The 67,500-nt window shown below is 45.0% G+C and overlaps 4 protein-coding genes across 4 annotated transcripts; 1 reads left to right on the top strand and 3 right to left on the bottom strand.

Annotated features, from left to right (window-relative positions):
* Positions 1-17,993: 17,993 nt before the first annotated feature.
* On the bottom strand, positions 17,994-18,896 carry LOC138352462 (variant surface antigen E-like). Its single transcript, XM_069304958.1, has one exon. The coding sequence runs from the start codon at positions 18,894-18,896 to the stop codon at positions 17,994-17,996; it is 903 nt and encodes a 300-aa protein (XP_069161059.1).
* Positions 18,897-36,340: 17,444 nt separating this feature from the next.
* Positions 36,341-40,785, bottom strand: LOC138352461 (protein starmaker-like). Its single transcript, XM_069304957.1, has 3 exons — positions 40,720-40,785; positions 38,967-39,457; positions 36,341-36,425 (listed from the first exon to the last, which is right to left on the bottom strand). The coding sequence occupies exons 1-3, from the start codon at positions 40,783-40,785 to the stop codon at positions 36,341-36,343; spliced, it is 642 nt and encodes a 213-aa protein (XP_069161058.1).
* Positions 40,786-44,171: 3,386 nt separating this feature from the next.
* On the bottom strand, positions 44,172-44,738 carry LOC138352460 (hepatitis A virus cellular receptor 1-like). The gene has a single exon (XM_069304956.1). It carries the CDS (start codon positions 44,736-44,738, stop codon positions 44,172-44,174), a length of 567 nt encoding a protein of 188 aa, XP_069161057.1.
* Positions 44,739-48,892: 4,154 nt separating this feature from the next.
* LOC138352459 (PAX-interacting protein 1-like) lies at positions 48,893-50,431 on the top strand. The gene has a single exon (XM_069304955.1). The coding sequence runs from the start codon at positions 48,893-48,895 to the stop codon at positions 50,429-50,431; it is 1,539 nt and encodes a 512-aa protein (XP_069161056.1).
* The last annotated feature ends 17,069 nt before the right edge of the window (positions 50,432-67,500 follow it).

Genomic DNA, 67,500 nt, shown 5'->3' with positions numbered 1-67,500 from the left:
CCTGCAAGGAGGCAGGTTTGTACACCAGACTACTGCAAGGAAGCAGGTTTGAACACCAGACACCTGCAAGGAGGCAAGTTTGAACACCAGACACCTGCAAGGAAGAAACACCTACAAAACCCCCTGATCAAATATGTGTAATGATCTAACACCTGCCACCAGGACCAGAGGAGAGCGTAGTATCAGTAAACAACAGGTGTTCAGGCCCTTGCTTCTTTAATCATATTGATAAAACACCCTAAAACAGAACAGCATCGTATGGTAGTTAAGACTCTCAGTGGGCCGTGTTGCAGCTCCTGGCCTCCGCCTCACGTTAGCCAACGTCACAAAAGCAACGTATTAAGACACATAAACGCTCACCATTATTGACGTTGTGCATCAGACTGGTTGCAACAGTCTGGTTGCTTGGGCTCATAGTTAGGTTAGAAGGACGGATTTCTTACGTAGTGGCCAATCCTAGAACACAGGTAGTTTAGATAGGTAGACCCATCGTTACCAGGTCTCGTTGCCTCGACCCTATTCATCAAGTAACGAATTTACTTACGAAATTTTTCGTTGTTTTCGTCATCTTGGGGATAACGAGGTGATTCAACACATTGTTTCCGAACGGTGATGTTCCTGAGAATGATTTTTTTTCATCTCATGAGCATTTGATGGTTTACGTAAACTGTACATAAGTCAGGCTTTATCGACTACACAACCTGGAACTTTTTCTCTACTACACAACCGGGAACTTTTTCTCTACTACACAACCTGGAACATTTTCTCTTCTACACAACCTGGAACATTTTCTCCACTACACAACCTGGAACATTTTCTCCACTACACAACCTGGAACATTTTCTCAACTACACAACCTGGACTTATAATACCTTTGTCGATGGAGTCCGACATTCCTGTAATATTTATGCTTTTTGTGTCTGTAACTTGTATTAAATCTGTATTTTATGATAAAACAAATATTCATAGCTAATTAATATACATATTCCTAATAAGTAAATATTTACTGTTGATCATTTAAATTAATTGAATCCAATTATTTCAATCTTCGTCATTTCCACACTCTCGTGGCTGGAGTCATTAGGCTTAACGTATAAGCCTTTTGGGTCAATAACTTGCACTAAATATGTATTTTATGAAAAGATAAATACAAAAATTAATATATCACGCTATTTTATATATATTTAATGAGTCAATATTACTTGTTATTCACTTAAGACAAGCCAATGGAGTCAATATATTATTTTTTCCACAGCAAATATTTCACTGGATATTATTGACCCATGATTAAAGTTCTCAATTGTTTTATACTTTTTTTTTAATTATTGGTCAACATATTAAATAATTAATGGATAATTCAATAAAAAAGACTAAGCGAAAGAATTATAATTTAGAAAGAGTTTAACCAAACGTTCTAAATATTGGTCTCATATAAGTACTATATGTACTATGCGTTAGTCACTCATATGACATATGAAATATGATATATGACATATGAAATAAATATAAGTCAATAAGACATAAGGACTGAATACTAAGCTAATCTCAGCTACATCACTGTACCTACACTGTACTGAAGTACACTACAGACTGTAATGTGGTGTAATACTTTGAGTCATTTATATAAAGTTCATAAACTGTATGCACACGAGGAGTCACAATAGCGTGGTTGAAATATGTTGACCAGACCACACACTAGAAGGTAAAGGGACGACGACGTTTCGGTCCGTCCTGGACCATTCTCAAGTCAATTGTGGTCCTCATAAACTGTACTTAAGGCAACTAGATTTTTGTTGATCCTACATTTACCTCTAGTTTATACCTTGACAGTATTACAAGGATTATGAAGCCTGCATTACTAATTTAAAATTGATGACACTAATCAAAATAATATTAATAAAGATGGTTATTTATATAATACAATAAACATTACAACAGGTTACAGTGGGGGATCGATAGATACATAAATTATGTATTGGTAAAACTACAGGAGAAACTGTAAAGTTTGGCTGTACCCATAATCAATATATATAGTGTATTTGTGCACAGAATATTGAAGCACATTTGTAATACATAATACAGAGTAGAGTGTTTAGTGTGCACACACACACACAATTGAGAGTGTTCCGTGTACACACACACCCTTGACAGTGTCCTGTGCACACACACACACACACACACACACACACACACACACACACACACACACACACTCTTCAGCTGTTGAGAAACTAATTACAAAGATCTGAATAAGATTTACAATTTTCTCGGGTCGTTTGATGGCACACTAAAATATTATAAAACCCAGTAACATAGACCACAAGTCAGGTCTGGAGTGTACATATATGTACACATACACTCACCCACTCTACCTCATGTACACATACACTCACCACTCTCCCTCATGTACACATACACTCACCACTCTACCTCACGTACACATACACTCACCACTCTCCCTCATGTACACATACACTCACCACTCACCCTCATGTACACATACACTCACCACTCACCCTCATGTACACATACACTCACCACTCACCCTCATGTACACATACACTCACCACTCACCCTCATGTACACATACACTCACCACTCACCCTCATATACACATACACTCACCACTCTCCCTCATGTACACATACACTCACCACTCTACCTCACGTACACATACACTCACCACTCTCCCTCATGTACACATACACTCACCACTCACCATCATGTACACATACACTCACCACTCACCATCATGTACACATACACTCACCAACTCTCCCTCATGTACACATACACTCACCACTCTCCCTCATGTACACATACACTCACCACTCACCCTCATGTACACATACACTCACCACTCACCCTCATGTACACATACACTCACCACTCACCCTCATATACACATACACTCACCACTCTCCCTCATGTACACATACACTCACCACTCTACCTCACGTACACATACACTCACCACTCTCCCTCATGTACACATACACTCACCACTCACCCTCATGTACACATACACTCACCACTCTCCCTCATGTACACATACACTCACCACTCACCCTCACGTACACATACACTCACCACTCTCCCTCATGTACACATACACTCACCACTCTCCCTCACGTACACATACACTCACCACTCTCCCTCATGTACACATACACTCACCACTCTCCCTCATGTACACATACACTCACCACTCTCCCTCATGTACACATACACTCACCACTCTACCTATAAAATGAATCCCAGGGACTTATATAAAGTCTGAAATCGGGGGTTTGGTTTTTCAGACTTTTTGTATTGCACTTTATCTACCTCCTCCCCCCCCCCCCCCTCCTGAATTTATTTAAGCAAACTGTTGTTGTTGTGTAAATTTATGTAATTTCATGGTATAATTACTCTATTAATTATCCTTCAAATTGTGCGCATCATTGATTTCCAGTTTTAAACTTGTTCGTCCGTGAACCAGAAACATTAGCAGACCTCCGCAGACTCCGCAGACTATCAGGCAACCAGTCTCTGACAAGAGTCTCACCTCAGCTACTAATTCTCAGCAGAAATGTTCCATCATGCGGCAGAACTCTCGTCTGGGTGCTTCCTGAAGTCTGCTTAGGGGTGAGTTATCTTGTATCTTGTGCCTCCTGTAGTCTGCTTAGGGGTGAGTTCCCTTGTATCTTGTGCTTCCTGTAGTCTGCTTAGGGGTGAGTTCCCTTGTATCTTGTGCTTCCTGAAGTCTGCTTAGGGGTGAGTTCCCTTGTATCTTGTGCTTCCTGTAGTCTGCTTAGGGATGGGTTATCTTGTATCTTGTGCTTCCTGTAGTCTGCTTAGGGATGGGTTATCTTGTATCTTGTGCTTCCTGTAGTCTGCAACTGCTCAAATCTTGCTTCGATAAATCTTATCATCTAAAAGGTGAAAACCTAACAGTGGTGCGAGCAGCCAGGGGGCGTCGCTCCCTCTCGCTGCGACACACAATGCCAACTTAGGTTCCAAGTTCCGAGAATAAGTAGCTTGGGAACGTACGGTGTCTCGGGTCGCCTCCCATTACACTGTCACAGTTCACGTGACTGTGTAACGAGTAACGGTGCACCATGAAGACGTACCGTGTTAGCATTACTACGGTGACCAGTGGTAGGGTACCAGACAGTACTGTGGTAGGGTACCAGAGATGTACCATGAACTAGGTGATTCCTAGCTCATCTGAATCATGGTGAACAGTCACCGTGAATCATCATGGTGATTCACGGTGACTGAATGTGAGATTCAGGGGACTGTGGAACTAAGTTAAAATGATGAACAATCAACAATATAACAGCAGTTTAAACATGTATAGAAGTCCGAGGACAAGAATTTTTTTTTTTATTAATACATGAGGTACATCTGCATTAGTGCAGCTGCCCTAGACTATATGAAGTGGAGTACAGTGTGTCAAAAAGCTAACTAGGTGATGCTAAAAACTCCCCAACACACAGGATGGTTAGTCATACAGAGGCATGTGATAAGCAGTCTGCACTGGCAGACTCCGGATGCATTTTGAGGATGAGAATAAAATCTACGGATTCATCAAGCCATTATTGAGTTACTTCAACTTTTTTAAGAGATTAAAACAGAGAGGAGAAGCAGTGACAAGGAACCTCCATTGTAGACTCACTACTTGCCACGTCTCAAGTTAATGCGTTGACTTTCGTTCTCACTTAGTGCCTGACTTGTCTCCGTCTGGTCGTGGAATTGAATTCCATCTGTGGGAACCACTTGAGGCGATCGGCTGGTGCGAGATTAACTTGATATAATGGATTGTTTCCTGTAGCTGAGAGGATCACTCAAGCTGTGATGGCATGGAGAAGGTCGGCTCCTTGTCATCCCTATCACCAGTGGCATCCTGGTAATCCTTAATACATCAGTTAGGGTGTTGCTGGACTGTCAATGTTAAGGCCAGAGACGCAGGTCCAGACGGACAAGGTCAGAGGTGACGTCTTAAAGATGTAGGATGAAGTCCAACATCTCCCGCGAGTAGCGAGAATAATAACATCAAAAAGGATGTTTTACGTGTGTGTGAAGCATTAATGGGTCTGTCATGGAGCAAACTGAGTCTTAGAACCATCAATGAGAAGTATTCTTCCAGCTGAAGTGAACATGTCTCTCATCAGCACATCAGAGTAATGATCTCATCTCTAAGATCACCAACCTCAGGATTCCTTTACGTGTCATTCAAGGCAATTAAAATATTATAAATGCTTCATGATTTGTTGTGTTTGTGTGCCTTGATGATCAAATAGGGGGACCTTCGACAAACCGCAGGCTTCCTGTCCTCATGGAGGCCACTAGAGACCCTCAGGTAAACTCAGGTATGTGAGTGTGTGGGTTATCAAGACGATCCGCTACCAGGACCCCAGTTACCAGGACCCCAGTTACCAGGACCCCAGTTACCAGGACCCCAGTTACCAGGACCCCAGTTACCAGGACCCCAGTTACCAGGACCCCAGTTACCAGGACCACCAGTTACTAGGACCCCAGTTACGAGGACCCCAGTTACCAGGACCCCAGTTACCAGGACCCCAGTTACCAGGACCCCCAGTTACCAGGACCCCAGTTACCAGGACCCCAGTTACCAGGACCCCAGTTACCAGGACCCCAGTTACCAGGACCCCAGTTACCAGGACCCCAGTTACCAGGACCCCAGTTACCAGGACCCCAGTTACCAGGACCCCCAGTTACCAGGACCCAAGTTACCAGGACCCCAGTTACCAGGACCCCAGTTACTAGGACCCCAGTTACAAGGACCCCAGTTACTAGGACCCCAGTTACCAGGACCCCCAGTTACCAGGACCCCAGTTACCAGGACCCCAGTTACCAGGACCCCAGTTACCAGGACCCCCAGTTACCAGGACCCCAGTTACCAGGACCCCCAGTTACCAGGACCCCCAGTTACCAGGACCCCAGTTACCAGGACACCGGTTACCAGGACCCCAGCTACCGGGACCACCAGTTACCAGGACCCCAGCTACCAGGACCCCAGTTACCAGGACCCCAGTTACCAGGACCCCAGTTACCAGGACCACCAGTTACTAGGACCCCAGTTACCAGGACCCCAGCTACCAGGACCCCAGTTACCAGGACCCCAGTTACCAGGACCCCAGTTACCAGGACCCCAGTTACCAGGACCCCAGTTACCAGGACCCCAGTTACCAGGACCACCAGTTACTAGGACCCCAGTTACCAGGACCCCAGCTACCAGGACCCCAGTTACCAGGACCCCAGTTACCAGGACCCCAGTTACCAGGACCCCAGTTACCAGGACCCCAGTTACCAGGACCACCATTTACCAGGACCACCAGTTACCAGGACACCAGTTACTAGGACCCCAGTTACCAGGACCCCCAGTTACCAGGACCCCAGCTACCACGACCCCCAGTTACCAGGACCCCCAGTTACCAGGACCACCAGTTACCAGGACCCCAGTTACCAGGACCACCAGTTACCAGGACCCCAGTTACCAGGACCACCAGTTACCAGGACCACCAGTTACCAGGACCCCAGTTACCAGGACCCAAGTTACCAGGACCCCAGTTACCAGGACCCCCAGTAACCAGGACCACCAGTTACCAGGACCCCAGTTACCAGGACCCCCGTTACCAGGACCACCAGTTACCAGGACCCCAGTTACCAGGACCCCAGTTACCAGAACCACCAGTTACCAGGACCCCAGTTACCAGGACCCCCAGTTACCAGAACCACCAGTTACCAGGACCCCAGTTACCAGGGCCACCAGTTACCAGGACCCCAGTTACCAGGACCCCAGTTACCAGGACCCCAGTTACCAGGACCCCAGTTACCAGAACCACCAGTTACCAGGACCCCAGTTACCAGGACCCCCAGTTACCAGAACCACCAGTTACCAGGACCCCAGTTACCAGGGCCACCAGTTACCAGGACCCCAGTTACCAGGACCCCAGTTACCAGGACCCCAGTTACCAGGACCCCAGTTACCAGGACCCCAGTTACCAGGGCCACCAGTTACCAGGACCCCAGTTACCAGGACCCCAGTTACCAGGACCCCAGTTACCAGGACCCCAGTTACCAGGACCCCAGTTACCAGGACCACCAATTACCAGAACCACCAGTTACCAGGACCCCAGTTACCAGGACCCCAGTTACCAGAACCACCAGTTACCAGGACCCCAGTTACCAGGACCCCCAGTTACCAGAACCACCAGTTACCAGGACCCCAGTTACCAGGGCCACCAGTTACCACGACCCCCAGTTACCAGGACCCCAGTTACCAGGACCCAGTTACCAGGACCCCCAGTTACCAGGACACCAGTTACCAGGACCCCATTTACCAGGACCCCCAGTTACCAGGACCCCCAGTTACCAGGACCCCAGTTACCAGGACCACCAGTTACCAGGACCCCAGTTACCAGGACCCCCAGTTACCAGGACCCCCAGTTACCAGGACCTCAGCTACCAGGACCCCAGTTACCAGGACCCCCAGTTACCAGGACCCCAGCTACCAGGACCCCAGTTACCAGGCCCCCCAGTTACCAGGACCCCCAGTTACCAGGACCCCAGTTACCAGGACCACCAGTTACCAGGACCCCAGTTACCAGGACCCCCAGTTACCAGGACCCCAGTTACCAGGACCCCAGTTACCAGGATCCCAGTTACCAGGACCCCAGTTACCAGGACCCCAGTTACCAGGACCACCAGTTACCAGGACCCCAGTTACCAGGACCACCAGTTACCAGGACCCCAGTTACCAGGACCCCCAGTTACCAGGACCCCCAGTTACCAGGACCTCAGCTACCAGGACCCCAGTTACCAGGACCCCCAGTTACCAGGACCCCAGCTACCAGGACCCCAGTTACCAGGCCCCCCAGTTACCAGGACCCCCAGTTACCAGGACCCCAGTTACCAGGACCACCAGTTACCAGGACCCCAGTTACCAGGACCCCCAGTTACCAGGACCCCAGTTACCAGGACCCCAGTTACCAGGATCCCAGTTACCAGGACCCCAGTTACCAGGACCCCAGTTACCAGGACCACCAGTTACCAGGACCCCAGTTACCAGGACCACCAGTTACCAGGACCCCAGTTACCTGGACCCCCAGTTACCAGGACCCTAGTTACCAGGACCCCAGTTACCAGGACCCCCAGTTACCAGGACCCCAGTTACCAGGACCCCCAGTTACCAGGACCTCAGTTACCAGGGACCCCAGTTACCAGGACCCCAGTTACCAGGACCCCCAGTTACCAGGACCCCCAGTTACCAGGACCCCCAGATACCAGGACCCCAGTTACCAGGACCCCAGTTACCAGGACCCCCAGTTACCAGGACCCCAGTTACCAGGACCCCAGTTACCAGGACCCCCAGTTACCAGGACCCCAGTTACCAGGACCCCCAGTTACCAGGACCCCAGTTACCAGGACCCCAGTTACCAGGACCCCAGTTACCAGGGACCCCAGCTACCAATCTCACCTCTATGAATCCATATAACTCTAAATTATGAATAGAATCAAAATCTAAATTCTGGGCATGAAGAATCTAATGTAAAGAAATATTAATATGATATAACTATGATAACAAGAAAAACCGTGATGGAGAAGTTTGAGCTTCCTGTACCGTCAAGCGTCAGTTGTGTGGGTGTCAAGATATCAGAGGTCAGCCTCCGTGTGGAGTAGCACCTCGGAGGAGCAGGTCAAGGTGTTGGAGGACAAGGTATACACACTCGAGGAACTAATGGAAGTCTGCTTGTCCCGGGAGGTAATTTGTCATGGGCGCTGCCATTGGTGTTGGCGCTAATGTGCTGCCTGTCCCCCGGTGGTACCTGGATTTACCTTACTGGAAACCTGCTAAAATTATCGAGAATCCTCATACAAGCGAGCGAACGTCCCTCCAGTTTGCAACTCAAGATAAATGACTAAATTCCAGGTACCTAATTACTGCCAGGTGAACAGAGGCTTCAGGTGTAAGAAAGACGCCCAAACAAATTGTCTTACTGGGGAATCGAACCCCGGACCACGGTCTTCTGAGCCCAACAAGAATGAGAAGCTATTTTAGTTACAAAATAATATTTTTATTATATAAGTCTTGGAGTGGGAGATATATGAGTTCTACTACAATATATATATATAATATATATTATATATATATATATATATATATATATATATATATATATATATATATATATATATATATATATATATATATATATATATATTATATATATATATAAAGACTTCCAGCAGTAAAGACGGTAGCGTAGACACGATTGGGCAGGAAAGATAACGAAGGGGAACTAGAGTAAGAATAAGAATGACAGAATAAATAGACAGGAGACAGTCGATAAGAACAAGAGACAGGAACAAGAGACAGCAACAAGAGACAGGAACAAGAGACAGGAACAAGAGACAGGAACAAGAGACAGCAACAAGAGACAGCAACAAGAGACAGGAACAAGAGACAGCAACAAGAGACAGCAACAAGAGACAGGAACAAGAGACAGGAACAAGAGACAGCAACAAGAGACAGGAACAAGAGACAGGAACAAGAGACAGGAACAAGAGACAGCAACAAGAGACAGCAACAAGAGACAGGAACAAGAGACAGCAACAAGAGACAGGAACAAGAGACAGGAACAAGAGACAGGAACAAGAGACAGCAACAAGAGACAGCAACAAGAGACAGGAACAAGAGACAGGAACAAGAGACAGGAACAAGAGACAGCAACAAGAGACAGCAACAAGAGACAGGAACAAGAGACAGGAACAAGGGACAGCAACAAGAGACAGCAACAAGAGACAGCAACAAGAGACAGCAACAAGAGACAGCAACAAGAGACAGCAACAAGAGACAGCAACAAGAGACAGCAACAAGAGACAGCAACAAGGGACAGCAACAAGAGACAGCAACAAGAGACAGGAACAAGAGACAGGAACAAGAGACAGGAACAGGAGACAGGAACAAGAGACAGCAACAAGAGACAGCAACAAGAGACAGGAACAAGAGACAGGAACAGGAGACAGGAACAAGAGACAGCAACAAGGGACAGCAACAAGAGACAGCAACAAGAGACAGCAACAAGAGACAGCAACAAGAGACAGCAACAAGAGACAGGAACAAGAGACAGGAACAAGAGACAGCAACAAGGGACAGCAACAAGAGACAGGAACAAGAGACAGGAACAAGAGACAGCAACAAGAGACAGGAACAAGAGACAGGAACAGGAGACAGGAACAAGAGACAGCAACAAGAGACAGGAACAAGAGACAGGAACAAGAGACAGGAACAGGAGACAGGAACAAGAGACAGCAACAAGGGACAGCAACAAGAGACAGCAACAAGGGACAGCAACAAGAGACAGGAACAAGAGACAGGAACAAGAGACAGGAACAGGAGACAGGAACAAGAGACAGCAACAAGAGACAGGAACAAGAGACAGGAACAAGAGACAGGAACAGGAGACAGGAACAAGAGACAGCAACAAGGGACAGCAACAAGAGACAGCAACAAGAGACAGCAACAAGAGACAGCAACAAGAGACAGCAACAAGAGACAGCAACAAGAGACAGGAACAAGAGACAGGAACAAGAGACAGCAACAAGGGACAGCAACAAGAGACAGGAACAAGAGACAGGAACAAGAGACAGCAACAAGAGACAGGAACAAGAGACAGGAACAGGAGACAGGAACAAGAGACAGCAACAAGAGACAGGAACAAGAGACAGGAACAAGAGACAGGAACAGGAGACAGGAACAAGAGACAGCAACAAGGGACAGCAACAAGAGACAGCAACAAGGGACAGGAACAAGAGACAGGAACAAGAGACAGGAACAAGAGACAGGAACAGGAGACAGGAACAAGAGACAGCAACAAGAGACAGGAACAAGAGACAGGAACAAGAGACAGGAACAGGAGACAGGAACAAGAGACAGCAACAAGGGACAGCAACAAGAGACAGCAACAAGGGACAGCAACAAGAGACAGCAACAAGGGACAGCAACAAGAGACAGCAACAAGGGACAGCAACAGGAGACAGGAACAAGAGACAGCAACAAGAGACAGGAACAAGAGACAGGTGGTCCAATACCACCTATTCCTCTCCAACAGACAGCACTGCCAATGACAAGATTTATGTACATTGAGGCAGTGTTGCCAAGGTTATAGACAGCTTCTTGCTCCTTCCTTCTGGTGAGGGAGCCCTCCTCCCTCCCTCCCTCCCTCACTCCTCCTAGTGAGGGAGCCCTCCCTCCCCCCCTCTCTCCCTCACTCCTCCTAGTGAGGGAGCCCTCCCTCCCCCCTCTCTCCCTCACTCCTCCTAGTGAGGGAGCCCTCTACCCTCCCTCCCTCCCTCATTCCTCCTAGGGAGGGAGCCCTCCTCCCTCCCTCCCTCCCTCACTCCTCCTAGGGAGGGAGCCCTCTTCCCACCCTCCCTCCCTCACTCCTCCTAGGGAGGGAGCCCTCTACCCTCCCTCCCTCCCTCACTCCTCCTAGGGAGGGAGCCCTCTACCCTCCCTCCCTCCCTCACTCCTCCTAGTGAGGGAGCCCTCTACCCTCCCTCCCTCCCTCACTCCTTCTGGTGAGGGAGCCCTCCTCCCTCCCTCTCTCCTTCTAGGGAGGTACCAATCCTCCCTCCCACCTAGAGGAAAGGAGGCTGCCTCCGGAGATGCTGATCAATAGACATTAATCAAGAACATCTCCCAGTCTATCGAAGGTGATAGATGTTCAACATTAATCGCTGCCAAGACTTCACCTTACTCAGCTTCAATGGTTTTTCAATCGAAATTTCCAATTTTTTTTCAAAACCGTTTTACGTTTGGGAGGGAGATAGCAGGTGGGCCAACCTCCCAGCTGACATGATGTTATGATAGCAGGTGGGGCCGTCCTCCCAGCTGACATGATGTTATGATAGCAGGCGGGCCGTCCTCCCAGCTGACATGATGTTATGATAGCAGGCGGGGCGTCCTCCCAGCTGACATGATGTTATGATAGCAGGTGGGGCCGTCCTCCCAGCTGACATGATGTTATGATAGCAGGCGGGCCGTCCTCCCAGCTGACATGATGTTATGATAGCAGGCGGGGCGTCCTCCCAGCTGACATGATGTTATGATAGCAGGTGGGTCGTCCTCCCAGCTGACATGATGTTATGATAGCAGGTGGGGCGTCCTCCCAGCTGACATGATGTTATGATAGCAGGCGGGGCGTCCTCCCAGCTGACATGATGTTATGATAGCAGGCGGGGCGTCCTCCCAGCTGACATGATGTTATGATAGCAGGCGGGGCGTCCTCCCAGCTGACATGATGTTATGATAGCAGGCGGGGCGTCCTCCCAGCTGACATGATGTTATGATAGCAGGCGGGGCGTCCTCCCAGCTGACATGATGTTATGATAGCAGGCGGGGCGTCCTCCCAGCTGACATGATGTTATGATAGCAGGCGGGGCGTCCTCCCAGCTGACATGATGTTATGATAGCAGGTGGGGCGTCCTCCCAGCTGACATGATGTTATGATAGCAGGCTGGTTGGGCAGTCCTACCAGCTGAGATGATGTTATGATAGCAGGTGGGGCCGTGCTTCCAGCTGACATGATGTTATGATAGCACGTGGGCCGTGCTTCCAGCTGACATAATGTTATGATAGCAGGCGGGGCGTCCTCCCAGCTGACATAATGTTATGATAGCAGGCGGGCGGGGCCGTCCTCTCAGCTGACATGATGTTATGATAGCAGGCGGGCGGGGTCGTCCTCCCAGCTGACATGATGTTATGATAGCAGGCGGGCGGGGTCGTCCTCCCAGCTGACATGATGTTATGATAGCAGGCGGGCGGGGCCGTCCTCCCAGCTGACATGATGTTATGATAGCAGGCGGGCGGGGCCGTCCTCTCAGCTGACATGATGTTATGATAGCAGGCGGGCGGGGCCGTCCTCCCAGCTGACATGATGTTATGATAGCAGGCGGGCGGGGCCGTCCTCCCAGCTGACATAATGTTATGATAGCAGGCGGGCTGGGCAGTCCTCCTAGCTGACATGATGTTATGATAGCAGGGGGGGGCCGTCCTCCCAGCTGACATGATGTTATGATAGCAGGTGGGGCCGTCCTCCCAGCTGACATGATGTTATGATAGCAGACGGGCGGGGCCGTCCTCCCAGCTGACATGATGTTATGATAGCAGGGGGGGGGGTCGTCCTCCCAGCTGACATGATGTTATGATAGCAGGCGGGCGGGGCCGTCCTCACATATAACAAAATAACTCATTACAACTCAGAGAACAGAAGCAGGTGTGTAGCATAACAGATTTACAAACCTACAGTGTTATGTAAATACATTGTACACAGGTGCGATTATCACCAGAGGGAATTGCAATGTTGCCTTGCAACACTGATCCCTAATGACTCCATTCGATATCTTTCACAATAGAGGGATTCAGCTCACAAAAGGCTTGGAATCTGAGCTCACCAAGAGTTAATTAATGCCATTCTTCTGGCGTTGCAAATGGCACTATCCCTCGAGGGTTGCAATGTTGCTGGTACATGCAATAGAGGCTCTGGTTTGGGCGCTGATTTACACCAGGATTTCAGAGGTATATCTGTGTATCCGTTGGGATTGTGGGTTACAGAAGAGGCGGCGCTTCTTGCAGGGTTCGCGTTCGATCCCCGTGGTTCAATGGGTTGGTCGTTATTCCTTCCCTCAGTTCTATCCCAGATCCTTGTCCTCATATCCCAGCTCCTTGTCCTCATATCCCAGCTCCTTGTCCTCATATCCTAGCTCCTTGTCCTCATATCCCAGCTCCTTGTCCTCATGTCCTAGCTCCTTGTCCTCATACCCCAGCTCCTTGTCCTCATGTCCCAGCTCCTTGTCCTCATATCCCAGCTCCTTGTCCTCATATCCTAGCTCCTTGTCCTCATATCCCAGCTCCTTGTCCTCATGTCCTAGCTCCTTGTCCTCATATCCCAGCTCCTTGTCCTCATATCCTAGCTCCTTGTCCTCATATCCCAGCTCCTTGTCCTCATGTCCTAGCTCCTTGTCCTCATACCCCAGCTCCTTGTCCTCATGTCCCAGCTCCTTGTCCTCATATCCCAGCTCCTTGTCCTCATATCCCAGCTCCTTGTCCTCATATCCCATGATCATGGCTGCCCCCCCCCCCATGGTGATTGAGCCACTGGTCGTGTGCAACACTTGCTAACGATGTTGTCCACGCCTGAATAACCCCACCAGCCACAAACACCATCTAGGTCTATATATATATATATATATATATATATATATATATATATATATATATATATATATATATATATATATATTAGTATATTTTGGTAGCAGTCTTTCCTGTAGACATATATTATTAAATATGACCGAAAAAGTAAGATTAATAATTCTAACACGAATTTTCTCTATCTTTCGTACATTTCTTTTCACTGTTGGTGGTAATTCAAAAATCAATTCTCCAAAATTCATTTTTATTTCTAGTCTGATGCGACACGAGCGCGTTTCGTAAAACTTATTACATTTTCAAAGACTTTAGTTCACACATACACAACTGAATAGAACTTATACATCTCCGATTTGTTTATATCGACATTTGAGTGAGGTGGATGGGGTGAGGTGGCATTAATAGGGTATTAATTTCATCAACACAAGACAGAACACGAAACAATGGGTATTGAATAGAAGTGATTGTAGAAAGCCTATTGGTCCATATTTCCTGATGCTTCTATATTGGAGCGGAGTCTTGAGGTTGGTAGAATATAGTTGTGCATTAATTGGCTGTTGATTGCTGGTGTTGACTTCTTAATGTGTAGTGCCTCGCAAACGTCAGAGGCACTACACAAAAGAAATGTACGAAAGATTGAGAAAATTCGTGTTAGAATTATTAATCTTACTTTTTCGGTCATATTTAATAATATATATATATATATTTTTTTTTTTTTTTCAATAGGGAAGGGAGTACCACCTCTGGCTGGAAGGGGGACCCATAGCCTCGGAGGAAACCACACATAACGCATTGGAGGGAATGTGGGTCCCCTCCAATACAGTTTCTGTGTGCTTTTCTCCTACCACCCCCTTCCCTTTTTTTTTTCCTTTATTGTGTATTTAAAGGTTACAAAACATACAAGACAAATGCCTAAAGGTTATGGATCTCTTGAAGCTCCTCCGCTTCATATATATATATATATATATATATATATATATATATATATATATATATATATATATATATATATATATATTGGTAGCAGTCTTTCTTGTAAACATATGTTGTTAAATATGACCGAAAAAGTAAGATTAATAATTCTAACACGAATTTTCTCAGTATTTCTTATGTTTCTTTTCACTGTCGATGGTAATTGAAAAATCAATTCTCCAAAATTCATTTTTATTTGTAGTCTGACGCGACACTTGAACACGTTTCGTAATAACTTATTACATTTTCAAAGACTTTAGTTTACACACACACAACTATAACCTGCAAACACTAAACAGAGTTTAAACAGCTTTCATTTTATACCTGCATTTGGGTGAGGTGATATGTTACAACAGTTTTGGATGAGGTGCAAACAAACTTTCAACACAAGACAGAACACGAAACAATGGGTATAATATTGGGTAAAGTTAAAGGGAAGAATGGAAGTAACTGCAAAGGGCCTATTGGCCCATATTTCTTGATGCTTCTATATTGGTGCGGAGTCTTGAAGTGGGTAGAATATAGTTGTGCATTAATTGGCTGTTGATTGCTGGTGTTGACTTCCTAATGTGTAGTGCCTCGCAGATATCAAGCCGCCTGCTATCGCTGTATCTATCGATAATTTCCGTGTTTTTCGTTTTCCGTGACTTCTCTGGTGATGGTCTGGTTGTGGGAAGAGATTATATGTTCCTTAATGGAGCCCTGTTGCTTATGCATTGTTAATCGCCTGGAAAGAGATGCTGTTGTCTTGCCTATATACTGAGTTCTTTGAGGCTTACAGTCCCCAAGTGAGCATTTGATACAATTGACGATTTACTATAAAACCAAGAAAACTGCCAACCTACTCATGAGAAACTCTCCAGACACAAAGCAGAACGCTTTAAAAGAGACCAACGTCGTCTATGCCTTCAAATGCCCACTTGGGGACTGTATTATTGTATTGACTGTAAATATTGTATCACATGTATTATAATGTACTGTAGTGCAATACAATTATAATTACTTTGTAATTCTAATTGAATTACATTATTACAATACTGATACAATACAATGTAATTGTTTTACAATAATATTGTAATATTATCATAACAATGTGACAATTACAGCAATAACAATAGAAGTCAGTCATTATATAAACATTATAAATTGTAATAATGGTTATTGAAGAAAAATAACACGTATGTGATTTCAGTGACCACAGCTTATATGTGTATCATATGTGTCTCAATACATATGAATCAACGTTACGTATATTTTCCTTTAACTTATAAATGTTTCATGTTTATTCACTGTTAGAATTTGTGATTTTTTTACTAATAATAAAGAGTTGATGAATTCAGTCCTTCTGGCACTGTTGCTGTGGTCTGTTGCTGTGGTCTGTTGCTGTGGTCTGTTGCTGTGGTCTGTTGCTGTGGTCTGTTGCTGGGGTCTGTTGCTGTGGTCTGTTGTTGTGGTCTGTTGCTGTGGTCTGTTGCTGGGGTCTGTTGCTGTAGTCTGTTGCTGGGGTCTGTTGCTGTGGTCTGTTGCTGTGGTCTGTTGCTGGGGTCTGTTGCTGTGGTCTGTTGCTGTGGTCTGTTGCTATGGTCTGTTGCTGTGGTCTGTTGCTGTGGTCTGTTGCTGTGGTCTGTTGCTGGGGTCTGTTGTTGTGATCTGTTGCTGTGGTCTGTTGCTATGGTCTGTTGCTGTGGTCTGTTGATGTGGTCTGTTGTTGTGGTCTGTTGCTGTGGTCTGTTGCTGGGGTCTGTTGCTGTGGTCTGTTGCTGTGGTCTGTTGATGTGGTCTGTTGCTGGGGTCTGTTGCTGTGGTCTGTTGCTGTGGTCTGTTGATGTGGTCTGTTGTTGTGGTCTGTTGATGTGGTCTGTTGTTGTGGTCTGTTGCTGTGGTCTGTTGCTGGGGTCTGTTGCTGTGGTCTGTTGCTGGGGTCTGTTGCTGTGGTCTGTTGCTGGGGTCTGTTGCTGTGGTCTGTTGCTGTGGTCTGTTGCTGGGGTCTGTTGCTGTGGTCTGTTGCTGTGGTCTGTTGCTGGGGTCTGTTGCTGTGGTCTGTTGCTGGGGTCTGTTGCTGGGGTCTGTTGTTGTGGTCTGTTGCTGTGGTCTGTTGCTGTGGTCTGTTGCTGGGGTCTGTTGCTGGGGTCTGTTGCTGTGGTCTGTTGCTGGGGTCTGTTGCTGTGGTCTGTTGTTGTGGTCTGTTGCTGTGATCTGTTGCTGTGGTCTGTTGTTGTGGTCTGTTGCTATGGTCTGTTGCTGTGGTCTGTTGCTGTGGTCTGTTGTTGTGGTCTGTTGCTGGGGTCTGTTGCTGTGGTCTGTTGCTGTGGTCTGTTGCTGTGGTCTGTTGTTGTGGTCTGTTGCTGTGGTCTGTTGCTGTGGTCTGTTGTTGTGGTCTGTTGCTATGGTCTGTTGCTGTGGTCTGTTGCTGTGGTCTGTTGTTGTGGTCTGTTGCTGGGGTCTGTTGCTGTGGTCTGTTGCTGTGGTCTGTTGCTGTGGTCTGTTGTTGTGGTCTGTTGTTGTGGTCTGTTGCTGTGGTCTGTTGCTGTGGTCTGTTGTTGTGGTCTGTTGCTATGGTCTGTTGCTGTGGTCTGTTGCTGTGGTCTGTTGTTGTGGTCTGTTGCTGGGGTCTGTTGCTGTGGTCTGTTGCTGTGGTCTGTTGCTGTGGTCTGTTGTTGTGGTCTGTTGTTGTGGTCTGTTGCTGTGGTCTGTTGCTGTGGTCTGTTGTTGTGGTCTGTTGCTGTGGTCTGTTGCTATGATCTGTTGCTATGGTCTGTTGCTGTGGTCTGTTGCTGTGGTCTGTTGCTATGATCTGTTGCTATGGTCTGTTGCTGTGGTCTGTTGCTGTGGTCTGTTGCTGTGGTCTGTTGCTGTGGTCTGTTGCTGTGGTCTGTTGTTGTGGTCTGTTGCTGTGGTCTGTTGCTGTGGTCTGTTGCTGGGGTCTGTTGCTGGGGTCTGTTGCTATGGTCTGTTGCTGTGGTCTGTTGCTGTGGTCTGTTGCTGTGGTCTGTTGTTGTGGTCTGTTGTTGTGGTCTGTTGCTGTGGTCTGTTGCTGTGGTCTGTTGCTGGGGTCTGTTGCTGGGGTCTGTTGTTGTGGTCTGTTGCTGTGGTCTGTTGCTGTGGTCTGTTGCTGGGGTCTGTTGTTGTGGTCTGTTGCTGTGGTCTGTTGCTGTGGTCTGTTGCTGGGGTCTGTTGCTGGGGTCTGTTGTTGTGGTCTGTTGCTGTGGTCTGTTGCTGGGGTCTGTTGCTGTGGTCTGTTGCTGTGGTCTGTTGCTGTGGTCTGTTGCTGTGGTCTGTTGCTGTGGTCTGTTGCTGGGGTCGGTTGTTGTGGTCTGTTGCTGTGGTCTGTTGCTGGGGTCTGTTGCTGGGGTCTGTTGCTGTGGTCTGTTGCTGTGGTCTGTTGCTGTGATCTGTTGTTGTGGTCTGTTGCTGTGGTCTGTTGCTGTGATCTGTTGTTGTGATCTGTTGCTGTGGTCTGTTGCTGTGGTCTGTTGCTGTGATCTGTTGTTGTGGTCTGTTGCTGGGGTCTGTTGCTGTGATCTGTTGTTGTGATCTGTTGCTGTGGTCTGTTGCTGTGGTCTGTTGCTGTAGTCTGTTGCTGTGGTCTGTTGCTATGGTCTGTTGCTATGGTCTGTTGCTGTGGTCTGTTGCTGTGGTCTGTTGCTGTGGTCTGTTGCTGTGGTCTGTTGTCAACAGAAGCAGCTCTCCTGGTCCCTCCCATGGAGAATTAGATCCCCAGCTCTATGTAACCAAGTAACTCAACAATGCTACACATGTTAACCTGTGCAACAGATAAGGTTGAGAATAAATAGTGATGACGTTAGGCAGACTATCCTCGGTGAAGGAGCTCGACTGACAAGACGACTCCACTACCACTGAGCCAGTAGAGGGGATGCTGCAGCCTCCAGCACACATCTCCTGAGGTAGAGAGAGGAGAGGTCCTCGGGAGATGAATGAGATCCAGGATGCTCGCTTCCGTGGATGCTGTGAGGGTCTTCGTGGAGACGACAGACTGAGAGATAAATGAGACTCAATTTTCAGTCTTTTCTGGGAGAAATATGTTGCTCTTAACTCTCCATGCAGAGGAGACTGGACGCGGAGATTAATGTGATATTGGGGAGAGAAGACCCCGAGGGGAATTAGTTTATGGTATAGTGTCGTTGTGTATGTGTTGTATACATATACACACGGGAGACATGTTCACCTAATTGCTCTTGAAGAGCCGGACGTTGGCTCTTGGGGCCCAATCCTTTTTTCAGTTGAGGGTCGGGCAAAACGACTGATCTATGTCCTTAAGATTTCTACCAGGTTGATCTGGTTGATCAGGTATCCTCCAAAGGATAGCTGATCAACCAGGCTGTGATTCATATGTCAGGCTGCGAGCAGCCGCGTCAAAGACCCTGGTTGACCAGTCCAGCAACGAGGAGGCCTGGTCGACGACCGGGCCGCGGGGACGCTAAGCCCCGGAAACACTTGAAGGTAATTTCAAGGTAATTACCTACATTTCTATCCACGTATACCGTTAATAATATTCCACTGCCTTCTCTAGCTTATTTCCTTACCAACTATCCTGAGAGGGTAAATAATTGTTCTAATTCTTGTTATTTGACTTCATGCAGTTTCGCAATGTCTCTTAGGATTTTATACATCGTAATCATGTCACCTTCTCCGCTCACTAATCTAATGTAGTAAGATCCAGGTTAATTAGTCTTTCCGCCCAGTGCGCTACTGTCTCTGGACTCTTGTAACATATTGTTGAGCTTCTTAGAGATTAACTTTGTGTCTTAGTGGATAGCAAGTAAATGGTCGGGTCGTGTGTTCCAAGTGTTCCGTGCCAGGGTCATGTGTTCCTGGTGTTCCGTGCCTGGGTCGTGTGTTCCAGGTGTTCCGTGCCAGGGTCGTGTGTTGCTGGTGTTCCGTGCCAGGGTCGTGTGTTGCTGGTGTTCCGTGCCAGGGTTGTGTGTTGCTGGTGTTCCGTGCCAGGGTCGTGTGTAGCAGGTGTTCCGTGCCAGGGTCGTGTGTAGCAGGTGTTCCGTGCCAGGGTCGTGTGTAGCAGGTGTTCCGTAGTCATGTGCTCCTGAATGCTGTTTGTTACTCTCTTGACTTTAGATATATTGTCCGGCAGTTATCGTGGACAATATATCTGTGTCGAGTAGTTATACTGCCGCCGCCAACACTGCTGTTAGGCTGGACACCGATGCTTCCGCTCCGGAGTTAGGGTAGTTAGGGAGAGGGGGAAGGCTGGGAAGGTGTCCACGACACACTTGGGTGTCCACGACACACTTGGGTGTCCACGACACACTTGGGTGTCTACACGACACACTTGGGTGTCCACGACACACTTGGGTGTCCTCCACGACACACTTGGGTGTCCACGACACACTTGGGTGTCCACGATACACTTGGGTGTCCTCCACGACACACTTGGGTGTCCACGACACACTTGGGTGTCCTCTACGACACACTTGGGTGTCCACGACACACTTGGGTGTCCACGACACACTTGGGTGTCCACGACACACTTGGGTGTCCACGACACACTTGGGTGTCCTCCACGCCACACTTGGGTGTCCACGACACACTTGGGTGTCCTCCACGACACACTTGGGTGTCAACGACACACTTGGGTGTCAACGACACACTTGGGTGTCCACTACACACTTGGGTGTCCACGACACACTTGGGTGTCCACGACACACTTGGGTGTCCACGACACACTTGGGTGTCCACGACACACTTGGGTGTCCACGACACACTTGGGTGTCCACGACACACTTGGGTGTCCACGACACACTTGGGTGTCCACGACACACTTGGGTGTCCACGACACACTTGGGTGTCCACGACACACTTGCAATAAAACTGTCAACACTTCTTCAATTTCGTATTTTCACAATGACCATTTTATTTATCATATTTGAGGCCCCAAGTGATGAATTAAATGGCTTGAAGCATCCGACTATTTTCCTACTTCAAGGTGCCGTCTCTCTTTCATGTCGCTACATATCAAAACGTCTTCGTGGTTCGTCATTTCTCATTAGTTTACACTTATATGGGTTGAAGTCTAGTAACCATTTAACCCGTCATTTATAAAGATTCTTTACATCACTTTGTGTCGTTTTTCAATCCTGTCTTCTGGGCCTTATCATCTTCCCGTCACTCAAAATATTGATATTACCGCACCAGCTTTCAATTTCCAATAATTGACGTATATAAGATATAGTGCGAACAAGCCTGCATGGTCCCCAGACATATATGCAACAGAAAAGATATAGTATAAAAAGTAGTCCGTGTGTTGTATAGTGCCGTGTGGTGGTGTGGTTAAAGTTATATATAACAATGTTTTCTGCTTCTATCTTGAGGTTATCGTGAGATGATTTCGGGGCTTTTATTGTCCCCGCGGCCCGGTCCTCGACCAGGCCTCCACCCCCAGGAAGCAGCCCGTGACAGCTGACTAACACCCAGGTACCTATTTTACTGCTAGGTAACAGGGGCATAGGGTGAAAGAAACTCTGCCCATTGTTTCTCTCCGGCGCCCGGGATCGAACCCGGGACTACAGGATCACAAATCCAGCGTGCTGTCCGCTCGGCCGACCGCCTCCCTCTAAGACAAGCCTTTACCTTCCCAGCCAGGGCCCAGATTCACGAAGCACTTACGCAAGCACTTACGAACGTGTACATCTTTCCTCAATCTGTGACGACTTTGGTTACATTTATTAAACAGTTTACAAGCATGAAAACTTGCCAATCAACTGTTGTTATTGTTATAAACAGCCTCCTGGTGCTTCGGTGCTCATTAACTGTTTAATAATTGTAAACAAAGCCGCCAAAGATTGAGAAAAGATGTACGGGTTCGTAAGTGCTTGCGTAACTGCTTCGTGAATCTGGCCCCAAGTTCGTAAGTGCTTGCGTAACTGCTTCGTGAATCTGGCCCCAGGTTCGTAAGTGCTTGCGTAACTGCTTCGTGAATCTGGCCCCAGGTTCGTAAGTGCTTGCGTAACTGCTTCGTGAATCTGGCCCCAGGTTCGTAAGTGCTTGCGTAACTGCTTCGTGAATCTGGCCCCAGGTTCGTAAGTGCTTGCGTAACTGCTTCGTGAATCTGGCCCCTGGTGACGTCTCCCTGCACCTCCCTCACACCAGTCGCCTGAGGTATAACCTGGTATCTCCTTTAAACAAACTCCAGCTCAACTTTCTCATACAACTTTCTCAAGTTTCTTCAGCTCCAATTGGAGCGTTCTCAATGGTCTTCTCTTACGATGCGTCATATCAGTTCCGCACTGACGGCAAACAGGGGCACGGGGCATCCTGCAGCATCCTGCAGTATGCTACAGTATGCTACAGCATCCTGCATCATCCTGCATCATCCTACAGTATGCTACAGCATCCTACAGTATGCTACAGCATCCTACAACATCCTACAGTATGCTACAGCATCCTACAGCATCTGCCATCATCCTACAGTATGCTACAGCATCCTACAGCATCCTACAGTATGCTACAGCATCCTACAGCATCCGGCATCATCCTACAGTATGCTACAGCATCCTACAGCATCCTACAGTATGCTACAGCACCCTACAGCATCCTGCATCATCCTACAGTATGCTACAGCATCCTACAGCATCCTGCATCATCCTACAGTATGCTACAGCATCCTACAGCATCCTACAGTATGCTACAGCATCCTACAGTATGCTACAGCATCCTGCAGCATCCTGCAGCATCCTACAGCAGCCTACAGTATGCCACAGCATCCTACAGCATCCTGCAGCATCCTACAGCAGCCTACAGTATGCCACAGCATCCTACAGCATCCTGCAGCATCCTACAGTATGCTACAGCATCCTACAGCATCCTACAGTATACTACAGCATCCTACAGCATCCTACAGTATGCTACAGCATCCTGCAGCATCCTGCAGCATCCTGCAGCATCCTACAGCAGCCTACAGTATGCCACAGCATCCTGCAGCATCCTACAGTATGCTACAGCATCCTACAGCATCCTACAGTATGCTACAGCATCCTACATCATACTACAGTATGCTACAGCATCCTACAGTATGCTACAGCATCCTACAGCATCCTACAGTATGCTACAGCATCCTACAGTATGCTACAGCATCCTACAGTATGCTACAGCATCCGACAGCATCCTACAGTATGCTACAGCATCCTACAGCATCCTACAGTATGCTACAGCATCCTACAGTATGCTACAGCATCCTACAGTATGCTACAGCATCCTACAGCATCCTACAGTATGCTACAGCATCCTACAGCATCCAACAGCATCCTACAGCACTCTACAGTATGCTTCAGCATCCTACAGCATTCTACAACATCCTACAGCATCCAACAGCATTCTACAGCATCCTACAGTATGCTACAGTAACCTACAGCATCCTACAACATCCTACAGTATGCTACAGCATCCTACAGTATGCTACAGCATCCTACAACATCCAACAGTATCCTACAGCATCCTACAGCATCCTACAGTATGCTACAGCATCCTACAGCATTCTACAACATCCTACAGTATGCTACAGTAACCTACAGCATCCTACAACATCCTACAGTATGCTACAGCATCCTACAGTATGCTACAGCATCCTACAGCACTCTACAGTATGCTTCAGCGTCCTACAGCATCAAACAGCATCCTACAGCATGCTACAGCATCGGAGCTCATTAACTGTGTAATAATTGTAAACAAAGCCGCCAAAGATTGAGTAAAGATGTACAGGTTCGTAAGTGCTTGCGTAACTGCTTCGTGAATCTGGCCCCAGGTCTTCACAGGATCATTGTACACACACCCTTCGCTGCTCCAGTGACTCCTGCAACACAATCTGAGTGTTCAACAGTCTGCAACTGCAGCTTCCACTAATATTTACACATCTGTGTTTCATCTCCATTCCTCTCCGTTATTTCCTGCATGCTATAGCAGCCTCTCAGACCACAGTAGCCATTGTACGACTCACGTGAAAGAAAAACATTGACCTCAGCTGCTAACACGACGAGAGAGACGACAAGGACGGCAGGATATAGCTCTGAGAACTCACTCAGGACGCATGCATCACGACACATCAGTTAGGATTGGTTATGAGGACAGGTTGGGCAGGAAACATAGCTTCCCTGAGGAAGTAACATGAGCCAGCAGCAGGAGAAAGTATCTGTGGTTTAATATTCCATTTGGAGATGAGATATTAATTCTTAATGTATTTGTGTTTAGTGGTTTTGATTTAAGGGGATCAGGTTATGTCTGGTGGGTATGAGAGTGGGAGATGAGAGAGGTGAAGATTGGGAGGCTGGTGGTGGTGTGGTGGTGGTGTGGTGTTGTGGTGGTGTTGTGGTGTGGTGTGGTGGTGTGGTGTTGTGGTGGTGTTGTGGTGTGGTGTGGTGGTGTGGTGTTGTGGTGTGGTTGTGTTGTGGTGGTGGTGTGGTGTTGTGGTGGTGGTGGTGTGGTGGTGGTGTGGTGTTGTGGTGTGGTGGTGTGGCGGTGGTGGTGTTGTGTTGTGGTGGTATGGTGGTGGAGTGGTGTGGTGTGGTGTTGTGGTGTGGTGGTGTGGCGGTGGTGGTGTTGTGTTGTGGTGGTATGGTGGTGGAGTGGTGTGGTGTGGTGTTGTGGTGTGGTGGTGGTGGAGTAGTGGTGTTGTGCAGGTGTTGAGGTCTACAACAACTACACAAGGTATCCATGTAGATCACACATGTGTCAGCAAGGAGGCAGACACGTCGAGGGGGACACGCACTAAGGTGACACATGAGGTGTACAGCTGCTCGTCACCTCACGTAGAGCAGCTGCTGGGCAGCAGAACACAAGCAGCTGGCCAGCAGAACACAGGCAGCTGGCCAGCAGAACACAGGCAGCTGGCCAGCAGACAATGTGTTTTCGAATTAGGGACCACTCTATGACATGTGTTCTAGACTGTAACAAGTGTTATGACAGGTGTTCTAGACTGTAACAAGTGTTATGACAGGTGTTCTAGACTGTAACAAGTGTTAAGACAGGTGTTCTAGACTGGAACACATGTTATGACAGGTGTTCTAGACTGTAGCAAGTGTTAAGACAGGTGTTCTAGACTGGAATAAGTGTTATGACAGGTGTTCTAGACTGAAACAGTTGTCCCGGTGCTCAAGAGGCCTCAAGTCATCATCAGCCTTTGTTCCTGTGATTGGCCAGTTAGCGATGGGATATTGCGTGGCATTTAGACATAACGGGTCCTTAGTAGTCTCGTGTAACTATGGTCGTGAGGTGATGAGTAACTCACCACTCCTGAGTGGACCAGACTCACAATCTCTACAGCAATGAGTCAGGCGGAGGACTCATTGATGAGCTTTCCAAAATGGCTGACAGCTGGCTATGGGCTCTGTAAAAAGAATTTCTATGTTCTCTCTCTCTCTCTCTCTGTCTCTCCTCATTAACTGCCTGTTTCCTCATTAAGTATCTGTCTCCTCATTAACTGTCTGTCTCCTCATTAAGTATCTGTCTCCTCATTAACTGTCTGTCTCCTCATTAAGTATCTGTCTCCTCATTAACTGTCTGTCTCCTCATTAAGTATCTGTCTCCTCATTAACTGTCTGTCTCCTCATTAAGTATCTGTCTCCTCATTAACTGTCTGTCTCCTCATTAAGTATCTGTCTCCTCATTAACTGTCTGTCTCCTCATTAAGTATCTGTCTCCTCATTAACTGTCTGTCTCCTCATTAAGTATCTGTCTCCTCATTAACTGTCTGTCTCCTCATTAAGTATCTGTCTCCTCATTAACTGTCTGTCTCCTCATTAAGTATCTGTCTCCTCATTAACTGTCTGTCTCCTCATTAAGTCTCTGTCTCCTCATTAGCTGAACACATGAGGGCTCTGACTACGTCATCGAGCTGCAAGCCTTGTGTGGGCTTCAATATGAGATCATACAAGCTAGATTTTAGCCCAGTAATAATGGAGGTAGCGTTTGTGCACTGTGCGTGCACAAGTCGTTCACTGTGCGTGCACAAGTCGCTCACTGAGCGTGCACACGGGTCGACTACAGTCCACGTGTCCACCACTTAAAGTGGGAGACCATTCTCCCACACACAACCTTCCTCCTCCACCGCTGGAAAACAACGATTTTTCCTCGACTAAACAGGAATGAGAAAGAGTGGATTTACCTCAAAGTGGAACTTGATTCAAAGTCTTAAGGAAAGACTTAATGACGCGGCTAAGCTGAAATGCAATCTCTAAGAGTTTCACCTCAGCTTGTTGCAAGAATTTCAACTTAGCTTGTTAGAGGAGTGCCACCCAAGCTTGTTAGAGGAGTGCCACCCAAGTTTGTTAGAGGAGTGCCACCCAAGTTTGTTAGAGGAGTGCCACCCAAGCTTGTTATAGGAGTGCCACCCAAGCTTGTTAGAGGAGTGCCACCCAAGCTTGTTAGAGGAGTGCCACCCAAGCTTGTTAGAGGAGTGCCACCCAAGCTTGTTAGAGGAGTGCCACCCAAGCTTGTTAGAGGAGTGCCACCCAAGCTTGTTATAGGAGTGCCACCCAAGCTTGTTAGAGGAGTGCCACCCAAGCTTGTTAGAGGAGTGCCACGCTAACTTGCTAACAATTTACAACAATAACTTGCTAAAAGAATGCCACTTAAACTCTTAACAAAGGGATATAGATTAGAGTGGTTGTTATCAACTAAATTGTTCTAATTTGTTCTTTGAATGCATATCAGTGAACATTATGCACCAGTGAACATCCTGATAATAATATGTATAACAGTGTTGGGAGTTCAATATTATGTTCAACAGGTAATGTTGAGTGACAAGGATAATGTTGAGTGACAAGGATAATGTTGAGTGACAAGGATAATGTTGAGTGACAAGGGTAATGTTGAGTGACAAGGGTAATGTTGAGTGACAAGGATAATGTTGAGTGACAAGGATAATGTTGAGTGACAAGGATAATGTTGAGTGACAAGGGGTAATGTTGAGTGACAAGGATAATGTTGAGTGACAAGGATAATGTTGAGTGACAAGGGCAATGTTGAGTGACAAGGGGTAATGTTGAGTGACAAGGGTAATGTTGAGTGACAAGGATAATGTTGAGTGCCAAGGGTAATGTTGAGTGACAAGGGTAATGTTGAGTGACAAGGATAATGTTGAGTGACAAGGGGTAATGTTGAGTGACAAGGATAATGTTGAGTGACAAGGATAATGTTGAGTGACAAGGATAATGTTGAGTGACAAGGATAATGTTGAGTGACAAGGGTAATGTTGAGTGACAAGGGTAATGTTGAGTGACAAGGATAATGTTGAGTGACAAGGATAATGTTGAGTGACAAGGGTAATGTTGAGTGACAAGGGTAATGTTGAGTGACAAGGGGTAATGTTGAGTGACAAGGGGTAATGTTGAGTGACAAGGATAATGTTGAGTGACAAGGATAATGTTGAGTGACAAGGGTAATGTTGAGTGACAAGGATAATGTTGAGTGACAAGGATAATGTTGAGTGACAAGGATAATGTTGAGTGACAAGTGTAATGTTGAGTGACAAGGGTAATGTTGAGTGACAAGGATAATGTTGAGTGACAAGGATAATGTTGAGTGACAAGGGGTAATGTTGAGTGACAAGGATAATGTTGAGTGACAAGGGTAATGTTGAGTGACAAGGGGTAATGTTGAGTGACAAGGATAATGTTGAGTGACAAGGGGTAATGTTGAGTGACAAGGATAATGTTGAGTGACAAGGGTAATGTTGAGTGACAAGGGTAATGTTGAGTGACAAGGGTAATGTTGAGTGACAAGGGTAATGTTGAGTGACAAGGGTAATGTTGAGTGACAAGGGTAATGTTGAGTGACAAGGGGTAATGTTGAGTGACAAGGATAATGTTGAGTGACAAGGGGTAATGTTGAGTGACAAGGATAATGTTGAGTGACAAGGGTAATGTTGAGTGACAAGGGTAATGTTGAGTGACAAGGATAATGTTGAGTGACAAGGATAATGTTGAGTGACAAGGGGTAATGTTGAGTGACAAGGGGTAATGTTGAGTGACAAGGATAATGTTGAGTGACAAGGGGTAATGTTGAGTGACAAGGGGTAATGTTGAGTGACAAGGATAATGTTGAGTGACAAGGGTAATGTTGAGTGACAAGGATAATGTTGAGTGACAAGGATAATGTTGAGTGACAAGGATAATGTTGAGTGACAAGGGTAATGTTGAGTGACAAGGGTAATGTTGAGTGACAAGGATAATGTTGAGTGACAAGGATAATGTTGAGTGACAAGGGGTAATGTTGAGTGACAAGGGGTAATGTTGAGTGACAAGGATAATGTTGAGTGACAAGGATAATGTTGAGTGACAAGGATAATGTTGAGTGACAAGGGTAATGTTGAGTGACAAGGGTAATGTTGAGTGACAAGGGTAATGTTGAGTGACAAGGATAATGTTGAGTGACAAGGATAATGTTGAGTGACAAGGATAATGTTGAGTGACAAGGGGTAATGTTGAGTGACAAGGATAATGTTGAGTGACAAGGGGTAATATTGAGTGACAAGGGGTAATGTTGAGTGACAAGGGGTAATGTTGAGTGACAAGGGTAATGTTGAGTGACAAGGATAATGTTGAGTGACAAGGATAATGTTGAGTGACAAGGATAATGTTGAGTGACAAGGGGTAATGTTGAGTGACAAGGATAATGTTGAGTGACAAGGGGTAATATTGAGTGACAAGGGGTAATGTTGAGTGACAAGGGGTAATGTTGAGTGACAAGGGTAATGTTGAGTGACAAGGATAATGTTGAGTGACAAGGATAATGTTGAGTGACAAGGATAATGTTGAGTGACAAGGGTAATGTTGAGTGACAAGGGTAATGTTGAGTGACAAGGGTAATGTTGAGTGACAAGGATAATGTTGAGTGACAAGGATAATGTTGAGTGACAAGGATAATGTTGAGTGACAAGGGGTAATGTTGAGTGACAAGGATAATGTTGAGTGACAAGGAGTAATATTGAGTGACAAGGGGTAATGTTGAGTGACAAGGGGTAATGTTGAGTGACAAGGGTAATGTTGAGTGACAAGGATAATGTTGAGTGACAAGGATAATGTTGAGTGACAAGGATAATGTTGAGTGACAAGGGGTAATGTTGAGTGACAAGGATAATGTTGAGTGACAAGGGGTAATATTGAGTGACAAGGGGTAATGTTGAGTGACAAGGGGTAATGTTGAGTGACAAGGGTAATGTTGAGAGACAAGGATAATGTTGAGTGACCAGGATAATGAGTGCAAATGCCAGTTGATATCTTTACATTCTTCACAACTAACCTTTCGAACTTGTGAAAATAAATCATACTTCGCGTTTCTTAAAAACTTTCCTCAAACATAACACAACAAAATTGTCTCATTTCGCTAATTTTACAGATCATGTGTTCAAATTTTTTGTGTAAATCACGGTCACTCAACACTGGATATTTGCCATACAATCACGGTCACTCAACACAGGATATTTGCCATACAATCACGGTCACTCAACACAGGATATTTGCCATACAATCACGGTCACTCAACACAGGATATTTGCCATACAATCACGGTCACTCAACACAGGATATTTGCCATACAATCACGGTCACTCAACACAGGATATTTGCCATACAATCACGGTCACTCAACACAGGATATTTGCCATACAATCACGGTCACTCAACACAGGATATTTGCCATACAATCACGGTCACTCAACACAGGATATTTGCCATACAATCACGGTCACTCAACACAGGATATTTGCCATACAATCACGGTCACTCAACACAGGATATTTGCCATACAATCACGGTCACTCAACACAGGATATTTGCCATACAATCACGGTTTAAGTTACGCCAAGGACACAAGTACAAGATGCTACATTCAAGATACGTCACCAGTAGCACAAAACGTTTTGACCAGGAGGCAAAACGTATCCAAGATCCCCCCCCCCCCCCCCCCACTCCACACACCCTCCTCACACCGGCTCGTCATCAAACCAGCTAACTACCCTTCACCAGCTGAGTTGGGACCTCAGCAGCAGTTCTCGTCACCAGTTGACACTCGCGCCCCTACACGTCGGTCAGAGATGATGATATTTACTTAGGTAGGGAATTAGCTTTCTTTTTTCAGAGCACAAAGTTCGCTAATTCTGTAAGTATCATATTCATTTAGTGGGAAACCCCTTGCTTATGTCCTATAGAGACTCGGCAAGGTATGCCTACATTCTTGGACTACCTTATTCACTTTTGGAGCAATTAAATGTTTCATTTGTTTTAGAAACTCAGTTTCATTTATTTAGTAGGATTTTCTTGCCCTTATTCTCTTACATTGAGTACCGGGTACAAGATTTCCTGCGATTTTGATTGACTAATCATTTACCATCCTATAATTAACTTTAATTGTTAAAGATTAAAATTCCACAGGATAGTTACCAGTTGCCACGTTATCCTGTTTCTGACATTTACCATATCACAACTATATTCGTGTACATTTATTTGCTATCTTTCACTATGTTTCGTCTCCAAGCTTTCCGTAACGATCCAGCAGGTGAAATAGGGACCGTATGTCGTGCCAAGAGGACTGAATTACAAACTCTTGCACACGAGTATCAACTACATGTTCCCCATGGAGCCAACAAAAATGAAATACATAACCTAATCATGGATTACCTCTTAGATGAAAGGAAGATTGACTCTGAAACTCACGAAACTTACTCTATTGCAGATAAACCTGATTTGGCAACTATGAAACTCAAACTGGAACTTGTCAAGCTCGAGAGAGAGCAGAGAAAAGAAGAAGCCGCAATAAGGAAAGAAGAGCAAGAAAGAGAGGCTGCCCTGGCAAAAGAAGCTCTACAAATAAGAGAACGAGAGGCCGCCTTGAGGAAGGAAGAACGAGAACAAGAGGCCGCCTTGAGGAAAGAAGAACAAGAACGTGAAACTGTAATACTCCGTGAGCGTGAGCGAGTACAGCTTGAAGCAAAACATCGTCACCTGGAGATGCAACGCGAGCATGACAAACAGCAAGCTGCTATGGTTATAGATTGTCGTCAACAAGAACTCGCGTTGGAAACTACGCACCTCACTCAACGCCAGCAAGCTACCGCCAGCCATCCTGTAAGTTTCAATATCTCCCATGCAAGTAAGTTAATGCCACCATTCGTTGAGACAGAGATCGACGTCTTTTTTACCCGCTTTGAGACCCTAGCTAATCAACTTTGCTGGCCTTTTGACCAATGGTCTACCCTTCTCAGAGTGCATCTTACAGGTAGAGCTGCAGTTACTCTCAGTACCTTAGCATCTGAGAATGACTACCAGACCCTGAAGCAAGCAGTGTTGGAGTCCTACCTTCTCTCCACCGAAAGCTACCGACGAAAATTCCGTGACCATCTTAAGGCAAGTACCACCACCTTTCTTGAATTTGCCAATACCAAGAAAAGATATTTTATGAAATGGCTGGAAGCAGCACATGTCTCTACATTTGCAGAACTCATCAACCTCATGCTAGTTGAGGAATTCCTGAGACGTGTTCCCCCTTCTGTCCGTTTATATCTAGCAGATAAAGAAAAAACTGACTACATCAAATGTGCGAAGTCGGCTGACACCTACAGCCTCATCCACCGGCTGACACCAGAACCACCTTCCAGTAAGAAGTCTTGGTACAGTTACGATAAAGTGAGTACAGATGAAGCGAGCTCACAATTGTATTGTAAGTATTGCAAACTCTATGGACATACCATAGATAGATGTGGGAAGGCTCAATACAAGAGCAATGAATCTACTAAACCCAAACAGACTCCTCCTAAGTCCGGTATGCCTGTAATGAATGTTGGTGTTCATGGTAATGATCTTTCTCTCTTCAGCAAACACCTGTATCCTGGAACTGTCTCTACCAACGGTACAGATTCGGAGGGAAGTTTCAAATTGAAGATCTTGAGGGACACAACGGCTCTTCAGTCCATTATCATAAAGTCGGCGGTGCCTAACGTAGCCTACACCGGGGAAACCGTCCTTATCACTGACCTCACTGCTACCACTCCATATCCACTCTCCAGAGTCCACCTGGATTGTCCCTTCGTGACCGGTGAAGTCCAAGTCGCCATCAGGGAAAAGCTTTTTCCCATGCCTGGAGTGCAACTTCTCCTGGGCAACGACTTGGCAGAAGATCTGCAACCGCCCAACCTGATCATCACGGACAAACCCCAGGTGTGTACTTCTGTAATGGATAATCCCATCTTTGAATATGCTCCAGCAGAGGTTCAAGAGAGTGATAAAGTTTCTCCTCCAGTTTTGGTGACCACCCGTGCACAAGCTGCACGACCGAGACCAGCTGACTCTACTGCTACCGCTGTCCCTCAAGACCCTCAGAATCTACCTCCAAATCTTACCAAGTTGGAGTTCCGTAAGTTACAGAGGGAAGATCAATCATTAACACCATTATTCTTCCAGGCTGAGACTCAACCTGACAGTATCCCTGGGTTCTTCCTAGAGAATCAGTTGCTCTATCGCAGATACAGACCCAGCAAGCTGAAGGAGGATGACGATTGGGCCAATGTCAAACAACTATTGATTCCCACCAGCCTACGGCCCGATATTCTACACCTGGCCCACGGAGGTCTTTCTCACTATGGCTTCAACAAAACCTACCACGGAATCAGACAAGACTATTACTGGCCAGGTATGGTAAAAGACGTCAAAAAGTACGTACAACAGTGTCATACATGTCAGATGGCAGGTAAACCTAACATCTCCCAGGCCTCCTATTCCCCAGGCCCCATTGACTCCTATTCAGGTGCCTGCTGAACCTTTCCACAGACTCATCATAGACTGTGTTGGTCCTTTACCCCGGACCAGTTCTGGCAACGCCTATATATTAACTATCATGTGTCTTACCACCAGATTCAACATAGCAGTTCCAGTAAAGAACATTACGGCTGCTACTGTGGTGAAACATCTATTGAAGATCTTCACCCAGTATGGATTTCCAAGAGAGGTTCAAAATGACTGTGGCACCAACTTCACCAGTGATCTCTTCAAGAAGACACTGGAAGAGTTCAACATCACACAGGTACTGTCCAGCCCCTATCATCCTGCTTCACAGGGTTCTCTTGAACGTAGTCATCAGACTATTAAAGCACTCCTAAAGAAATTCTGCAATGAAACCTTGAAGGACTGGGATAAACAACTTGACCTCATTATGTGCATTTTCAGAAGTCTCCCCAATGAGTCTCTAGGAGTATCTCCTTATGAGATGCTCTACGGACGTAAGTGCCGTACTCCTCTCAAAGCTTTCAAAGACTCTCTACGTAATGCCACCTTCAGTGACCCTCAGAATGTGCCCCAGATTCTTCAAAACTTATAACACATTCTAGAGAGAGTACGTAAATTTGCTAATGACAATCTATTGAAAGCTCAGGAGAGGATGAAGACTCATTTTGACCAACGCAGCAAATTAAGGAAATTTAAACCAGGAGACTTCGTGTTGGCATATTTTCCTATCCTAGGTTCCCCATTGCAAAACAAGTTTTCAGGACCTTACCGCATCAAGGAGTGCAGAAACAACCATAACTACGTTCTTGAGACTCCAGATAGGCGGTGGAGGACCCACTTGTGCCACGTCAACCTCCTGAAGCAGTATCAAGGTACTCCCCCTACTGTGTTGGTATCATTATCCACATTTAAAGGTCCATACCTCCACAGTGAGACCTTCCCTGCATCTCCTCCCGAAAGCACTAACACTGAGTCAGTGCCTTCCAACTCAGAAATCCTTAATGATCTTCATACCTATTTGCAGGACAGTAATAGTGCTCCTCTCATCAGAATCTTCAAGGAACATGAGAAGTTGTTCAGCGATGATCCACAGGAGTGTAATGTGGTTCAGCACGACATCCAACTACTCCCTGACACCCGGCCGATTCGTCAACCTTTCTACAGAATCAGCCCGAGCAAAAAGGAAGTCATACGTGCTGAGGTACAGTACCTCCTGGTTCATGGGCTGGCTACCCCTTGTGAGTCCCCTTGGGCCTCACCCTGCATCTTGGTGCCGAAACCGCACGGTAAAGTGAGGCTGTGTACTGATTACCGGAAATTGAATCTTGTGACTATCAAGGATGCTTATCCATTACCTAGAATAGATGACATCCTTGACGCCATTGGTAATGCTCGGTATCTATCAAAGTTAGACTTACCCAACGGATACTACCAAGTGTGTTTGACTGAGCGAGCTAAGGAAATATCTGCCTTTACCACTCAGTGTGGCCTTTACAGATACGAACGCCTTCCATTTGGACTATGTAATGCCCCCGGCCACCTTCCAGCGAGCTGTCAACCGTGTCATCCATGGCTTAGATAACACCTACGCCTACTTGGATGACATCGTTGTGGCAACCAACACCTGGAGCGAACATCTGCTCCAGCTGCAACGAATGTTTGCCAAGCTCCTGACAGCCGGCCTCACCATCAACTTGGGCAAGTCCACCTTGCTAAAGGTAAAGTGCGTTATCTTGGTCATGAGATAGGGAGTGGCAGCCTAGCTCCGTTAAACATACCTACCCAAGCCATCCAGCATTACCCACAGCCTACCACCAGGAAGCAGCTCCTGCGCTTCCTTGGTCTTGCCTCCTACTACCGTAGGTTTGTGAAGAATTTTAGTACGGTAGCGACACCATTGATCACTTTAACCAGCCCCAAGCCACGGTATCATTGGACCATTCAGCAGACCATTGCTTTTGAACAACTTAAATTCCTGCTCTGTTCTAATCCCATTCTCGCCTCGCCAGATATCACGAAGCCTTCATCCTCCATGTCGACGCCAGTGGTACCGGCATCGGGGGCGTCCTGATGCAACAACGAGGCGAGGAGGTTCTACCTGTTAGCTACTACAACTACAAGTTAAAACCACACCAGAAAAATTACAGCACGATCGAAAAGGAGCTACTCTCCATCGTCCTGAACTTGCAGCACTTTGAATCATACCTGCAAGGTGCTCGGTCTACCACCATCTACTCGGACCACAATCCCCTACGCTTCCTGCAGCAAGCCCAATTCAACAATCAACGACTTCTACGATGGGCTTTATATCTGCAGAATTTCAACCTGGAGATCTTCTACATCAAAGGTTCTGACATCATCATAGTAAACGCCTTCTCCAGAGTCTATGAGGTAGAGACAGCTCCACCTACCACTCTACCACCTGAAGACGTAACTTCACCCGTAAGCGCAGGCTTCGGGGGAGAGTTGTGACGATAATCTCTTTCAAGAGAGATTGAGCCTGCTCTTCTCTACATCAAGTTATGTATATTATACAACAATAAGATGCTACCTTCAAGATACGTCTACTAGTAGCACAAAACGTTTTGACCAGGAGGCAAACGTACCCAAGACTCACCCCCTACTCCACACTCCCTCCACGCCGGCTCGTCATCAACCAGCCAACTACCCTTCCCAGCCTGCCTGCTCCTGATTGGTGACTCGCCGACTGCGCACCTGCACTTCTGCACCTCAGCGCCCTCTACCTGAGTCGATGTCTGGGCTTGAACCAGCCATTGAAGTCAGAATATCCTTGTGCTCTCAAGCCGTGAACAACTAACTGGTATATGCTGTATCAGGTGGATGTCTCGCAGCTAGCGCCATATTCTCAGCACCTGATTATTTTTCACTGTGTATTTATATTATTGTAGAGTAACTTCATCCCTATTCTTCATTTATATTATATATTTTTGACTTGTTTCTTTGCACTGTACATAGCCAAGGGATTGTCTTTGTTTATAATTTGTTTTCTATATAAATTAAAGTTTCATTGTTCATACTATGTGTTTTGTGTGTCTTCCCTTACTTTACCACAGATAAACAGGCAAGCAATCTTATCTTTTTTTTTAAGTGTGACTAGGCATTGACACCAGCCATTAGGAGGACTGCCGAACATCTACACTCCTACAATTTCCCGTCACAATACACATATATACATACATACACACACAAACACACACACACAGACACACACACACACACCGCAGGATACACACACACCATTAAGCTGTCCAATTCATCATACCGAAGGTATAATTCACCATTTATTTATTCAAATATGAATTCTTCCGACGTATATCATTCAAGACCTTTCAATTACCCGCTTGTTTACTAGACCTTGTGGCCCTTCAACCTTCACCTCGGGTAATTACCCGTCCTTATTACTGGCTCGTCTGGCCTCGTTAACTCCCTCCAACACATTCTGGCCTTTTCTAAGACATTTCTTTGCATATCTTTTCAATATAATTACATTTACAATGTATAGTCGAGTTACAGAGATAATTCATGTTTTTTTTCTGTAATTGTGGCTTGGTGGTCTGCGTGGGGGGGGGGAAGTGGATACAGGGGAAGATTCGTGTAGTGGTTGTACTGTAATGGTTGTACTGTAATGAGAGAGGTTTGTTCCTTAGGGGTGAGTTGTACTGTACCTCGCCTGACGTCTGCTGGATGAGTGTCCCCTTTGGCCGGGGGGGACTGTAATTGGTGCAGGGGGTACGTCCTGCCTGCCTGTCTGCTGCCTGCCTGTCTGCCTGCTGGCTGCCTGTCTGCCTGTCTGTCTGCTGAGTGTCGGTCCCTTTTGGCCAACTATCACTCAGCAGATAGTCTAATCTGACTATCTGATAGTCAGCAGACTATCCTAAAAAAGGATAGTTCATGTCTATCCGTGTTGGGCGGAGTCTGCTGACTGACTGTCCCTTGTGACTGAGGTCTGCTGACTACACCACACGTGGGAAGGGGTAAGAAAATAATCAAGAGGAAAGCACCAAGCCAATACAACTATATACCACTTGGAAGGGGCTAGGATAAGGATTTGGGATGGGACCGGGGGAAGAAATAGTACCCAATCACATGGTAGACGGTCGGGGATTGAACTCCGACCTACATGAAGCGAGACCGTCGCTCTACCGTCCACCCCAAGTAGTTGAGCGACCTAACAAGGAACTAAACTAAAAAAAAATCCACACCTGACGTGGATTATTTATCTTTAATACTTTTCTTTTAAATATCTTTTTCTTTGAGCTTTTGAGAAGAGTAAAAATTGTGTAATTATCCAGAGAATAATTATCAATGTATATTAAACACTTCTTCAGAACTCGGCACTGTTAAAGGCTTTTTTTATTATTAAATTTCTCCTGGAATATTAAAAATTTCCCCGGGAGACAACAATATTTTGGCCCCAGGAAAATTATAAATCACATAATTCAAGACAAAAACTTGACGAATTTTATTTAATAAACGCGATTATTTAGTGAGAAGAAACTCTCGTTTAAAGAAACTCTGAGAGTACCAGAACTCTCCTGTTAAGGACTGTGAGTGCCAGAACTCTCCTGTCAAGGACTGTGAGTGCCAGAACTCTCCTGTCAAGGACTGAGTACCGGAACTCTCCTGTCAAGGACTGAGTACCAGAACTCTCCTGTCAAGGACTGAGTACCGGAACTCTCCTGTCAAGGACTGAGTACCAGAACTCTCCTGTCAAGGACTGAGTACCAGAACTCTCCTGTCAAGGACTGTGAGTGACATAACTCTCTTGTCAAGCTCTGTGAGTGCCAGAACTCTCCTGTTAAGGACTGTGAGTGCCAGAACTCTCCTGTCAAGGACTGTGAGTGCCAGAACTCTCTTGTCAAGCTCTGTGAGTGCCAGAACTCTCCTGTCAAACACTGTGAGTGCGAGAACTCTCCTGTCAAACACTGTGAGTGGCAGAACTCTCTTCTCAAAGCGATATTTAGAAGACATGAGGTTGTGTAGTGGTGCTGAGGGAGCGAGGGAGGACCCCGGCCTGGGAGACATTACCTGCCTGAAGCAATAATGTCGGATTACTGTCCAGGCGGCCGGTCGGGTCCGGGTCCGAGGCTCTCAGCGGCTCACAGGGAGTACCTGTCTCCAGGTACTGTGTACTGTGCTGGTGCTTCACCACACACACACCAACAGTGCTGGTGCTTCACCACAACCACACACCAACAGTGGTGGTGCTTCACCACAACCACACACACACCAACAGTGGTGGTGCTTCACCACAACCACACACCAACAGTGCTGGTGCTTCACCACAACCACACACACACCAACAGTGCTGGTGCTTCACCACAACCACACACACACCAACAGTGCTGGTGCTTCACCACAACCACACACACACCAACAGTGCTGGTGCTTCACCACAACCACACACCAACAGTGCTGGTGCTTCACCACAACCAACACCAACAGTGCTGGTGCTTCACCACAACCACACACACACCAACAGTGCTGGTGCTTCACCACAACCACACACCAACAGTGCTGGTGCTTCACCACAACCGCACACACACCAACAGTGCTGGTGCTTCACCACAACCACACACCAACAGTGCTGGTGCTTCACCACAACCACACACCAACAGTGCTGGTGCTTCACCACAACCACACACACACCAACAGTGCTGGTGCTTCACCACAACCACACACCAACAGTGCTGGTGCTTCACCACAACCAACACCAACAGTGCTGGTGCTTCACCACAACCACACACACACCAACAGTGCTGGTGCTTCACCACACACACACCAACAGTGCTGGTGCTTCACCACACACACACCAACAGTGCTGGTGCTTCACCACACACACACCAACAGTGCTGGTGCTTCACCACACACACACCAACAGTGCTGGTGCTTCACCACAACCACACACACACCAACAGTGCTGGTGCTTCACCACACACACACCAACAGTGCTGGTGCTTCACCACAACCACACACACACCAACAGTGCTGGTGCTTCACCACACACACACAAACTGCTATTACTGTTGTTGACTATGTTTTTGTCACTGTGTTTGTCGTGGGTGTCCTTGTCACTGTGTTTGTCGTGAGTGTCCTTGTCACTGTGTTTGTCGTGAGTGTCCTTGTCACTGTGTTTGTCGTGGGTGTCCTTGTCACTGTGTTTGTCGTGGGTGTCCTTGTCACTGTGTTTGTCGTGGGTGTCCTTGTCACTGTGTTTGTCGAGGGTGTCCTTGTCACTGTGTTTGTCGTGAGTGTCCTTGTCACTGTGTTTGTCGTGAGTGTCCTTATCACTGTGTTTGTCGTGGGTGTCCTTGTCACTGTGTTTGTCGTGGGTGTCCTTGTCACTGTGTTTGTCGTGAGTGTCCTTGTCACTGTGTTTGTCGTGAGTGTCCTTATCACTGTGTTTGTCGTGGGTGTCCTTGTCACTGTGTTTGTCGTGAGTGTCCTTGTCACTGTGTTTGTCGTGGGTGTCGTAGCTATTGTGTTTGTTGCAATATCCTCGCTGTGTATGTTTGGGGAGCCAGACATAAAATAATTATCAAGTTGAGTATGATAAGAAATTTCAATGTTCCCTGTGTGAGAGAGGGACGAAGGCGACATGACTGGTTATTTTAACCTAACTTCAGCCATAGACAGTTTACAAAGTGGTCAGAAGCCAGAGTGGTGAGCCAGATATTCCTGGCGCCACGCGGGACTTTGGCACCTTTTTGGTGATGTGAAGTTCTTGGAGAATTTTTAGTTGGATTTTTAATATGTTGGTTTTATGTTCCTTTTGGCTTGAGTCTACAAATAGTTTACAATTGTGCACATGAACATGAGGATATATGAAATGTATATATATATATATATATATATATATATATATATATATATATATATATATATATATATATATATATATATATATATAATGTGCGTGTGTGTAATCACCTTATTGTATTCGCAAGCACCTAGTTGTGCTTGCGAGGGTTGAGCTCTGGCTCTTTGGGCCCGCCTTTCAACTGTCAATCAATAAACTTTTTTTCCACACACACAAAGCTAGGAAGCAGCGCGTAGCAGCAGTCTAATTCCCAAAAACCTATTTACACCTAGATGAACAGATGTATCAGGGTGAAAGAAACTCTGGCCAATTTTTTTTTCCGCCTCCGCCGGGGATAGATCCAATGACCCTAGGACTACGAATCCTGAGCGCTGTCCACTCAGCCGTCAAGCCCGGCGGACGGTGTGCGTGTGGTTCATAGAATATGACCGCATGTTCCGTGTTGATTATTGTCATGTTCAGGGCTTCTCTCTCTCTCCCTGACTAGATGTGTTCATCAGCATGCTGGCCTACACCTGTTACGGTTGGGCCGTCACAACACCAGAGCCTTCACCGCTGAAGACATGTTGGTGGTCATAATATTACATACAAGTCCAACATTTCCTATTTCTGATTGGCTCAACTTCCTGGACAATCAGAAATTGGTAACCACAACTCAAGGCGCTCAGCCATTTAAACATGATAAATTTGTATTTATCCAGACCATCACTCCCTCAGCGATCACACAGTCATAAGCTGCATACACTCACATGTCCAACATGTTCTATCATAACACATAACAAAAGGCTCGTAGAGCATCTGGAGGGAAATAACTTTGTAACGCACCACCAACATGGGTTCAGAGATGGTAAATCGTGCCTCACAGGTTTAATAGAATTTTATGACCAGGCAACGAAAATTAGGCAGGAAAGAGAAGGGTGGGCCGAGGCGATAACTCAAGTTACCGGAGCATATAAAGGCTCCGACACACCGCTGGTCCCTGGCTCATCCTGCTCGGCTGCCTCTTTCATCTTGCAGGTTCATTAGCAACGTGAGTACCATTGTAAATGAACCATCGTCCTTGTTTAAAGAGAGAATACCGCTGGTACGAGGCTGCAGCCTTGTCAAACAGCAGGCAAACAGGAGTAGTTGAGTAATTACCATAATGCCTCCCAACATCACGACTTCATTACTTATGTTAAGAGTTGAGACGGAGAGACAGCGACTGACAGACACAGACAGACAGACGGATAGACAGACAGTGAGAGAAACAGACAGAGACAAAGACTGACAGCTGCAGAAGCTAGTTGAACTCATCAAGTTGTGCTGGCAGGAGTTGAGCTTCGGCTCATTGGTCCCGCCTCTCAACTGTCTATCTGTGTGTTTACCAACCAATCAGAGACCACGGGGACGTGAGGTCCACCTCCTCACTCCCTGTTAACTATGCTGGACTATGTAAAAGACACATCTAACACTTTATGTAGGGCATACGTGAATCTGTGTATCTATGTATTTACGTATGTAGGTTAGCTTAGCATTTTAAAAGCACCGAATCACCTTCTGTGGTTGAGTGTTCAATAAACCCTTGAACTATATGTTTAACACTTCTCTAACCCTGTCCATGGAGGACAGAAGAAAATGTATATATGCTGGTTAGCATTGTAAATGTCTGGCCACGTCTGTGGTAGAAAATAATAAAAATAATAATAAACTACGCTGGTTGTACTCTTGCTTAATAAGATAACTGTTATCACTCGAATCCAACGCCGGAAGTGATCTTAGAAGTGTGGCTGGAGGAGGCTTCTATAACTTCTTCACGACAATAACTCTATTGAATACCTGTACTTTCTTTCATTTCTTTCATTTCTTTCATTTCTTTCATTCATTTTCGTATAGTTGAGTTCCCGAGAGAGTCAGTCTGGAAGTCAGGTCTACACACCTGGATCAGTCAGGTCTACACACCTGGATCAGTCAGGTCTATACACCTGGATCAGTCAGGTCTATACACCTGGATCAGTCAGGTCTATACACCTGGATCAGTCAGGTCTATACACTTGGATCAGTCAGGTCTATACACCTGAATCAGTCAGGTCTATACACCTGTATCAGTCAGGTCTATACACCTGTATCAGTCAGGTCTATACACCTGTATCAGTCAGGTCTATACACCTGTATCAGTCAGGTCTATACACTTGGATCAGTCAGGTCTATACACCTGTATCAGTCAGGTCTATACACCTGTATCAGTCAGGTCTATACACCTGTATCAGTCAGGTCTATACACCTGGATCAGTCAGGTCTATACACCAGGATCAGTCAGGTCTACACACCTGCATCAGTCAGGTCTATACACCTGGATTAGTCAGGTCAACACACCTGCATCAGTCAGGTCTATACACCTGGTTTAGTCAGGTCTACACACCTGCATCAAGTGCTACAATATAGCACTTGGAATGAGACAAGACTTCAGGGCAGGGCGGAGGAAAGGAATGACAGTCAACCCACTATAATACCCAGAAGGACGGTTGCAACACATCAATCAGCAGTTGCATCATTTCTTGCCATGATTATGCCTCTAGTCACCAAGATATGGCATGCTGACTTGGCTTCAAGAATGATTAAACTGAATTAATGACCGTTACTGAATGTTATTTTCGACAATATTCACTAAACATTCACGGGGGTTTTAACCTAAGGAACACCCTAAGGAACATCTTAAGGAACACCCTAAGGAACATACAATGGAACACCGTTTAATGACCGTATGAACCCAATCTTCATATATACTGTCACAGCTTCTGTGACTAGTAAAAGGTTGGCCGTGGTGAGTGTGTGTGTGTGTGTGTGTGTGTGTGTGTGTGTGTGTGTGTGTGTGTGTGTGTGTGTGTGTGTGTGTGTGTGTGTGTGTGAGTGTGTGTGAGTGCGTGTGTGTGTACTCACCTAGTTGTGCTTGCGGAGGTTGAGCTCTGGCTCTTTGGTCCCGCCTCTCAACCGTCAGTGTGTCAGTGTGAGTGTGTGTGTGTAACTATGCACTTGCCCTCAGCCAGTAAGCACTTACGAGAGACACTGGAGCAGGATGGGTATCGCTCCAGGGTCTTGAGTGCCCCTAGACCCGCGCCTTAACCACTTAACCACGACATGCTAAAGCTTACATATACTCTTATTTCCTCCAGGAACCCCCCTAGGGGGGGGGGTCCTAGAAGCACCGACCTGGTACCCATCCACAGTGCTACACACAACCCGCTGGTCTTCAGGTGTGGGCAAGGGAGCAGGTGTGGGCCCACACACCTGCACCAGGGTATACCGGGGTACATATAAACTTTGGACTGGCTTCCCGCTCGGTACCCGCAGACTCCTAGTCAATCCAGACGGATCTGAGGTCCTATAATCCTTAACACATGGTGATCCATGGGTTAGGGAGCCGTCTTGGAGTACCCAGGATACTGGTTCGATCCCCTTATGAGCTGATACGAGTGCCTGTATCGAAGGGGCGGTAATGACCACTTAGACATTACTGTAACAATGGGCCGCGCTGAAGGGTAGTGAGCAGTCCACTAACAAATCACTTCATGCGAGTCTTCCATGAGGTGAAGTATGGCTTAGTCAGGACGCTCCCAGACCCAACACTAAATATATGAGAAAAAGTTTCCTTTAAGATTTATAATACGATGTGATAGATGGGCATGTGGAGAGAGAGAGAGAGAGAGAGAGAGAGAGAGAGAGAGAGAGAGAGAGAGAGAGAGAGAGAGAGAGAGAGAGAGAGAGAGAGAGAGAGAGAGAGAGATGGGAGAGAGAGAGAGAGACAGAGACAGAGAGAGAGAGAGAGACAGAGAGAGCATGTGTGTGCAGGGAAGGAGAAGATAGACAGGGTGAGCTAAGATCATGGAAATAGTGTAAAGAAGATCACAGTGATCAGAACAGCTATAGCAATGAGGGAAGACAGGGAGGGATATATGGGAGAGACCCGGGAACCGCCGGTCACCCCAACCAGTACCTAACATAAAACAACAATTCTCCTGAATTATAAAGTGTTTTTACGAATCCTTAGAATAATAGAACTTAAACTAACACACCAAGAATTTATGATGAACAATAACACAGAATTCTTCAATAATACAATGTTAATTTACCAACAGATTAGAGTGACTAATATCTATAATATTCTATAATGTTTAGACAAAATTTTGACGTTAAATAGCGTAAATAGTGTTGACTTAGGCTCATCACAGGATGGCAGGTCTTCAGAGACTCGTTAATATGTCTCGATATTTTCACATGTCGTTTGTAATATGTTATATTTAGATATACTGAATGTATAGGGATATACATTCATGGATATACTGAATGTATCATGATACAGAGTGTCGTAGAGTGTGTTTCAAGAACAAGAGTGGAAGTGGGTTTCGAAGCTTGAGAGTCAGTCCGTCCCACACATGACAATTTCTGACGAATAGTGTAAGTGTGTGTAAGAGCGAGAGTGGCAGGTGTGTGTAGGAAGAGTGAGAGTATCAGGTGTAGGAAGAGTGAGAGTATCAGGTGTAGGAAGAGTGAGAGTATCAGGTGTAGGAAGAGTGAGAGTATCAGGTGTAGGAAGAGTGAGAGTGTCAGGTGTAGGAAGAGTGAGAGTGGCAGGTGTATGAAGAGTGAGAGTATCAGGTGGAGGAAGAGTGAGAGTGGCAGGTGTATGAAGAGTGAGAGTATCAGGTGGAGGAAGAGTGAGAGTATCAGGTGGAGGAAGAGTGAGAGTGGCAGGTGTATGAAGAGTGAGAGTGTCAGGTGTAGGAAGAGTGAGAGTGACAGGTGTAGGAGGAGTGAGAGTGTCAGGTGTAGGAAGAGTGAGAGTGTCAGGTGTAGGAAGAGTGAGAGTGTCAGGTGTAGGAAGAGTGAGAGTGTCAGGTGTAGGAGGAGTGAGAGTGACAGGTGTAGGAGGAGTGAGAGTGACAGGTGTAGGAAGAGTGAGAGTGACAGGTGTGGTCACAACCATAGAGGTGTTCACAGATGTGTTGTTCTGTGGTGCTGTCAGCGTCTAGCGAGAACATTTGGATGCTGAGATAATTGCAAAGTGTGAAATTTATGATTTGATATTGTTAGGGGGAGTAAGCGAGGTGTTGCGGTGAGTGATGCAACGTGTCTCACCTACTCAGAATGATAGTATTCAAATTATTTCCTAATAAGCTATCGTAATTATTCTTGCGTTAGAGGTGACGATGGAAGTCTACCAATTGCAATACAGAACTTCAGAGTTAATAATACTAATACACTAACTTTAGAGCTGAACATGAATCAGTATGCAGACGATGAGTCACAATAACGAGGCTGAAGACTGTAAGAAAGGGGTATTAATAGGTATAAGAATGGGAACGTAAGAACAAGAGGAGAAAGAGAAAAAGGAGGGGGAGGCTTATGTTAGACCACGTTTGTTAGAAAGGTTAGGACATTAAAGTATATACTGTGAAAGGGAAGAGTCCACAGCAACAAAGCCAGGACTCTAGTTCATGTTGGGTACATTGTGTATTAGAGTCGAGTCAACAAGACGGCGTCTGTGTAGAGTAGAGGCAGGAAAGATTATTTTAGAGGAAGACCAATCAATGAGATGATTAGAATCCCTCACATGGCAGAAGAGAGCATTGTTAGTGTCTGCAGACTTAACACTTCTCTTGTGTTCTTTAAGTCTATCATTCAGTGTACGGCCAGTTTCGCCAAAGTATTGGAGAGGACAAGATGAACAGGAAATAGAGTAGACACCAGCAGTATTAGAAGCAGGAGGAGCAGTGTGAACTAGAATGCTACCAAGTGTGTTAGTTTGTCGAAAGGCGAGTTTAATGTCAAGAGGACGAAAGGTATTGGTAAAAGTTTTGAGTTCAGATATGAAGGGAAGGCATAGTACAGTGCTACTAGTGTTGGAAGCAGGTTTAGGATGAAAGAAATATCGTTTAGCTTGAGAGTAGACACAGTTGATAAACTGTAAAGGGTAACCAAGGCGAGAGAATGATTTGTAGATAAAGGCAATTTCAGAATACAGAAACTGAGGGTCGCTGATGCGTAGAGCGCGGAGGAAGAGAGAGACGAGGACACTTGTCTTAACAGAAGGAGGATGGTAGGAAAAGAAGTGAATGTACATGCCACTATGCATGGGTTTACGGTAGACAGAGAAAGAGAACCCGGACACAGAGCTGTGAACATGAACATCAAGAAAAGGAAGGAGGGAATTAGATTCCCACTCAACTTTGAAATTGATAGAAGGAGCCAGATTGTTAAGAGAGGAGAGGAAAGGCTGGAAAAGACTAAAATCATGAGGCTATAAAGCAAAGATGTCATCAACATATCGTCATCTTCTGGTGTGTAGTTTAGTCTTGATGAATCTGTGTTTTTGGTTTGGTAAAGAGTCGAAGCGCACACAGTATATACATGTGTGTCAGCGAGGCGGTCAGTTGAGACCTCCAGCTCAGGTGGTGGAAGATAATCTGTCGAGAATTGGGTGTGAAAACAGCCTCGTTCCCACCGAACCCTTAATTGATGAATGTTAAGCCACCCTAAGAGGCTGTACGGGCATGAGTAACCCGTAACCATGGTTATCTTGAGGTTATCTTGAGATGATTTCGGGGCTTTTAGTGTTCCCGCGGCCCGGTCCTCGACCAGGCCTCCACCCCCAGGAAGTAGCCCGTGACAGCTGACTAACTCCCAGGTACCTATTTACTGCTAGGTAACAGGGGCATTCAGGGTGAAAGAAACTTTGCCCATTTGTTTCTGCCTCGTGCGGGAATCGAACCCGCGCCACAGAATTACGAGTCCTGCGCGCTATCCACCAGGCTACGAGGCCCCCCAATGGTAATGAGTACCCCTGGTATACCAAGCTGTGATGGTATACCGAGGAGGATCCCTTGTTCTGTTCTCAGTGTTCTTCATCATTAAGTCTGCCGTCTTCTTGTTCTCTTAGCCAACTGCAAATGAAGTCATTCACAATGCATTCATCCATCCTGCATTGTGACCTCATGGTGGATGTATAATACAACCTGGTGGATGGATGAGCACGTCTGCTAGTGTGATGATGAGTTGCACCATTCATCAAAGAACTTCCTAGCCGGATGCACAACCGGCTAAATGTTGCAGATGTTGTCTACATTCAGTGTTCTGAATGTTAATTTGAACTGTCATTTATATTTGTAACTCTAATCTTGTATTTCAACTACTTTTCATATGCATATGTAGCTGCCAGAGCTGTAATAACGTAATTTTGGACTTGTCACAAGGATCTGTATGCTGGACGGTTAAATAACGGTTTTTAGTTTTCAAATTTGAATTTTAGAATCTTTATTTGGTTTGCAAATGGAACAGTAAATAGGTGTATACGTTAGAGAGGAATTGGCAATTACGCGAGCTAGTTAAGCTCGGTTTCCAACGAGCCAATGGTACGGGTTTTGGGCGTGTTTGTGGTAGAACATCCAGGATATCTAAACATCCAGGATATCTAAACATTCAGGATATCTAAACATCCAGGATATCTAAACATCCAGGATATCTAAACATCCAGGATATCTAAACATCCAGAACATCTAAACATCCAGGATATCTAAACATCCAGAATATCTAAACATCCAGGATATCTAAACATCCAGGATATCTAAACATCCAGGATATCTAAACATCCAGAATATCTAAACATCCAGGATATCTAAACATCCAGGATATCTAAACATCCAGGATATCTAAACATCCAGGATATCTAAACATCCAGGATATCTAAACATCCAGGACATCTAAACATCCAGGATATCTAAACATCCAGGATATCTAAACATCCAGAACATCTAAACATCCAGGATATCTAAACATCCAGGATATCTAAACATCCAGGATATCTAAACATCCAGGATATCTAAACATCCAGGATATCTAAACATCCAGGATATCTAAACATCCAGGATATCTAAACATCCAGAACATCTAAACATCCAGGATATCTAAACATCCAGGATATCTAAACATCCAGGATATCTAAACATCCAGGATATCTAAACATCCAGGATATCTAAACATCCAGGATATCTAAACATCCAGGATATCTAAACATTCAGGACACATAAACATCCAGGATATCTAAACATCCAGGATATCTAAACATCCAGGATATCTAAACATCCAGGATATCTAAACATCCAGGATATCTAAACATCCAGGATATCTAAACATCCAGAACATCTGAACATCCAGGATATCTAAACATCCAGGATATCTAAACATCCAGGACATCTAAACATCCAGGATATCTAAACATCCAGGATATCTAAACATCCAGGATATCTAAACATCCAGGATATCTAAACATCCAGGATATCTAAACATCCAGGATACCTAAACATCCAGGATATCTAAACATCCAGAATATCTAAACATTCAGGTTATGTAAACATTCTCGATATCTCAAAGCTATTAAAAAAAAGCCTTCCAATCTGAACGAATGAAGATATAGGCAACATAATAATCAATGATTGTTGATAGGACAATGAATTAGTCATGTTGAGGACCTCTGAGTGCACCTGATCTCCAGTATAGTGCATTCAGGAACATGTGTTAATACATGAGAGGTACTGAGACTTATCTAAAAGATTAAGGGGGATAAGAGAGAAAATGAGAAGTCGCAAATGAGAAGAAGTTGCAAATGAGAACTTGCAAAATAGAAGTGATATATTTTACAAAGTTGGAAATAAGATTAATGGCGCTAGACTTATTGAAAGGGGGGAGAAGTAGAGTGTAGGAGAGGTTTGGTGAATAATGTATGTTGAATGTTGATGTCCTAGGTGAGGTGAGTCCCCAGGTGAAGTCCCCCAGGTGGAGTGAGTTCCCAGGTGGAGAGAGTCACCAGGTGAAGTGAGTCCCTAAGTGTAATGTTTTTGATCTGAGTGAAGATGCATGCAATGGTTATCATTACTGATTCTGCAGTCTGTACTCTCCAGGTGTCACAAAATGATGTACTAAACTGCTCTCGCCTAATCAACCCGACGACCCACCAATAGTTAACGGGACAGCCCGTCAATTCTGCCAGCAGATGTGATATATTGTTCATAGTATTTTGACCGCGGGAAATTTATACGTCAAAATGCAATGGACTGTTGGAGAGGATAGGTTGATGGAGCTGTCATGTCTCATGATGATATGATACAGTGTTCTGTATTGCAACACATGATGCAGTGTTCTGTGTTGCAACACATGATGCAGTGTTCTGTATTGCAACACATGATACAGTGTTCTGTATTGCAACACATGATGCAGTGTTCTGTGTTGCAACACATGATGCAGTGTTCTGTATTGCAACACATGATACAGTGTTCTGTATTGCAACACATGATGCAGTGTTCTGTGTTGCAACACATGATGCAGTGTTCTGTATTGCAACACATGATGCAGTGTTCTGTATTGCAACACATGATGCAGTGTTCTGTATTGCAACACATGATGCAGTGTTCTGTATTGCAACACATGATGCAGTGTTCTGTATTGCAACACATGATGCAGTGTTCTGTATTGCAACACATGATACAGTGTTCTGTATTGCAACACATGATGCAGTGTTCTGTATTGCAACACATGATGCAGTGTTCTGTATTGCAACACATGATGCAGTGTTCTGTATTGCAACACATGATGCAGTGTTCTGTGTTGCAACACATGATGCAGTGTTCTGTATTGCAACACATGATGCAGTGTTCTGTATTGCAACACATGATACAGTGTTCTGTATTGCAACACATGATGCAGTGTTCTGTATTGCAACACATGATGCAGTGTTCTGCATTGCAACACATGATGCAGTGTTCTGTATTGCAACACATGATGCAGTGTTCTGTGTTGCAACACATGATGCAGTGTTCTGTGTTGCAACACATGATGCAGTGTTCTGTGTTGCAACACATGATGCAGTGTTCTGTATTGCAACACATGATGCAGTGTTCTGTATTGCAACACATGATGCAGTGTTCTGTATTGCAACACATGATGCAGTGTTCTGTATTGCAACACATGATGCGGTGCTCTGTATTGCAACACATGATGCAGTGTTCTGTATTGCAACACATGATGCGGTGTTCTGTATTGCAACACATGATGCAGTTTTCTGTATTGCAACACATGATACACAGCTCTGTATTGCAACACATGATGCACAGTTCTGTATTGCAACACATGATGCAGTGTTCTGTATTGCAACACATGATGCAGTGTTCTGTATTGCAACACATGATGCACAGTTCTGTATTGCAACACATGATACAGTGTTCTGTATTGCAACACATGATACATAGCTTTGTATTGCAACACATGATGCACAGTTCTATATTGCAACACATGATACACAGTTCTATATTGCAACACATGATGCACAGTTCTGTATTGCAACACATGATGCACAGTTCTGTATTGCAACACATGATGCACAGTTCTATATTGCAACACATGGTGCACAGTTCTGTATTGCAACACATGATGCACAGTTCTGTATTACAACACATGATGCACAGTTCTGTATTACAACACATGATGCACAGTTCTGTATTACAACACATGATGCACAGTTCTGTATTGCAACACATGATGCAGTGTTCTGTGTTGCAACACATGATGCAGTGTTCTGTATTGCAACACATGATACATAGCTCTGTATTGCAACACAAATTGTTTTGATAAGCTGTTATTCCATGTTACATAATGCCTGTGTTTCACGTCTTGATTTGCAACTTGTCAGCTTATGCACAGGCTTTGGCGAGGTTGCTGTGTTGCATATGTCCTCTGTCTCTTTATTTGGTTTTCTCAACACCCGTTTGGGTTCATAACTAGTTGATGTATGTGTTTCGTCCCGGCATTGCGACTATTGCTCATCTTCAGCAATGTTTTAGCAAATATTATTTTCTTCATCATTGCAAGATTTACTGGTACGTTTATTGCAAACTTTATTTACTTGAGTTGCTCATCCTGCAGAAGGGTTTCAACTTTGATGCATATTTGAGCTCTGCCATATCTCTACTCCTCTGTGCTGCTCTATATCTTTATTCCTCTGTGTAATCTTGATAATTAGATTTCCTTGATGTTTAGATATCCAGGATGATTAGATATATTGGATGTCAGATATCCTGGTAGTTTAAATATCCTGGATAGGAGATATTCCAGATTTAAGATATACTGGATGTTTATGCATCTTGAATGACAGATATCATGGTTGTTTAGATATCCTAGATAAGATATCCTTGATGTGAGATATCCTGGATGAGATATCCTGGATGTGAGATATCCTGGATGTGAGATATCCTGGATGAGATATCCTGGATGTGAGATATCCTGGATGTTTAGCTATCCTAGATGTTTATGTTCTATATCTTAACTCTGCAATACGTCTTGATATCTCTATGGAACAGAGCTAAGAAAGCCGTCAGAAACTCTCAAGAAGATTGCAACCCAACCTGAAGACTCAACACAAGAAGTTGATATCTCCATAGCTTGCCCTAACTCTGATTTCGGGGCTTTAGTGTCCCCGCCGCCCGGTCCTCGACTAGGCCTACACCCCAGGAAGCAGCCCGTGACAGCTGACTAACTCCCAGGTACCTATATACTGGTAGGTAACAGGGGGTATCAGGGTGAAAGAAACACTGCCCATTGTTTCTCGCCGGCGCCCGGGATCGAACCCGGGATCACGGGATCACGCATCCAGTGTCCTGTCCGCTCAGCCACCGGCTCCCTGGAGAGCAAAGAGTTTAGTCAAATAGACTTAACTGTTTATTACAGTCTTACAGTCTATTATTATTACTTACTGTCTATTTTAATAAGTTAAATAGACTGTAAGGGACAGTCTCCAAAATTAATAAAGTTAATTACAATATATTCATGGACATCAAGTATTATGTAATTAACTCACAATTAAATAAAGTATGTTGCGTTTCTGTATTTTCATTTCATAACGTCTTGCATTTTCGCTCTATGTTATATCATTATTTTTTAAATTAAACATCCCACCATTCATGTGTCAAAGAAAACGTGAAGTACTCAATATTTTGTGAACAAACACCATTGAAATGACCATACAAGAAAAAGTTTATATACTGTTTAGTATTGTAAATGTATGGCCAAATCCGTGGCAGAAAAAATGTTGCAAATTCACCTTTGCAGGGATGGTCGTGCAACACTAATACTGACGTATCGTGCAAACCTTGGGTGTAATGGGTTCGAATCCTGGTAGGGTCGTTTAGAATTCTAAATGTGTGTGAGAGAATCATGAAGAAATTAACACATGATGAACAATGTGATAATGTCAGACCATGAAGGAAGGATTAAGACAGGAATTTCCTTAAGTAGTTTTGTATTTAATAATACATCTTGAGAAGGCTGGGTTTACAATTGATTGATTGATGAAGATTAAGCCACCCAAAAGGTGGCACGGGCATGAATAGCCGTAAGTGCCACCTTACCCTACTGGTAAGTGCTTTTGAGCCATCACCAGTATCAATAGATGATACTGGAGATCTGTGGAGGAGCGACTGCACCCTGCGTGACGGGAGATGTCTTCCGTGGGTTTACAATTCAATGGTGTGAATATATAGGCAGGAATGAGGTGAGGTGAGAAACTATGTCTTAGTTCAGAAACTTACGAGAATAATAAGATATTAATAAGGTATTATTGAGATATATATGTACCAATGATTTTACTCAAATTGTTTTTTAACTAATCAATCAAAAATTTATCTAAATTATACTAACCACAACTAATGTTCAAATTACATGATTCTGTAATCTGTACTAAAGCAGATTCAAGAAATTTTAATATTGAAAATGCTTTTACAATTCGTAGATGAGAAGGCTTATTCAGTAACGAATTATCTGCTTGTGAGAAGAGATTATATGTTCCTTGATGGAGCCCTGTTCTTTGTGCATTGTTAATCGCCTGGAGAGAGACGTTGTTGTCTTGCCTATATACTGAGATCTTTGGGGCTTAAGGTCCCCAAGTGGGCATGTGAAGGCATAGACGACGTTGGTCTCCTTCAGGGCGTTCTGTTTGGTGTGTGGGGAGTTTCTCATGAGTAGGTTGGCCATTTTTTTGTTTTTGTAGTAAATTGTCAATTGTATCTTCTGATTTTTGTCTGTAGGGATAATGTTCCTATCAACAATATCTTTCAGGACCCTTTCCTCTGTTTTATGAGCTGTGGAAAAGAAGTTCCTGTAAAACAGTCTAATAGGGGGTACAGGTGTTGTGTTAGTTGTCTCTTCAGAGGTTGTATGGCGATTCACCTTTCTTTTTATGACGTCTTCAACATAACCGTTAGAGAAGCCATTGCTGACTAGGACCTGATCTGCTCCTTCAAGGAACATATAATCTCTTCCGACAACCAGACCATCACCAGATAAATCTTAACAAACAACACAGAAATCATCGAGAGATACAGCGATAGCAGGCGGCTTGACATCTGCGAGGCACTACACATCAAGAAAAAAACACCAGCAATCAACAGCCAATTAATGCACAACTATATTCTACTCACTTCAAGACTCCGCACCAACATAGAAGCATCAAGAGAAAGTATGGACCAATAGGCCTTCTGCAGTTACTTCCATTTTTATGTTTATACCCATTGATTATAACCTTGAGCCGGTCGGCCGAGCGGACAGCACGCTGGACTTGTGATCCTGTGGTCCCGGGGTCGATCCCGGGCGCCGGCGAGAAACAATGGGCAGAGTGTCTTTCACCCTATGCCCCTGTTACCTAGCAGTAAAATAGGTACCTGGGTGTTAGTCAGCTGTCACTGGCTGCTTCCTGGGGATGGAGGCCTGGCCGAGGACCGGGCCGCGGGGACACTAAAGCCCAGAAATCATCTCAAGATAACCTCAAGATACTATACAGTCAATTTAAATTCAGAAATATGTGATTTTCACCGTATCTTAGCCATGTTGATAATGGACTTAAAGTGTAAAGAAAGTCTACCTGTATTACCTCTTTCACACTTAATCTTACCATCATAATATGGCAAAATGAGGCATAGTGAATGAAATTTTTATCATGGTTATCTTGAGATGATTTCGGGGCTTTTTTAGTGTCCCCGCGGCCCGGTCCTCGACCAGGCCTCCACCCCCAGGAAGCAGCCCGTGACAGCTGACTAACTCCCAGGTACCTATTTACTGCTAGGTAACAGGGGCATTCAGGGTGAAAGAAACTTTGCCCATTTGTTTCTGCCTCGTGCGGGAATCGAACCCGCGCCACAGAATTACGAGTCCTGCACGCTATCCACCAGGCTACGAGGCCCCTGGTAATTAGAAAAAACTAGAAAAAAAATGGTAATTAGAGTTCGTAAGCAACATTAATCAACTTTCATGTTACATAAATACACTAATCAAAACTTCAACCGTATTAATAGCAGGGCAGAACAAGAGCGAGAGGCCATTCTCCCTAACAGCCTAACACCTGTAACGAGGCCAACACCTGTGGTAGTGTACAGGTGTTCCCTACACTCTACACCCTCGTCAAGAGCACAGCTAACAACAAGGCAATTATTGTCTTTGTTTACATTGAAGCATCGGTGTAAAACAATGCGTATGACAATGGCAGACATTGTTGATATGAGTTGTGTTGATGGCTTGTAGTTGTCACCCACAACGATGTTGCGTCGCGTCACGCAGTTATCATCAACGGCTCTGACGCAACTTGCGTCACGCAGTTAGCATCAACGGCTCTCACGCAACTTGCGTCACGCAGTTATCATCAACGGCTCTCACGCAACTTGCGTCACGCAGTTATCATCAACGGCTCTCACGCAACTTGCGTCACGCAGTTATCATCAACGGCTCTCACGCAACTTGCGTCACGCAGTTATCATCAACAGCTCTCACGCAACTTGCGTCACGCAGTTATCATCAACGGCTCTCACGCAACTTGCGTCACGCAGTTATCATCAACGGCTCTCACGCAACTTGCGTCACGCAGTTATCATCAACGGCTCTCACGCAACTTGCGTCACGCAGTTATCATCAACGGCTCTCACGCAACTTGCGTCACGCAGTTATCATCAACGGCTCTCACGCAACTTGCGTCACGCAGTTATCATCAACGGCTCTCACGCAACTTGCGTCACGCAGTTATCATCAACGGCTCTCACGCAACTTGCGTCACGCAGTTATCATCAACGGCTCTCACGCAACTTGCGTCACGCAGTTATCATCAACGGCTCTCACGCAACTTGCGTCACGCAGTTATCATCAACGGCTCTCACGCAACTTGCGTCACGCAGTTATCATCAACGGCTCTCACGCAACTTGCGTCACGCAGTTATCATCAACGGCTCTCACGCAACTTGCGTCACGCAGTTATCATCAACGGCTCTCACGCAACTTGCGTCACGCAGTTATCATCAACGGCTCTCACGCAACTTGCATCACGCAGTTATCATCAACGGCTCTCACGCAACTTGCGTCACGCAGTTATCATCAACAGCTCTCACGCAACTTGCGTCACGCAGTTATCATCAACGGCTCTCACGCAACTTGCGTCACGCAGTTATCATCATCGGCTCTCACGCAACTTGCGTCACGCAGTTAGCATCAACAGCTCTCACGCAACTGGAATTAAATGTTGTTTGAGAGTCAACACTAGCAGAGTGGTCGTAAGATGAACAGCTTCAACACCTGGAGAGTCTAGACCCAGAAAGTGTACAGTTGGAAGGTGTGTATTTTGGGTACATATATATATACATATGTACCAAAATGTATAGCTATCATATGTACATATGATGGCTACATATCTTGCATATGTACATCTGGTAGGTGTAGATCTGATAGGCACACGTCTGACAACTTTTGTCAATATCCTTAACTTTCTACACACACACACACACACACACACACACACACACACACACACACACACACACACACACACACACACTTAAACAGGTTGCTGAGATGGTCAGGGAAATGGCTACTGGAGTTTAACACCAGTAAATGTAAAGTTATGGAAATGGGATCAGGTGACAGGAGACCAAAGGGACAGTACACAATGAAGGGGAACAGCCTACCTGTAACGATTCGAGAAAGAGACCTGGGAGTGGATGTGACACCTAATCTAACTCCTGAGGCACATATAAGTAGGATAACGACAGCAGCGTACTCTACACTGGCGAAAATTAGAACTTCATTCAGAAACCTAAATGAGGAGGCTTTTAGGGCGCTTTACACTGCCTACGTGAGACCCGTCATAGAGTATGCCGCGCCATCATGGAGCTCCCACCTGAAGAAACACATAAAGAAACTGGAGAAGGTTCAGAAGTTTGCGACGAGGCTTGTCCCAGCGTTACGAGGGATGGGATATGAAGAGCGTCTGCAGGAACTGAACCTTACGACACTAGAGAAAAGAAGGGAGAGAGGAGATATGATAGGGACATATAAAATACTCAGGGGAATTGACAAAGTGGAAATAGATGAAATGTTCACACATAATAATAACAGAACGAGGGGACATGGGTGGAAACTGGAAACTCAGATGAGTCACAGAGATGTTAGGAAGTTTTCTTTTAGCGTGAGAGTAGTGGAAAAATGGAATGCACTTGGGGAACAGGTTGTGGAAGCAAATACTATTCATACTTTTAAAACTAGGTATGATAGGGAAATGGGACAGGAGTCATTGCTGTAAACAACCGATAGCTGGAAAGGCGGGATCCAAGAGTCAATGCTCGATCCTGCAGACACAAATAGGTGAGTACAAATAGGTGAGTACACACACACACACACACACACACACACACACACACACACACACTACAGGGGGCCGGTGGCTGACTGGACAGCACGCTGGACGCGTGATCCTGTGGTCACTCACTTTCACCCATAATACTCCCTCACTCTCACCCATATTACTCCCTCACTCTCACCCATATTACTCCCTCACTCTCGCCCATAATACTCCCTCACTCTCACCCATATTACTCCCTCACTCTCACCCATATTACTCCCTCACTCTCACCCATAATACTCCCTCACTCTCACCCATATTACTCCCTCACTCTCACCCATATTACTCCCTCACTCTCACCCATATTACTCCCTCACTCTCACCCATAATACTCCCTCACTCTCACCCATATTACTCCCTCACTCTCACCCATACTACCTCGTCATCTTCTACCCATTCAACACCAGGACAGAGACGTGACTTCTCATCACGTCTCTGGGGACCAAAACAGTGACAAATGGGAGTTTTATGTCTCACGTCTAATGGAAAATGCTGCAGTGTCAAGATAGGAAATAATGGCTGTTTTAAAGCACTGGGAAAAATGGAACAATGTTCTATATTCAATGGGAAGGAGACTATTGGTAATTTATTGGCTGTTATGGGTCATCTTTTTCTGTGAGGTGAGGTGGGTCACAGTGAACCTCGGGGGTTCATCTGGGAGGTATTCCCCCAGTAGTTCACAGTAAACTCACGTGTCAGGAAGTAAACTCAGTGTCAGTACTCAATAACAGAAGAAGAATGCTATGGTTTACCAGGTAAACCCAAGTAAATACAATGTGAATACTCGATATTTGTATATTCTCGGAAGGTGAGTGATAGATAATGTTATAGGTTTATAGGTGTCGATCTGAAGCCTATAATGAAGTCTATCAGCTAAGTAGACTTTTGATCGGGTCACATCATAGAGTTACGTCAGATTTTTTGTAAGTCTGAGTATGTCTGAGTGTTATGTTAGACTTTCTGTAAGTCTGAGTATGTCTGAGTGTTATGTTAGACTTTCTGTAAGTCTGAGTATGTCTGAGCGTTAAGTAAGACTTTCTGTAAGTCTGAGTATGTCTGAGTGTTACGTAAGACTATCTGTAAATCTGAGTATGTCTGAGTGCTACGTTAGAGTTTCTGTAAGTCTGAGTATGTCTAAGTGTTACGTTAGACTTTCTGTAAGTCTGAGTATGTCCAAGTGTTGTGTTAGACTTTCTGAAAACTCATGTTTTCGAAAGTTTTGCACTAGACTTTGCGTAAGTTTGGACATGTGTGTGTGTGTGTGTGTGGCGTTGGACTCTCTGTAAGTCTGGGTATGCGTGAGATTTTTTTTAGACTTTCTGCAAGTCTGCGCACGAGTCAAGGTTATATTGGAGTTGACGCCGTCGTCTTCAGTCTTGTTACAACGCTACTTTCACTCTGCAACTTTCTGCAACATTCTTAGAGTCTGGTCGTCCAGGGAACTGGAGGGGAGGGGGGGTGACCTGGCTGACCCCCCCCCAGCACACCCCCCCCCCCAGCACCCCCCCATAGCACCCTCGCCCCCAGCACACACACCCCCAGCACCCTCCCACCAAGCACCCCCCCCTAGCATCCCCCATCACTCACCTCTGTAATTCAACCATAAACACAATTTTTTTTAGGAAAACCTGGAAAATTGCCTTTGTCTAATTTTCCCATGAAAACCTGTCCCATGTACTGAGCGAGTTCTCTCACGCACTCACACTCACTCAGTGTACTCTCACACACTCACTGTACTCACCCACAGCTCTCACAACCTCTCACAACCTCTCACAACCTCTCACACCCTCTCACACCCTCTCACACCCTCTCACACCCTCTCACAACCTCTCACAACCTCACCTCATAGTGTCAGGAACACACCCAACATTGATGTTTCCTCATCCCCAGGTCTGGTAATTTGGGAACAGCTTCTACATGAAAAATAATCTCATTAGTGTACGGTTACAACACCCCCCCCCCCACTCCCCCCCCCCCTAGTGTGCAGACCTTTACAATACTGGTAATATTGGCGGCTAGTTATCCACTCCACTTGTTTAGAAGGTAAGCTGAAACCCAAGCATCGGCCCGCAGCTCTAAGCTCAACAAGCCTCGTTATAGAACACGAAATTAGATGATTTTTTTCCATCTATCTGAATTTATACTAAAGTCCAGACGCCCGGGGCGTGCCTCAACCAACTTGGCAAGGTGACTGGTCTGTGGTACGGGACGGACATAGGCTGGTCGGGGTCGGTATATATATATATATATATATATATATATATATATATATATATATATATATATATATATATATATATATGTATATATATACAGTATATATATATATATATATATATATATATATATATATATATATATATATATATAAATTGTGCTTGAAAACACCATTGAAAAATTGAAAGTGATGCAGAGAATGCAATGGTGCAACACCTCGCATCTTCCACTACAGAACAAGATTGAGCACAATAAAGTTTGGTGCTTGTGTTTGTACGAGGCATTAACCTGCACCAAGAACCCGTTAACAGCTCGCCAGTTTACACTCATAAACTGTCTTAAACACCCTAACAAATGTCAGTTCCGAACACCATACGTAAAGGTTTTGAACCAAGAATGACCTTGGTACGATTTCAAGCCCATTTGGCTCACTGGAGGCATAACACCAGGTTACTGGAGGCATAACACCAGGTTACTGGAGGCATAACACCAGGTTACTGGAGCCAACTGTGCTTGTGAAAGCAATATGTTCAGGTTTATAATCCTTCTTATATTCATATTCGTTCATCAAGAGCTCCTGGTTGTCCAGCAGAGCTCCTGGTTGTCCAGCAGAGCTCCTGGTTGTCAAGCAGAGCTCCTGGTTGTCAAGCAGAGCTCCTGGTTGTCAAGCAGGGCTCCTGGTGGTCCAGCAGAGCTCCTGGTTGTCAAGCAGAGCTCCTGGTTGTCCAGCAGAGCTCCTGGTTGTCCAGCAGAGCTCCTGGTTGTCAAGCAGGGCTCCTGGTTGTCCAGCAGAGCTCCTGGTTGTCAAGCAGAGCTCCTGGTTGTCAAGCAGAGCTCCTGGTTGTCCTGCAGAGCTCCTGGTTGTCAAGCAGAGCTCCTGGTTGTCAAGCAGAGCTCCTGGTTGTCCTGCAGAGCTCCTGGTTGTCAAGCAGAGCTCCTGGTTGTCCAGCAGAGCTCCTGGTTGTCAGAGCTCCTGGTTGTCCAGCAGAGACTGCTTGTTATGTATCATCTTCTGCTGCTCAGTTGGGTGATACATACTGACGAATTACCAATGTATAAGTCCATCTACTGCAACTGTTTGTCAAAATAGCAAAGAAATAACAAAGAATAATATGAAAAGTTAATGTATGAAGAGCATAGAGCAGGTCAGACAAAGCTGTTCCGTCAGTGTGGAGGAGCAAGAGCAGTGGTGAGTCTCCTGTCCTCTATAACCTCCGGATAATAAAGTGTTATGAGAGATATAGAAGCCAGTGTGGTGCTCTCTGGACACAGGAGGATTCTCTGTGTGAGGAACTGGGGCTGATGAAGCCAGATGTGTCCCCAGGAGGAAGCCAAGGAGGAGAACAGCCTTAGGAAGGCCTCAGCTTTGAATGCCACAAAGGAGAAGCAACTCAGAAAGACTGACAAAGAAAGACTCCCATATCTTAATGATCTCAAGTGTATTCTCTGCTTTGGACAATGTTTAGTTCAGGGTTCTCCAGGTTCACCCAAGAACCATCATCATGAGAGCTCAGCCCAAAGAGGAAAGTGTAAGAGAACCTCGATTATCAGCCATTCTAATATCAGATATAAAAACAAGGCGTCTGCCGTGGAGATAGTGAAGAAAGGTTAAGCATTTGCTCTTCCTGAGCGGGAATTGGGTATATTGTTTGAAATATTAGGAATATTATACGGGTTTTTAATAGGGAGAAATCAATAATTGGTTTAGACTCATACAAACTCACTCTTGTATTATACATTAACCATGACATGTGTTTCAAAGGATTAACGTTGATTGAGCAAAAGATTATTCTGCTTGACCAGCATATCAGAGAGCTGCGACAAAATGTCCACAAACAAACAGGTTTTCAAGGTGTGGGAAAAGATTTGGTCGGGAGGCAGTACATTTGCCAACCGGCGGTTAGAAAGGCAGGGTCCAAGAGCTTACAGCTCGACCCTGAACGCACAAATAACACGCTAAAAACTTATAGAAACACACTATATGTTTCACTCAAAATGCCAAAAATCACTTCACGTTCATCACAATGTTCAAAAACACATATTTTATAGATATAACACTCAGATTTTTTCACACAAAAAAATCTACTTTTTAAGACACTTTATTAATTTTTTAATAAACTGTGTTCACTGTGTTCTGAGTGGTCCCTCCCTGTGTTCTGAGTGGTGCCTCCCTGTGTTCTGAGTGGTGCCTCCCTGTGTCCTGAGTGGTCCCTCCCTGTGTTCTGAGTGGTCCCTCCCTGTGTTTTGAGTGGTCCCTCCCTGTGTTCTGAGTGGTCCCTCCCTGTGTTCTGAGTGGTCCCTCCCTGTGTTCTGAGTGGTCCCTCCCTGTGTTCTGAGTGATGCCTCCCTGTGTTTTGAGTGGTCCCTCCCTGTGTTCTGAGTGGTCCCTCCCTGTGTTCTGAGTGGTCCCTCCCTGTGTTCTGAGTGGTACCATTCTGGGACTGAATACAAAGGAGACAATCAGGGGAGTTCTAGTTCATTCCTAAAGACGAGAAATCAGTGGCAAGGCTCGAAACTCAGATGAGTTCTCCTGTGTGTCACTCAGGTGACCGCCCCTGTGTGTCAGATAAGCGCCCCTGTGTGCCAGATAAGCGCTCCTGTGTGTCAGGTAAGCACCCCTGTGTGTCAGGTAAGCGCCCCTGTGTGTCAGATAAGCGCCCCTGTGTGTCAGATAAGCGCCCCTGTGTGTCAGATAAGCGCCCCTGTGTGTCAGATAAGCGCCCCTGTGTGTCAGATAAGCGCCCCTGTGTGTCAGATAAGCACCCCTGTGTGTCAGATGAGAGCCTCTGTGTGTCAGATAAGCGCCCCTGTGTGTCAGATAAGCGCCCCTGTGTGTCAGATAAGCGCCCCTGTGTGTCAGATAAGCACCCCTGTGTGTCAGATAAGCGCCCCTGCTTGTCACTCAGATAAGGGGGCCCCTGTATGAATATGTATGAACATGATGTATAAAAGTGTACACCACACTACCATGCTCTATAAAAGAGCATATGATACACCTCCCATGATTCCTCTATAGTAGAGCTCACAATAAAACTCTACAAAACTCTATAGCTAGAGACAACTTTTAGTACAGGGACTGTTTCATGTAGTTGTTTGAACCATTCCGTTCCATTGGTCACAAGCTCTCTCAGCTTTTACGGAATGGAACTATTGATCAATTTGTTTAATTTTGATGATAAACTTTCTATATGTCAAAAGTTAGTACACCTCACAAAGCTTCTATGTAAAATACATAGCTAAACCACATAGAGGTTCTTTCACCCTATGCCTCTGTTACCTAGCAGTAAATAGGTACCTGGGTGTTAGTCAGCTGTCATGGGCTGCTTCCTGGGGGTGGAGGCCTGGTCGAAGACCGGGCCGCGGGGACACTAAAGCCCCGAAATCATCTCAAGACAATCTCAAGATAGGTCTTAAGGCCACACAAACTGTGTTCCTTCAGTTAATATTAGTTAGTGCAAGTGATATATTCTATTCTTATTCCTTTTTCAAACTAAAGAAAGTATTACGAGCAATTTGGCTGGCTTCGTCAGTAAAAAACTTTGGGTATTTTAAGTTTAAATCCAGACTATATACGTCACTAATTTCATCTTGTATAAACTCAGGAACATCCTTACAGTCCTCAAAGGTATTGACCAAAATACAGCTTGTTTAACACTTTGATGATGAGATGAGTAAATGTGTATGTATAACCTAACTTTAGATGAGTAAATGTGTATGTATAACCTAACTTTAGATGAGGAAATGTGTATGTATAACCTAACTTTAGTTGAGTAAATGTGTATGTATAACCTAACTTTAGTTGAGTAAATGTGTATGTATAACCTAACTTTAGATGAGGAAATGTATATGTATAACCTAACTTTAGTTGAGTAAATGTGTATGTATAACCTAACTTTAGTTGAGTAAATGTGTATGTATAACCTAACTTTAGTTGAGTAAATGTGTATGTATAACCTAACTTTAGCTAAGTAAATGTGTATGTATAACCTAACTTTAGCTAAGTAAATGTGTATGTATAACCTAACTTTAGCTAAGTAAATGTGTATGTATAACCTAACTTTAGTTGAGTAAATGTGTATGTATAACCTAACTTTAGTTGAGTAAATGTGTATGTATAACCTAACTTTAGCTAAGTAAATGTGTATGTATAACCTAACTTTAGCTAAGTAAATGTGTATGTATAACCTAACTTTAGCTAAGTAAATGTGTATGTATAACCTAACTTTAGCTAAGTAAATGTGTATGTATAACCAAACTTTAGTTGATTTTCTATATACAGAAAACTTGAAATTATTTTCACATATATAAATTAACACATTTAAAAAATGGTAAAGAATGATTTTTGTTCAATTTCCACCGTAAACTTAATGGATGGAGGAAGATTATTTTATTCTAATAAAACTGTGTCCTTGTGTATATTCTAAGAAACATCATCAACATAACGAAACTATGTGACATGAGGAAGTAAAATTCTACTTAATAATTTTAATTAAAAGTTTGTTTCATGGAGCTCCATATGTTGGAGAAAGAGATAAACATTTTGTCCAGAGAATAAAACAACACATATATATCTCAATAGTGTTGACATTTCTTGACCACTCCCTAACCAACCCGTTCTCGCACTTGCTTATAGTCAGTATTGGCTTATTTAATAAGTGCATATGTGACATACTAATTGATTGTGAATATTTTAGTTTACCTTGAAAAACTTCATAGAAAACACCGACCTCACCTAACCTTCTTAGTATGTTAAGATAAGCATCTTATTGCTTCTTATTTACAATTATTACTTAACCTATGAACGGTATAGGTTAAGTAATAATTGTAATTAAGAAGCAATAAGATGCTTATCTTAACATACTAAGAAGGTTAGGTGAAGTCGGTGTTTTCTATGAAGTTTTTCAAGGTAAACTAAAATATTCACAATTAATTAGTATGTCACATATGTACTTATTAAATAAGCCAATATTGACTATAAGCAAGTGCGAGAACGGGTTGCCTTAACACAATACGTCCAGGTCTAGCATATTATGATTCACTTGAGAAAATTTCATTGTGTAATTTGAGCCTCAAGTCAGTTTTGAATGTAATTACTTGATACAAAACCATATCTTTATTATAAGTATTATCATTATTTTTATAATTGTTATTATTTATATTATTTGATTATTCATATGCAGGCGATGAGTCACAATAACGTGGCTAAAGTATGTTGACCAGACCACACACTAGAAGGTGAAGGGACGACGACGTTTCGGTCCGTCCTGGACCATTCTCAAGTCGATTGTGGAGAAATCGACTTGAGAATGGTCCAGGACGGCCCGAAACGTCGTCGTCCCTTCACCTTCTAGTGTGTGGTCTGGTCAATATTTTATTATTATTTTAATGTGCTGAAAGCGGCTGCATCGTTTGATGTTGATGGTTTGCAAACGAAAATACAAACCATGATAAAATATTCCCTCCAACTACTACTTCTCCATTTCTAACACCAAAAGAATTTCCCCGAGCAGGAGAAACTAACTTTATACATATTTACTCCTCAAAATTGAACTAAGAACATTAAACTTGGGGCAGCTGACGCAAACTTTGACAATACTCAGCTAATTTGTTCAAGTTGCTGCCCACGGGGCCGCCTGGAGAGTATTATGTAAACTGTACTACACAATGTGTTTACCTTCTCAGCTGATCAGAATCTCTGACAGCTCTTTGAGCAGAGCTCTGTCAGGGAGCTGAGAACGCCCCGACCGTGCTCTGAGAGCGTCCAGACTGCGCTTTGACAGGCACGAACGTCCCCTCTGAGCGTAGCTGTGCTCTAAAGAGCACTCTAACAGGTAGGGACAACTCTCAAGCAAGACACAGAGAGCGCCTGGACAGCTCTTGGAAGGTGCTGTAACAAGTCCTTGGAAACAAATCTCTGACGATAAAAGAAAAAACCAAGAAATTACTGAATATGGCTACAGTCATACAAGATGCGGATTCAGAGCTGGCAGGTCCACCATCGACATGGTCTTTTCCCTCAGACAACTGCAGGAGAAATGCAGGGTACAGAAGCAGCCACTCTTCGTAGCCTTCATAGATCTGACGAAGGCCTTCGACCTCGTCAGCAGGGATGGCCTGTTCAAGATCCTCCCCAAGATCGGATACCCACCCAGGCTCCTCAGCATCATCAGATCTTTCCATGAGAACATGAGGGGCACCGTGGTCTTTGATGGCCTAACATCAGACGCCTTTGACATCCGAAGTGGAGTAAAGCAAGGCTGCGTACTGGCTCCAACCCTATTCGGGATTTTCTTCGCAGTTATGCTGCGGCACGCCTTCGGATCTGTCACGGAAGGCATTTACCTCCGGACCAGGTCGGATGGAAAGCTCTTTAACCTCGCCAGGCTGAGAGCCAAGACAAAGGTTCGGCTGAGGTGTCTGCGCGACTTCCTTTTTGCCGACGACGCAGCAGTCAGTGCCCACTCAGCCGAAGACCTCCAACGGCTCATAACCCGCTTAAGCGAGGCCTCTCAGGCTTTCGGACTCCCCATCAGCCTAAAGAAAACACAAGTCATGGGACAAGGAGTGGACTCCCCACCTGACATCGGCATCTCTGATTCCCAACTGGAAGTCGTTCACGACTTCGTGTACCTGGGCTCCACAATCTCTGACTCCCTCTCTCTCTTGATACGGAGCTAAACAAACGCATCGGTAAGGCATCTACTACCATGTCCAGACTGACAAAGAGAGTGTGGGCCAACAATAGGCTAACTGAGTATACTAAGATTCAGGTTTACAGATCCTGTGTCCTGAGCACTCTCCTTTATGGCAGTGAGTCTTGGACACTCCGCGCCCGTCAGGAAAGACAGCTGAATGCCTACCACATGCGCTGCCTTCGACACATCTTGGACATCACCTGGCAGGACAAGGTGACAAACAACAACGTCTTGGGGAGAGCAAGAATCACCAGCATGTACACAATGCTGAAACAGAGACGAATGCGCAGGCTCGGGCACGTTGTGCGAATGGGCGACGGCAGGATCCCCAAGGATCTCCTGTACGGAGAGCTGAGGCAGGGAAAGCGTCCAACAGGCAAGCCCCAGCTACGGTACAAAGACATATGCAAGAGGGACCTGAAAGCCATGGACGTCGATCTTGCTATATGGTAGACTCTGGCTGCAGACCGTTCAGCCTGGAGGCAGTCTGTTCAACGAGGTCTCTCCAAGTTCGAGGAGTCACTTGCCAAGGAATCGGAGGCAAAGAGACAGAGAAGGAAAGCCGGTAGCCAGGAAGACAGACCAAAATCGGACTTCGTTTGTGCTCGGTGTGGGATGGACTGCCACTCTCGGATTGGCCTCATCAGTCACACCAGACGCTGCACCAGGATTGACAACTAGGGCGCAACTCCATAGTCTCCCGAGACTGAAGGATGCTTACTACTACATACAAGATGGTAGACCTGCCATACAATGACCTGCCATACAATGACCTGCCATACGAAGACCTGCCATACAATGACCTGCCATACAAAGACCCCCAAACAAAGACCCCATACAAAGACCCCCAAACAAAGACCCCCATACAAAGACCTCCATACAAAGACCCCCAAACAAAGACCCCCATACAAAGACCTCCATACAAAGACCCCCATACAAAGACGCTGCCATTAACATCAGCTCATTCAGAACCTTGAGAGAATACAAGACACGATGCGTCTTACAAAACGACATAGAACCCACTCAGCAGTTAAGCTGAAGATCACTAAGTCAGTTGATGCTCTAACTGATTACAATCAACTTATTACATAAACAATGGCACTCAGGTGATTGTATCGTGCAGTAGTGTCTGGCTGGCAACAGAAATGGGCAAATTGTTGTCAGTATGAATGGGAATATTATCACCAATATTATTACCTATATTGTAAACAAATTATGAGGGAATATTAAGAATATATTAGGAATATTAAGAATATATTAGGAATATTAAGAATATATTAGGAATATTAAGAATATGTTAGGAATATTAAGAATATATTAGGAATATTAAGAATATATTAGGAATATTAAGAATATATTAGGAATATTAAGAATATATTAGGAATATTAAGAATATGTTAGGAATATTAAGAATATATTAGGAATATTAACAATACATTAGGAATATTAAGAATATGTTAGGAATATTAAGAATATATTAGGAATATTAACAATATATTAGGAATATTAAGAATATGTTAGGAATATTAAGAATATATTAGGAATATTAACAATATGAACGATGTTATGGTTAGCAATATGTTGAAAATCACTTTGAATCAATTGAGGGACTCGAACCCTCGTTCTGGTAAGTCTCAGACACCTGCCTTTAGCCCACTCTGCCACGGTTGGCCCGGAATATCAGTGTTAATATTATCAGCAATATCCTTTGGCAATAATGTTACCAATATTATGTTGCTATTGACAAAATCAACATAAATATTGTGGGTGGTTATAAATAGGAGCTGCCTCGTATGGGCCAATAGGCCTTCTGCAGTTACTTTTAAGAACATAGGAACATAATAAATCAAATAAATTACATTACAGCTGTAAAGGGAACAAACCAATTATATGGATTAGTTTGTTGTTGTTGTTGAAGATTCGCTACCTGGAACAAACAGTTCCAAATAGCACGGGCTATGGTGAGCCCGTAGTGCCTTTATAGATTAGTGCTGGAGGGAATAAAGCAGAGTTAGCATTGAGGCATTAATGGAGGTCAAAACCCGCCAAACACACACCGAAACTACGACGTTGGTACA

The sequence above is a fragment of the Procambarus clarkii genome, chromosome 53 (assembly GCF_040958095.1).
Source record: "Procambarus clarkii isolate CNS0578487 chromosome 53, FALCON_Pclarkii_2.0, whole genome shotgun sequence".
NCBI classification, from domain to species: domain Eukaryota; kingdom Metazoa; phylum Arthropoda; class Malacostraca; order Decapoda; family Cambaridae; genus Procambarus; species Procambarus clarkii.
The sequence above is the reverse complement of the archived record's forward strand: the minus strand, read 5'-3'. Positions and strand labels throughout refer to the sequence as shown.

What these genes read in the sequence shown, in the direction of transcription:
- LOC138352462 (XM_069304958.1), bottom strand. Translation starts at nt 18,896, where the DNA reads ATGGGAGGGACCAGGAGAGCTGCTTCTGTTGACAACAGACCACAGCAA.
- LOC138352461 (XM_069304957.1), bottom strand. Translation starts at nt 40,785, where the DNA reads ATGAAAGAGGCAGCCGAGCAGGATGAGCCAGGGACCAGCGGTGTGTCG. An exon ending in CGGAGCCTTTATATGCTCCG is followed by an intron (nt 39,458 to 40,719) that starts GTAACTTGAGTT and finishes AAACATACACAG; the next exon opens with CGAGGATATTGCAACAAACA. An exon ending in AACAACAGTAATAGCAGTTT is followed by an intron (nt 36,426 to 38,966) that starts GTGTGTGTGTGG and finishes TATATTGAAAAG; the next exon opens with ATATGCAAAGAAATGTCTTA.
- LOC138352460 (XM_069304956.1), bottom strand. Translation starts at nt 44,738, where the DNA reads ATGGTTGTGACCACACCTGTCACTCTCACTCTTCCTACACCTGTCACT.
- LOC138352459 (XM_069304955.1), top strand. Translation starts at nt 48,893, where the DNA reads ATGTCTCATGATGATATGATACAGTGTTCTGTATTGCAACACATGATG.